Source organism: Drosophila yakuba, chromosome 2L (genome assembly GCF_016746365.2).
Source record: "Drosophila yakuba strain Tai18E2 chromosome 2L, Prin_Dyak_Tai18E2_2.1, whole genome shotgun sequence".
In the NCBI taxonomy this organism is placed as follows: domain Eukaryota; kingdom Metazoa; phylum Arthropoda; class Insecta; order Diptera; family Drosophilidae; genus Drosophila; species Drosophila yakuba.
In genome coordinates, this window is record NC_052527.2 from 8,209,459 (window position 1) to 8,281,547 (window position 72,089).

The window sequence follows — 72,089 nt, forward strand, 5'->3', positions numbered from 1 at the left end:
GGTGTGTGGTGTTCTGTGGTGTGGCCTTGGCTGGGGCAACAACACTTTTCGGCTGCATAACAAATACACTTCAATCAATGCCAAATGGCCGGGCTGGCAATCACAGGACACTAACACCCATACATGTGCACACGGGGTTTGCTGATGCTGGTGCTGGTGTTAGTGCTGGTGTGTGTGGGCGCCACAAAAATGAAAACAAATTTTGGCATGATTGCTGATTGTTTGTCTTTTTCATTGTTTGGCACGAATGCTGCCGCTGCCGCTGCCAACGCAGGCGCACATTTATTGCTTCCCAATTGGAAATAAAAACGGAGTGGTGGCAGGCAAGAAGAAAAGAAGGCTTACTATGTAAAAAACGGTGGCCGTTCAACTTCAGTTGAAACAAGAGCGGAAGTCATATTCGGCAAGTCGAAGCTTACATACCTTTGCAGTAGATATAAATTTAAAAAAGACCACGTAGGTATGCCTAAGAAGATCCCTTTATGATCAAAAACAAGGAAACTTTGGTTTTTATTCTAATATTTTCATATTATTTTCTGACCGTTCCTACGAGGTTTAAACTGAATTTAATCAGTAAACTCCCTCCAAGGGTAGAAAAAAGTGCGCTCTGTTGGAAAGAGGTGTTCTTTGGTAGTTAAATACACTTTTATTTACAAAGTAAAAAGAATTTTATAAGATGTTCATCCAAATATTAAGGGTAATTTAATTCAACGTTGAATAAGAACTTAGTGCTAGTTTAAAAATTAAATCAGCTCTGCTGAGAGTTTACGATTTAAGGAATTAATTAAGGCATTTATTTAGTTTTAGAATTGGCACCATTAATATTGATAAATTTCAGTTGAGATCTAACACGTAATAAATAATTTACAGAAATTCAAAATAATTCTCTGGGAATGACAAATAGGGGGCATCTGGTATTCATTGTTGATTGACTCGATAGAAACATCAATCCGTTCGCCAAATCCACATACCCCGTTCAACATTCAGAGTAAGTTGGCACACTCGAGATATACAAGGTTTTCTTCTTGGTCTGGCTTTTGATTTGATTTGCTTGGCGGTCTCGGGCTCCTTTTTTCGCTTTTCCCCCGCTTGTATCCCCTTTTTTCGCTTTTCCCCCGTTTGTATCCCCCTTTTTTCGCTTTTCCCCCGTTTGCTTCCCCTTCCCGTGCCCCACGGGCTAGACTGCAAACATTTGCCGCTGACTCCGGGCTTTGCCGTCACCGCTGATTAAAACAAACACAATGCCTGCGTAATGACGACATATGTACGTCTGCGGATTGCTGGACCCACCCAACAGCCTCCGACCGGGAAAATTTCCCAATCCATCGCCTTTTTTCCGCACAATTGTACAATTTCGGCTGCTTTTTTGCTTTTCCTGCGCCACGTTTTTTGTGTGCGGCTTGGCCGAACGCGTTTTGACTTTTTCTTCGCTCTCGAACATTGATTCATAATTGATTAGCATTACTTTAGCTATTGTTCGATTTATACTTATATACATAGGTACATCAAGTGTGTGTGTGTGTGTTGGAGAACATTGCCCTTGGGCAACGTCTGCGATGTTAAATTAAGCGTAAAATTTTCGGTTTGCTGGCGCATTTTTGATGAATTTTATTGCTTTGTGCAATTACTCTGCTGATTTTATGTTTATTTATAGCCACGCAATATATATATTTGCCTTGATTAAACAATAGAAATGCGTACCAGGATATTTCATAACTTAATGCTTGCTTTAATCTTGCATAGAATGGGAATTTGGTCGTAAAATCATTCAATTCGAAAAGAGTAATTTGTTGAACTTCTCTTTCGTAATAAACTACGAGGAGTCTGCTGAATATTAAATTTGAAAACGTACGCTCCAAAGAAGTATGCTTTAATAATTGCCAGAAATATTCCGCAGCTCCTGCAGCAGCTACATTACCCATTTTTAATTAGACCGGCTGTGCATAATCAGCTGCAAGTTTTTCTTGCCGAACTCCTGGCGAACGGACCTCTGCTAACGAACTGCGCGTTCCTGCTGCATGCTGCATGTTGCATTTAAAGTTTCCTGTAGCGCACAATGCAGGAAATCATTTTAACAGTTTTCCACCCCTCGCCCCTCTCAATTTATAATTTGCCTTCTGTTTCGCAACTTTGCTCGTATTTTCTATATACAAGTTCAGTGCACCCCCAACGCAGACAACCTGAAAAGGAGCCCCAACACCAACTTCGCCTTTGTGGCACGCTTGTTCGGGCTATCTGGCGGCTGTATAGGTTAGTACCCATCAGGTGGCAGGGTATATCGGTGCTGGAATACGCTTGCGGAGTGTAGGATTGGTACAACTAAAAACGCACCTTATACCAAATTATTCAGGTTGTATGTGTGGTATCACCAGTTCCATAAATCGGTTTGTACTTTAAAAATCTTGCTCGTTTTGCAGTCGCGATAGCAGCTACTCCTTTTTCTTTGCGGTGGTAACTTGTCTGTAATTATGAATGGCCAGCGGGCTAAAATGAAGGTACAAAAGTCATTGACTCGCTGCTCCTGCACTTGCCTTTTTGTTCAATTAAAAGTTTATGTGAGCTATCTACCCATTTCATTTAATTTTCCCGCGAGTCCTGCTATTCAGTTTTATATGCTTTTAAAATAAGCGTAACCTGTTTAATTGACAGGTCAATTGCAAAGACGGCAAAAGGAACTCAGACCCAAACATGTGTTGGCATTTGCATGCAACTTCCGCAATTTCCCACAATCTCACGACTAAAAACTTCCACAGCTTGTGCTTTTGAACTCAAGGTAGGTGGGAAAAAATGAGCCAGAAGTAACCTGCTGCCCTGAGGTCAAAGTGTAATCGAAGTCCTTTTCGCATAGCAACCACACACATCCTCTGTAATTGCAATGTAAAGTGTTTAGACACAATTTAGTTGCTCCGAGGCTACGACTCTTGGAATTTTTTCCCTTTTCATTTGCTCACAAGATTGCCGAATTGGGAATGTGGTTTGAAATGCCTGTTTTTACTCTGCTGATTTCTTGGCCGACTGTTTGGTTACTCAGTTGTGGGTGGTTTTAATTTTACTCACCAGATTACCAAATACAAGAAAAAATTGTATTTAATCGCCTTTATACTTTAATTTCTTCTAATAATTTACGATTCATAAATATACCTATTAAATTCCATGTAATCCAACATTGTTGGTTACATAAAGGACACTTTATATACAAATTTTTACAAAAATATCAACGCAAAAATAAAAGCAGTACGAATAAAACAGGATCAACATAGTTGTAGTAAGCTTGTCCCTAATTAATAAATCAAGTTTCAGAATTTGTTTTGTCATTTGTCAGCCCTTTTGGATTCTCATTCACTTCCGACCAAAACAACTTGAATGTCCATTGATTGAGAAGAGCAAACGTAATTGAATACTTTCTGTATTTGTTTGGTTATAGCCGCTGCTATAAGGCGCTTAAATACTCCTAACTGATACCGGGGTTGCCAATCTCGAAGCCATGACAAATAGTCGGCCATCAAGGAGCAAAGAGAAAGCGTTTTTTGTTTGCCGAAATTTTATCTATGCATGCCTCTGACCCAAGTCCAAATAACGACCATCAAACAAACTTTGATTTATGACAATCTAGTTCATTTGATTATTGCTGCCGACAACTGAGCACACGCAAGGATAAAGCTAAGGAAAATCCATGCGAGTAAGAGTGTATGTGTGTGTGGAAAACATTTTCATTTTCCATTCAAATTCAATGCTAATCTACTTGCACAACAAGCCACATTTCCTTACAGGCCTAGCGGCTCGCTCGAGCATCATTTATCAAGGAACTGGGGACCGTTGTCCCTTTTTTATTTCATTTTTTTTTTGGTTTTCCTGGCCATTTCGGTTAGAAGTGCCTGTGCCGGGCATTATCAACACACATCGAGTTCATTATTTTTATCGTACAAGTGTTTGATACTTCCGTCTATCCCGGGCTTATATCACTCGGACCAACACGCGCCGCCCATTAAGCAGCCAGCCGTGTTTTAAAAGGGCCAACTTGTATATTAACGCTGTGCAACTGTGCGTATACGTAATCTGAGGAGTTACTACTTCCGAACGGGTTATAAGCAAATAAGTTTCGGAAGATTCTCAAGGGGTGTGTCCTATTTGAAATGCTAATTTTCTACAGCTACGTTTTGAAAGTTAGCATAAGTTAGCTTTATATTTTAAATAGCAATGCTCCTTGATAAGTTAGCACAGCTATAAAATCAATGCCTGAGCAAGTTTTATATTTGTTTATTAAAAATAATTTTATGTTTTGCATTGCCTATTCAAATATTTCCCTTTATTGTACAAAGTATGGGTATAGAGTAATTCAGTTCACATGAAGAGATACTGATATAGATTTTTTCAAACATGTTGATTTCATTCTTCCTAATTTAGCACAAGCATTTAATGCGGAAGTCAACCGAGCTTTACATTTGATTCCATTTCAAAAAGCATCTGCTGCGTTGGGCTTCTCAGTCATGAAGTGTTTGAAAGCACGGCGAGTCAGGTCTTTGAGTCAATTCTCGCTCATTTCTATGCGCCTCCTTGCCCTCGGTGTCTGTTTTTAATTTACTCCAGCCTCGGAACGAGTTGAGTCCGTCTTGGAATCACAGGAATCATAGGAATCACAGAAACCAGAGGAGACTGTCGACTGTCGACTGTCAGCTTCATTGCCGCCGGCTGCAGGTTAAGCGTCTACTTGAACCTCCGAGTGGTGGCGTTACATGAACCGAGGTGTTTGTTTGGCACCTGGCTTTGACATCTGCACTCGCATATTCCACACACGCCCATAAATTGAAGGAGTGTCTGGGCCTCCAAGGGAGAAGATTTTAGTACCCTTTATTCCAGGTCGCCTTTCTAATAAATACAATACTGGGTTAGAAAAACAGATATCCTTTTATTTTGTGTGTGAGTACCTGTACAAAATATTGTTAATTTATCTTAAAGGCTAAAAATGATTTTGTGTTGGTTTTTTTTAGTAATGGGTACTTTCTAGGCAATATTTCAAAGCCGACTTCAGCATTCCTATTTTTAGTTTTGTCTACAACCTCGGGGCAATGTGGGCTTGACCTCTTTTGGTTTCTTTGGCACTACTCCTGGTTAATGCTTTGATACTAAAAAACTGCAAACAGATTGGTGAAATGTCGCCAGTTGCTTCTAAGGAAATGAAATGGTGTGAGCACAGCTTAGGTCCTCTAACGGATTACGCAGTGAGCTTAATGAGGAAATACTAGCTTTGATGGAGATGAACCTATTAAAAATAAATAAGAAAATGGGCGATAGTTATAATGAACGGGAGAAGAAAACGGATAATAAGCTGAAAGTTTGAGAAAACATACAAAATACAACCAATAAATAGTTTGATTAAAATTACACTTTTACAACAGAAACAAAGATTTTAATGTATAAATTCATAAATATAAGAAAATGTAATTAAAAAGGTGAGTGATCTACTTTGACGCTGCTTTTCCGTTCGTTGTACTTTAAGTTGATTGAATGGAATTCACAAACAGCTATTTCCCTTTCGTGAAATGCCCTGCTATGGAAACTAATCCTCCTCCATAAAATTGCACCCATGTCCGGGCCTTAGTCCTCGTGGACTTTTCTATAATTCCATGTGTGGTGCAAAGAGCCGTCAGCAAGTGGCCCCAACTCGCGTCCAGCAATCAAAGCCCCGGGTCCAAATACTCCGGCTCTCGGGCCCAAAAGCCTAATGAAGCAATTTCGGAAAGCCGCAAGCAGTGGACAGATGATGGAACTGCCAGCGGGCAGCTAATTATATACGTCGCCGAAAAGAGGGCTCTGTGGCAAAGCCGCTTTAATTGGCGCACGCACACAGTTATAGCCATGATTTTGCAACATTTTCACATGTGCGTTTGTGAATTTAGCTGCGATTTCCTACGAAAAATCCTCATCGGGCAAACGTACACGGGATTTAAGCAAAAAAAATGAAATGATTAAATTCCCAATATACTATATCTTACAGCACAACCATCTCTTAAATCATTTCCAGTAATACTGCAACCATTTTTTATATTTTTACATACGTAATAAGCGGAGCACAAAAAATGTAACATTGTGTGGCATAAGCTTTCTTTTTCAGCCATTGAAAAATGTATTATTTATTAAATCAAATAATACTAATCATATCTTAAAGAGTAAAAGTGCATAAGCAAGCAGTTGCATTAGCAAAAAACATAGTTCTGAATTTTAATATTATATTAATGTAATTAATATGCATATTTTTCCCATCGACTCGTACTCGTTTTGGTTTTCCCAAGTGCTATATATAAATAGAATTATTTATCCCAGCTTGCAGAATAATCTGCGCTCCTAACCAGGTGTTGGGCAAAGATAGAATCTTTTGGGGATAGACTTGCACCTAGATTTTCGACATGGGGGGGCGTAATTAATTATTTGCGTCACAAAGTTGCACCATTTCCATTCCTGCCGCATATTTTCGCCAGCCTCAATCTGCCCAGGCGTCTCCGACGTCGTCTGATTGCTCTTTGCATAATTCAGCCGTGGCCAGGCTGGTCACGTATCTGTTGCAAACGGCGTGATTAGGGTTTCTCGGTTTTGGCCGGGAACTCAGCCAGCAACTGCCGCCGAAAAAGAGGCCGGAAAATTCGGGAAAGCCGCAGCATGCGTGTGGCATGGATGTATTGTACATAGTGCTGCGCCTTGTTTCTGCCACCGCCACCGCCTCATTAAATGGCCAAATCAAAGCCGATTTATGCTGCTTTGCGGCAGTGTCACGGCATTTTAATTGTTAAGGTTTATTGATATTTGTGGGGCGATGAAGGCACTAAGCACTAATTTTCAATTATGCAAATGATACTGGCAACATTTTAATGAATGTAATTTGATATTTGCCCCCCAACACCGCCACCCACCCAACGCAACAATAACCCATTTCATTTTTGGTTTGTTTAATTCTAAGACCCTTTCTTGACGTTTTGTGATTTTTTTCTTTATTGGTCTCATTTGGAAAGTACGAGACAGATATAAATAATCTCAGCACCGCACATATTAATTGCGTGTATTTTTCAGCTAAGACTGTCTAAGGCTTCATTAGTCGTCTAGGGAGCCGAAAAGTTCTTAATTGTTTCATTAATGCAACGCAATCCGTTTGCCTGGCACTTAATTTCATTTTATTTGCTGTCGTCACTGGTACTCCGTTCTTGCTCCTGTAGTTTTTTTTAAATAATTGTGCACAATTATTTCACCCAATTTAACAGTTCTGTTGCCATGAGCATCGTATACATTTAAATGACGTCATTTATATTCCAGCGGGATAAGCACTTAATGCAAAATTACATCCAAAGCGACGCAAAATGGGTTGAGACGGGTTGAGTGCCTGCCAGAATAAAAATAAAATATTCAATTAAACCCGTTCCGCCAGCATCCGAATACGTATACGAATACGAAAACGAATCCGAATCAGAATACGGATCCGGCGGATCCGTTGACGGCGATATTAATCTGGCGTCATTTTTATTCGCCGAAACGCGCTACCATTTCTGTTTGCCCGCTGTACAAATTAATTAATATAATTGTTGCTACCACAACGACCCCCTCCGAGTCTTCGTCCTTTGCCTAATAAAATTGTATACCTGTGCGCTGACAGAGCCAACCAATTTATTATTTTCGCAGGGCACGAATCCACTCCAGCAGCGAAATGAAGTTGCCAGCGGGGCTTTTTAGGGCTCTATATCTTTTATTACTATATTTTTCCCTATGCATTTCGTGCTCAGCTTTAGTTCGCCCGAAATATTCCCTAAGTTTAATGGGTTGATTCGAAAAGGTGACTGCACTTAAACTTGATAACGTGATGATAAAAGTGTAATGGCTTGCTCACGAAAATACTACTTAATTAAATAAATTAAAAGGTTAAGTACTAATGCTTCTCCAAAAAATATCAGATATTTGGTATAATTTAAAAGCTTATTTTGCAATTTTTTATAACACTTAATGGTATGTAATCTCCATCCGAATAACAATGTTTGCTTATACGTTCATTTAAATAAATCCATAGAGTAAGCCGCGATCAGCGCTCGACCGTATTATGTTAACCTCTTCATCCCTTTTGTCAGACCTTTACTCATACATACTTTTTCGCTTTGCAGAACGCAAAATTCGCGCTTGCCAAAAAAGAGTCGAGTAAAATAAAGCAAAATAAGAACCCGTGAAGTGTGTGTGAGTGAGTGAATGACTGCAGTGGAAATGCAAACTGCCAGTCAGTCAAATATAGTGAGTGCGGACTGCACTCCAATCCCCCGCACTCCAAAATAAAAAGAGGGAACTTCAAAATAAAGTGAAAAACATTGCCTACTTTTTCGCTGTAGTGCTGCGGTTGATGGGAGAATGTGAATGCGGCAGCTGCTTTTTGTTGCCACCGCCACAGGGCGCATTCACGACTGGTTAAAGTCATTTATTTCGAACAAATCATTTGCCACAACCCACTAACGAAGCCTCGATGCCGCGGATCCGCCTTCAAAATGAAAACTAACAAGTTAAAGCAAGAACATGCCCATCCCATCGCCAATTGATTGGATTCTTTGGCCAAGGGCAATTTTTCAAATAGGGGATGTATTCAGATAGGGGAAGGATGAAAAAACTTTGACTGACGCTCGTCGTTGTCGTGAGAGATAAACTTGGTTCGATGCCCAAAGTTATTGAGGCGCAAACAGTTGGCTCGGCTTAGACTCCCTTTTACAGCCACACTTGACAAAAAATGGGGCAACAAACTTTACTCTGATCTATGGGTATTGGCAAACAGAAAACCATTGTCATTTAACCCCTGTAGTATATGGAAAAATATTTCTAAAATTAATGATTAGATATTAAACATTATAGAAAGCTTAGTTGGTAAACGATATAATAATAAAGAAGAACTATAATCAAGTAAAAGTTTCTATCTTAGTTCTAATAACATTATAATACAATGTATATTTTCAGTGCTCGGTGGCATTCTTTTCAGCCATACTCCACGCAGTCATAGCCAACAAATGTGCAGACATAATAAGACTGGTAGTCGGAAAACCCCCATGCTCTTGTCTTAGGACTCACGCCCCAGACAAACCCAAACCCAAACCCAAACCCAAAGCCGAATGCCAACTTACCCTGAAATGAAACCCTCATTGCCGTTTGGAGTTTGCCGTTGTATGATAAACTTTTCTAATTGTCAGTTTCAGCAAGTGACAAACGACAGAAATTATGTTATCTTATCAAAGTTGGCGATACTTTGCTTTCCCCCCCCGGCCTTCTCCACCTCCGGTGGTTTGGTAAATTTAAGGAAATTATCCTTGAGTTCCTCCGCTTTTTGTGCTGTTTGCTCAGCTATTACCTATTAGCATTACAAAGCTCATGTGTATGTGCGTTCCGCTTTGTGGCTGAAATTGAGTTGCTCCAAATTGACTTCCTTCCCGGCAATCCCAAAGTTTATTAAAATGCAGACAGTTTCTGTTTCTGTGTTTGGCTTTGTTTTCGGCTATTTATTCCGTTTTCCTTCGCTGGCAGGCACTTAGCCAACTGAGTAACTGAGTCAGCTGCTGCATTTCCCAGGCCTACTTTTTCGATGTTAGCCATATTTTGGCCCATATCATTTACCATGTCCGAGCCTTGACTGCAGTGTCTGCCAAATGTTTCCCTGATTGATAACCGTGGGGCGAATGTGTATTTAATAAATGAAATCCCCAGAGCCCCGGAACGATTTCTTTTGTCTCACAAAGAGTTGACAAGACCCACAGCAGATTTTGTTTTAGTTCGGTCTGCAGTTTAATGAAATTCCTCAAGGGTAAGCCAGAACTCCCCGGCGAGAAGTGCTTTTCTTAAATAACAGTTAGACGAGCAAGCATACAGAGTGGTTATCCTACTTACTTCTCGTTCTCCCTTCATTTTCGTTTGGATCCACCCTGGAAAATGCTGTCAGAAATGAAAGGAAAAGGTCTCACGTAGCCGGGAATCCACGCTGAAGTAGTAATAATATAAAATAAACTTCTCTCCTCGTTTTAGCCATCATATTCCACTGGTTGTGCAATTTTTGTGTAGCGCTCTTTACGGCGTGAAGCGGAATAATTCAATCAGCGCCGAAGTGAGGAAAAAGTGCCAAAAGCTCAGCTTGATGTTGGCCAAGTGGGAAAGCGGGGAAAGTGGGAAAATGGGTGAGTGGGAGAGTGGGAAAGTGAGATGTAGGAGTGTCGTCCCGTACGAAATCCGAGCAATTTAAACTCAAAACGCTTGCACTGAAGCAGGACGCGTGCAACTTAAACAAACCGGAAAAGCAAATACAACGCAGCGACACAGTTAAGGAGGAACTTCCTGTTTGCGAAACAACAGCACCCAGTTTTTACAGTTCCAAGGAACAGACAGATAGACAGGCGGTACGGGCAGCACAGGTATTCGTAATGGTAACGAAAGTCGGGCGTCTGGGCCAAGAACATGTGCGCGATGGCAGCTTAATTTCGTTTACTTACCTGAAAGCTGTTTATGTGCTTGCGAAATTACGAATTAAATTTTTAATTTGTCAAAAAGAACAACAGCTCGACAACCGGAAACGTAGATTATACGTCTGCGTATGTGTGTGTATGTGTATTTCTGTGTGTTGGTGTATGTGTGTGTGCTTGTGCTCCCATGTGTATCTGAACCAGCATCCTGCATCCGTGACGTTTGCCGTTCCATTTCTAGATGATTAACTGCAGCTAGCGCACTGATATCCCAAGCAAAGCAATCCAATTAAATCTGATGGCTTTATGGCAATTTAAGGCCAAGTGCCTCAATTGTTAACAATGTACGATAATTTAAAAATATAAATTGGTTTATTCAAAGGATTATTATTATTTATCTTTTGGCTTTAACGGCTTGCCATCAATTAATGGCAATTAATTTTTATTCCTTTATGTACTCCTTTCTTAGCTTAAATGTATATAAATATTTTGTAACAGTCAGTAATGTTAAATCCTTCACAAAATGTACTCAAATCAAATTAGCAAATAATCATCTCATAAAACTCTTCAAAAACTGATAACACGTACCTTAAACTCCATTGCAAAGTTCTGAACAGATATGAAATTCATTATTGGATTATTTCTTGGCGGCTTCTGCATCATTAATTTTTCCTGCCATCCCGATTACGTTTGTATAGGTGCTACATTGGCATACAGCCTCATCGCCAGGATCTGCAGTGCATATATGTTTGTGTGTAGCCTGTGCCCGTGGACCATAAGAAATAATGTTGTTTATGCTGTGCAAACATAAAATTCCTTCTTACTCCTTGCTCACACACCTATACATATACAAACATACTCGTATATATAAGCGTATATACATTGGCAGTTTTTGTCCTTTTTCCCGAGCGGGTCGTATTCTTTTTTTTCAGCCAGCCCGTGCTGGGCAATAAAGTTGTTGGAATTTAGCTGAACCGAAAATAGTTTATGGCGGAAGTCATTAAGTGGCTCGGTTTACAGCAGCCGCAACATGAAAAACAGAAGTGCCCGCCCCTGGGCTCAGAGCCAGGATCCCCATATCCCGGTCCCCATACTGCACGCCCCTTTGGCACACGCCCATTTTCTGGCCTCCTTTTTTACGAGATTTTTATAGACGAATTATGGTTTTTATTTGCCGCTCTACATGTGACCCTTTATGCAGCAGTTCTATTCGCCAGCTCACATACTTCTTTTTTGTGGGCAAATTTAATTATTTTAAAATGATTTGCGCACATATAAATACACCAAGCAAATGTGAATAAAAAATAAATGCTGCCCCAAATGCGCAGTGCAAGCAAATTGCTTTTTTATTGTGTTAGGTGCACGCTGCAACGGCATTCAATTAGGACTTCTTTATGGACCTTTAATTGCGTTAACCTTCATAATTCCGGATTCTGGATAACCTACCGCAGGCCAAGTTTTGTCACACTTTAAATACTAATTTCATGCATTTTGCACTCCAATAAAATGTCTTGGCTTTTGCCTAGTGAAAGACTCCTTCAGACATGATTTGCTTTTATGACTTCGCCGTGCAAAACGTGAGGAAACTTTCGAAATTTGGGAGTTTTGATCCGCTCCTGGGGCTTCTTATTCGGAAATCGGAACGATGAGCAGGGCTTTTGATGTATTTATTTAGGTGGAGTACTGGGGTTGGTGTGGGAAGCGGAACAAACTTAATTTATAGCTAACAGCAGCGAAGTGTTTTGTGTTATAATTTGTTTGTTGGAGCCAAGAGCTCTTGCATTGCGGTATAAAATATTCAAAACGGTCCACCACGACTTTAATTCGCCTTTATTTCAACCACGTAAGAAAAAGTTATTGCAGCTGCGTCCTCTAAATCACGCCACTTTATTCTTGATCTTAAAAGAAAACTAATTCGTAAATTTAGAACTTGCATTCACAATCTCCATTAATTATACTCTTAGTTCCAGTTTCCTAACAAATTTATTACCTTTAAATAATCGTAGTCTCTTCTGATTTCAAACCACGTTGCTTGCCTCTTTTAAATATGACAAACCATTGTTTGTTCGCTCTATTTTAAATGGTAGCAAAAATTTCGAAAATAAACTAATGTTTTTTTTTTTGAAATCCTTAAGGGGCTGTGAAGCAGCTTAAGCTAAAACAACACAGTTAAACTATCAGCATAAGTCAAATACTCGCTGGGTAAATCTGGGTAAAAATTATAGACATTATTTCACAAGACTACAGTTGACTGCTGAAACTAATTGATAGCTCTAAGTATATAAAATAAATATGAATAAAAACTGTTATTGTTAACGGAAATATGTGTGAGCGTTTGTTTAAAGTTTCGCAACCGCAAAATGGCTCAAGGCGTGGCACAAAGGATGATGTTGTTGTCGCCTTAACTGTTATTCGGGCGACGATTTATGAGTGCACACTCAGCATAATCAATTCTTATAAATTATTGTTATTACTGGAGGTTAGCCAGTGGGATAACCCCGCAACTCCTGCGGGCAGCTGCTGACAACATTAAACAATCCCCGTGAGTTATGGGCTCGATGAACCTCCTTCGCAAATTTATTTGGTGCCGGCCACGAATTAAATGTCAGTTTTAAAGCCGGCTAACACACAGCCCAGCAGCACAAATGGGGTTGAACAGTTGCCGCAAACAGAGTCTGGCGCAAAAGATCAATGACTCCATTGAAGTTCAATAAAATCGTCCTCGGCCACGCTAGACTTCCCCAAAAAACCAAGGTGCACCAGGCACACACAATCCTCAAACGCACTGGAAAAAAAGAATATGTCTATATACCTGTGTAACCCACTAAAAAAATACTGCTTAAAATAAGTTTCTTTTAAGTCATTTGTGGCTGGAAATCTACAAGCCATTTGTTCCATTGCAAGTTGTCAAAATTGTTAAATATATCAAATCCTTCGACCGTTTTTTTTTTGAGTGCACTCACCTAAAGAATGCAAAAGTACTCGGAAAAAATTGGTGAGCGCCAATAACTGCGGCAGACTCAAAGAGCATTGTATGCATAAATAATGCGGCCAACTGGCCGAGGTAGCGTGCCGTCTCTTTCTCTATTGCCATTTCACTTCCCCTTCCTAAAATGGGAAAGTTAGGAAAACTCTTAAATTTATATGCAAATTGGTTATTCTCTTTTTATTGTTTTTTATTTACATCAATTTAATGATTGTAGCAGTTTTTCAATTTGCTTATACAATTTATTTTATTCCTTTTACTCATATGTATTTATAAATATTTCTCTCCAATTTATATGATTTAATGCAGGCATACTACGTGAATAAAATATATAAAAAATAAGTATCGAATTCCAGTCTAATTTAAAATTCCAAATGCTTTTTGTTCAGGGTATCCCGTGGATTTGGCTAGAGCCACTGCCACCAACAGACGATAAGAAGGATGACGACAAGGACAATGCAAATAAAACATGTCGCAAAGAACTGTCGGCTGTTTTTTGCGCCATCCTTTTTTCCATCGGCCATTTTTAAAACGTAATTTTTTAGTCACTGCAGGTGGCATTTGAAATGAAGAAGTTTGAACGCTATTGAGCTTAGTTTTCTGGTATTGATTTGCCTCCCAGTGCCTTTTTATGTGTATTTAAGACGACGTTGGCCAACCAGAAGGGTGAAAGCGAGCGAAATTGATAATTGAGTCGACCACAGAAAACGTCAATTGTTTGCACCTGCTGACAGTTTTAATTGAATTTATTTTAGCCAAAGGCCTCGGGGTTTTTTCGAGGATTCCAATTCCATTTTCGATTGACCACGGGCGAAAGTCAAAACAAACTTTTCGCCGTGACGGATTCCGAACAAATAAATCAGACAGAAAGTTTATTGATTAAATTAAGTAGGACATCGAATTAAAAAGTAGGCTTATTACGTAAAGCATTTCGCTAAATGATATCAATAACTTTTTATTAATAACAAGAGAATCGCTTTGTTAGTTAATTAAAAATATTTTACTAGTTAGCGTTAAAATCAACAACTTAATGATGAATTCATAACCTGTAATGAAATACTTGTAAATTAAGTTTTTAAATTAAGTGGGACATCGAATTAAAAGCAGGCTTATTATTAAATACATTTCACTAAATGATATCAATAATATTATATTACTAGCAATAAAAATGTTTTGTTAATTATTTAAAAATGTTATTGGTTATTTTTAAAAATCACCAAGTTCATGATGAATTCTCATAAAATTCATTACGCAGAATTAACCAGTAATAAATACTTAAAAGTATTTTCAAAAATTCCGCTAGAAACGTCACCTGCAGCCCAACCTGTGGAACATCGTGCCACATACATGGCCCATTTAAAAGGAGTCCAGCCCCCATGTCGGAAGTTCCGGGCCACGCCCACAATGATATATGATTGCCGACGCGCGGTGGCAAAAGTGCAAATTCAAAATCAGCAACAATGAATGCAGGATTCCGCTGCGGTGGCCAAACACGCAGCAAATCAGCTAAGCGAGGGCTGATCGGGCCAAGGGAGTGTCTGCGGATTGGCCAAGTACTTGGCAAGTGCCAAGGCGCTGTCAGCATAAAGTTAAGCCGGGGCTAAGCAGATGCCCGTTTGCGGAGTTGGCCACTCCGAGTTCCCACAACCAAGGACCCAGTTCCCAGTTCCCAGTTTCCCGTTTCCAGCTTCCAGCTCCGGGCTCACTTCTCCACTGGCAGCACAGCACCTCTGCGGCTGCACATCATCAATCTTCTTAGACAGCCACACGTTCCCTTCGCCCTCCCAGGCGGCCACTCTCCAGCTACACTCCTCTGGAACTGCATCAGTTTTGTGTACCGAACGTGCTGCCATTTGCTGCAGGAAGAGCGAAATAGTGGGGGTTTTTGGGTTGCTAGAGGGCTGCACTTGGAGAAATAACTGCTTAGAAAGCTGAAATAAAACTAAACCGAAAAGGAAGCTAACTTAAGCAAGCCAAGACATAAATATCCGCATTTAGCTGCGTTGCGAGCTTCTGACTTAAATAATTATGCAATCTGAAAATCTTATTAAAATCTATTATTATTACTAAATGATTATTATTACTATAGATTTCAGAAAACTTCAAATTGATGTGGAATATTGATTATGGAACTAATATCTATTTTTCATACATTAGTATTAAAATTTCATACCTACAAGTATCTTTAAACAAAAATTAAAACAATTACTAATGAGCATGACTAATAACAAATTACTTTCTGATTTTTACTAAATCTTTCCACTGTGGATATATATTACCACCCAATATAATATTTTGTTTGTCTTAAGTTCTTTTCAGAAGTGAGTCCCGTTAGCACACTCAATATATGCAATGAAAACGCATAGGTTGCCTAAAAACATATAATATTTTATTCGCAAATTGCATTTTTGTGAGTTATTTGGAGTGCTTTTCTCGCACCCGCTGTCTCGCTGCCCCGCCATTTTTGTCATCGCCGAGTTGTCTAACCTTTTTGAGTTATGCTCCCCAAGGCAGCCCCAACTGAACCTGAACCCCGGCTCCACATAGCCCGGCATCCCCGAGCCCAATCCCAACCTCCTGTTGTGGCTGGTGGTGAGTCGTTGACTTCGGCTCCTTGGCAGTGGGCTGCATCTATTTTGCAAGTATTTTATTGCCGGGCTCTACTTGAACAACTACCAGCACTCCAGTACCCAGTACCAGCTCCAGAACGGTCTGCACTTTGTTATTAATGCGCATTTAAGTTTTTTCTTTTCCTTTCCCCTTGCTCAGTCAATTTTTATGCTTTTTCTGACTGTTGTCGGTTGCTGGTTGTTGGAGGGCAGAACGACACGACTTCACCTTTTTGGCTGGCGCTTTTGTGCGCCTTCTAATTGAGGAAACATTAAAAGTCAAGTTCTGCTTGCCGCATTGTTATAACCCAGAAAAACACGAGTGCACTGCAGTCTTCTGCTCCTGACTCTCCAATTCTCTCTCCTCCTGCCGTTGGGGCTTCCTTTTGTCAGCGTTGGTCCTTTTTTAATGAAGTTTCGGCTGCCATTTGTTGAGTTTGACTTTTTGACATGCAGTTGGTTTCGTTTTTCCATTGCCACCACTGCAATTGAAAGCCATTGAAAAGGCGTTCTCACTAAAATGGTCGGGGGCAAAACGGCGGGCGCATCAAGCGCTCAATTAACTGGCTACAAGTTAGCACCCCCCAAAGGAGCAGGACCCTCGGATGTCTGGGTCTCGGGCTCGGATTGTCTGGGGCACATTAATCATCTTTTGCATACAATAAGATCTGCCAAGCAATGGGAGCAAAACAGTGAAAGAAAAAGGTAGTTCAAAGCAATCAAGCTGAAGTTTAGTTTGAAATTTGGTACAAAAATATAAATAATCATTTTCAACAGCTTGAATTCAAATCGGCAGCTTAAAAATCAAGCTGTGGACAATACTGTAGTACTTTGGTATCCTGTTTTCACTGTCCAACAAAGAACATTATTTTGATTTAATTTTAATAGGTATGGCATTTTTATTTGTTGAAGTGTTCTCAACTATCCGCTAACGAGTCGGCTAAGCAACTCCTGACAAGTTCAACGGGCCAAGGAAAAGCGCTTCGACCCAGAGCCAAATGCTAAGCGATTATGCGAGTTTATAATAAAGCCGACGAGGCGCACGGAAAATAGGTCCTGCCATTAGGAAAAGGGATGCACAGGAGCATCCTTGCCAGCCAGCCATTTGTCAAAGTAGTTTGCTGCCGTAGCCTCGTCACTATCTCCCTTTCAGGGCCGCAGTCATTTATCATTTATGCGTTGCATATCGCATCTACTAAGGGTGTGGATGTGGGTGTGACTGAAAAGGAGTGACTATGACTGGGAGTCATTTTCAGGCCTGGCACTCCTTTGAAAAGCAGCTGGTTCAAAGCCGCTGCTGATTTGCAAAGCCCGGGGCACTCGTCCGCTTGATGTTTTAGTTATGTGACATTTGATACTTTGATGGATCCCAAAAACGCCCGCACAGAACATTGTCGAAAACCGCAGTCTAATACTTGGGGAAGATCTGTGAATGGGAGTCCTTTTGCATTTACACATTTCACGCGGATTTCACGCATGTCACACAGAAATTTGTCAGGATAACAATGAAAGCAGCTGCACACAAAACGAATAATAAAGTGCCCTTGGCGATTCATTAAAAGTTTAACGAAAATTCAAAGCGGGTTAGGTTTAAAAATTGGGTATTTAATGGAAATTAATAACGTTCTGGCAAAAAAAATTATTATTTCTTAAACTAGTAACACAAAACCAACACGAATCTCACTAGCTTTGATGTCTAACGTGAGCTATTTTATAAAATGAGATTTTATTCCAATCTAATGGGACAGCAAAAGAAATTTAGTTACTTGCAACTCATAGCCATTATACGAAGTATGAAATGCCCTTAGCCACTAGCAAATATCTTACTCTGGCCAAAATGAAAGATGGCCCACTCCTAATAAGCACACGCTGCCCAGAAGGAAGGAAGGATGAGCGGGTGAGTCGAGGGTCATACATGTCTATTGGTGCCGAGTAACTAGAGTAAGGAGGATGCTGTGGGTGGATTGATTGATAGCCTAGGAAATGGATTTTTCATATTTCACCCCCCACCGCCGCACAAGTAGTTTTCCTAATATTCTTGTCGCCGGGCAATTGGCACGTGTGACCGATACGCACACAGATGCCCCTTTTTGTGCAAAAAGCACACACACGTGGGAAAAGCCACATCGTGTAGGGCACATAATTATGACCTCAAATAGACATGAGCTTTGGCATGGTTGTGTAAACTAGACGTTTTCCAAATTAATACCCATTTGGAAAATCAGAAGCCTTAGACAAATTTGTAAGCCAGTAAATCATCGAATGGCAGCCATTTCAAATGTAACTGCAGTTCCAAGAGAATTCGACTTTGAGCCATACCATATGGCTGCCCAAGCCAAGTTTACGAAGCCAAACTCTGTTTATGGCCAAACAAATGACCATCTTGTAATGGCATCCGATATTTGCTTGTTAAATGCGTTAATAGATTTGCCCAACTACTGTGTGCACTGCGGGGCCCTTGAGGTCCGTGTACCAGTGAGCAGATGCTTGGATATTAAAGTACCTTTAACAAATTATTTCGCATTACTTGAACATTAATACTCGCCAGCAATATGCTGAGGCTTTGTGCCTGTATGTTCTGCATTCTGTGCAAGGAAAATGCTTGAATTTCCCAAATACCCACAGCCAGCGCTCGAATTAATTGCAAAATTTAATGATGGGCTTTGCTATATTTCTATCATCCGAAAATTGTATACATACTTACCCTAAAATTTAAGAATGTTAATACTAAATTTGTAGAGGGATTATTATTATATTGTTCAATGTAAGACCCGACATATATAAAACTAAAAACACTATCAAACGGAGAGATATGGTGGCATAAAATTTGTATATTCAAAAAAATGTTTGAACAAAAACTGAAATTATAACCTTTTTTTAATAACAGGGTAATTGAATGCAGTACATTTTTGCAAACAAAGTTAACCTAAAATACTCAATTAAATTACAATTTTTTCTATTATTCTTAAGTGTACACACAAAATTGATATCCCTAAATCGCATAATGTATTCTGATAACATTGCATACATTTCTACAATTATTGTATAAATTCAATAAATGCTCAAAATAAAAGGCGTCTATTATCATTATTATTGTAGAACACCCTCAAATGATACCTCTTTATCTTTAAACCAATAACGACCTAATTTCTGAGTAAGAGCAAGTTTCTAGTGTTTATTTACTATTTCACTTGGAATCGCACTTGAAAACAAAGTTTCACTTTATAGAACAAAGATATGTACAGGGGCCCTCAAGCGAGAATATGGATAGCAAATATCGAGCACTTTCTAAACAATAATCTCAAAACAAAAGATATCCAAGGACTTTAAAGCTACAGTAAGCCAAGTGGAAGTTCCTGAACCATTTCCCTGTGTATTGAAACTCCTACCAAATAGGCAATTACTTCTGGTCATTGTTTTGTTTGAATGCCGGGACAAGTGTGAAAGTTTTAGCTTTGCATTGGACAAGGATGGGCTCGAACAAGCGGGATTTCCCTGCCGGCACAAATCTATTTTCCGCACAGCTTCAGCACCAAGTGCAGCCAATGTGTGAAACATGAGCAATTTCCAAAAGTTGCAACTCAAGAGCATAAATCGAAGCCAGGCAGCTTTGCTTTCCACCAGGAATCCCCAGCCGAAAACTAAACTTCAAAAGCTAAGGGAAGCTGGTTCAGAACTTACCCAAAATCGTAAACGGAATAGCCAAATGGGGATTGGGGACTCGGGGATTCGAGGATTCGAGGAAGAAGGGTACAGTGTTGCAATGAGCTTATGTTGCTGGCCACTTGCATTGCGAATATCTTTTTAGAGAACCCGCCGCCCTCTTGGCAGTTGCATTTACAGAAAACCAATAAACTTAAATGGAAAATCCGTAGACTATAAATCATGGCTTAAGTCCATTTCCTACGTTGTCAATACGTTTCCGCTTTGTTGTGGGTTTTCAAAATGAACACATTCGAAGTGGAAAGCCAAAAACCAGTTGTAACCAAGCCTCCTAGCCCAAAACCCCCCTAGCTCCACCTCCCCCTCCACCATCTGTTAACGTAAGAGCAAAAAGTGCAACAAGAGTTGAGTTGAGAAATGGTCATGATTGGACGACGAACTGCCCTCCATCCAGAGCGGCACAGGCTTTGCCTGCTTTACATTTTTTTGGCATGTCCATTTGCAAAGTCATTTACCCACTCCTTCTCGCACACACATACACACACACACACTTGCACACACGGCACTCACTCAATATCCAAGTCAACGTTCAAAAGTCGCCTTGCGTCCTCGTCGACGTCGTCGTCCTTTCACTGGTCCTGGTTGGATTTGACAGTCCTGCCTGTCAGTCAATATATTTGCAGCGTGCTTGTTGTGCAGCGTTTTCGACAACTCATTTTATTAGACCGCACAGACAACTGCGGTGAAAATAGTAGGACTTTGTGGAAAATACTTCTTAAAGTTTTTTTTAGAACGAACTTTGTACGTACTTCGTTTGTTATTATGCAAATTAAATAATTAACAACATTAAAATAGCTTTATGAAATCAATTTCGATCTAATGTATGTATATTTGCACCAGAAATAGCAACCCATCTGCCTACATTTTCTTTATAAATTGCCAGAACTGATAAAAAAAAAACTTTTTTATGGTTCTTAGAACTATACAAAGAAAAATATTATCAAAATGTATAATATTTTGTATGAAACTAGACCTACGACTTAAATGTACATCATAGAAAAATATGTAATCTTTGATATCTCTTTCATAGCCAAGAATGTACCTATTTTCCTGGCCACACCTGTAAGTACACTCTCGCCTGCTCGTTTCTTCTCACTGATGGACTGATGCACTCGGCGGACTCGCACGTTTGCGGTCAGCCCTAGAAAATTGATGTGACTTTTTATCACCAAGGGTCGGGGCACTCGATGAACTATGTTCCTCGATTTCGGTATTCATCTGTTTCATCTGTGGCCGTTGACATTGTTGCCATTGTGGACATTTTTGAGCTCAAGCAAACCGACAACACAAGCAAAATGAATCAAAACGAATTTCTAAAAAAAAAGGCTGGGTTGTTTCTTCAAAACGAAGAGTATTCTTTTAGGGAGTGCCACACAAATAAGCTTCGCATATTAATCAGCTAATTCAATTCCGAGTGGATATGCTCTATTAAATTATTAATAACATTAGGATGAAAGTGAATGGAATTAAACGGAAATCATGCAAACAACATATAAATTATGTATTCCTAATCAGAATCCAGACATGCCATGTCCGTGCTCCAGTTCCAATGCAGACTCATAACTCAACCAATAATGCCAAACAAATTGTTGACAGGCGAAGGCAAATTCGTGATACATAAATTATCTGCTGGCATTTTTTATGACTGTCACAGTGTCAGCGGATAAAACACGCAGCTACATAAGAACTAAGCATTAAAGATTCACGGAAAGTAGATTAAGCGACTTGGGATTGGTATTGTAATGACCATAAAACTGCAAATGGAAATGGGAATGGAAGCCTTTTCAGGGCTCCACCTTAGTAATCTGTATAATAAAAATACCCAATATTATTAATAACACTCCTTTGCGGTGGCCCCAAAAACGCTAAGTAGTTGGCCACTTCAATACCCTGTGCACAAGCTGGCCTTAACCCCCAATGGCCCACCCAACTGGCTCCTGTATAAATACCACAAAGCAAATAAACACGCGCAGCTCACGGCCAAACAATATGAGATATATTGAAAACGTGCATAGCAACCCAGCCACTTAAGGCGGCCCGGCGACAGGACGCTAATAAAATCTCAGCGGTCAATCGGAGTCTTCGGAACTCAGCATACCCATTAGTCGGCTAGCACCTAAGAAATATGTCAAATCAAAATATTTTAAAACTCAGAGAAAGTACAAAATGGTTACATATCTAAGTTTATATGCAAGCGAATGTATCATCTGTATAGTTGTATGTTCTTGGTATTCCGAATAATTTGCCTAAGACGCCCACAGCAACACGTTTCGCCTACACCGTAAGAAAAAGGACAACTATAGCTAGGGGACGCAGGCGGCGCAGCTGGGAGTGTGGGCTGCAGGACAATGGGCTTGGCCAAATATGGGTTTATGGCTTGTAAAAATCCATGTTAATAACATCAACAAAGGGTGTGCAGCGGAAAAGGGTAACTAGAGAACAGGAGCCAGCCGACGTTCTTGTCCGATGCTCAAGGCTGTACAGCAGCATAAAAGTTCTGCACTGGTATCCTTTTCCTACGACTTTCGGCACGTTCTTGTCCATACACAAATACAAACATAAAGGCGACGGAAAATGGAGAAAAGCCAGGCTTTGAGCTGAGTCCTTGCAACAACAAGGATGTTGCGAAAAAAGGTAAAGCATCAAAGCTGGCGCCGCATCATTAGTGTCATATGTGAGAAAGGTGGTGAGCTATTTATGTTATTCACTTGGCATAATAAATCAAAAATTGTTGCCAATAAATTTATTATTGTAGATTATCTTCAGCCACCTTCGCACAAAGGTAGTCGTCTGCCCACCTTGACAAAAGCTAAAAACTGCCTGCCGGATGCCGAGTTAACCCTTGGCATCCAACAATTTATCAACATCAACACAAGAGCAGCTACTATAAATTACCAAAATAAAAAGTGCAGAAATGTGGGCGAGGGGAAGCTATATTTACTGAGCTGCTGTTTGTATGAGATTTTGAAAGAGAAATGCTTTGCTTTAAGCGATGGGTCCTATCAAGGATCTCATCTATTTCATAATTGCAACCCATTATGCAGGGAAACTGTGTCTTTGATAACTAGTTCAGTTTAGTTTATAAATCATAGCTCTCCCGGAAAATAGTGGGTTTTCTTAAGTTTCTTTAGATTTAATCTGGGAAACGGATTTCTATGTATGCGCAAGCAAAATAACACAAAAAATAAAATTAACAGAAGCCACTTATAAATATTTGTAGACTCGTTTTTGAAAATTCAATGTATAACTAAATGTTAGTTTTCCTCTAAAATGAATTGCAAACTGATTCGAGTTAAATGAAAATGTGTGCCACGCATCACACACTTATATTTTTTTGCATAAATCCAGAATTGGTTTATTCGGTTTATGGGTAAGAACCAGCATTTTCGGATTCTAATTGAAGAGTCGTATATTTTCACAGACTTTTCCCCATTGATTTCCATTTGCGAACTGTTGTTTGCGCTGCTTTCGCATTGCCATTACATAATCAAAGGAAAATTAACGTGCCCAACTCCCAGTCTCCCAAATCCCCTTTCTTTTTTCTGGCCTGGTTTAGTTTTCGTCCTTTTTGCTCCTGCCGCAACCCGTACGGCCACGCCCCCTGCCGCACGCCACCGCCTCCTGCCGCATTGCAACTGTTGACAAATCTCTTTTTAAGGGCGCGCTTAAAACGTCATTTGAGCGGGATCTTGTGTTTTTTTCCACTCATTTCCCATTTCTATGCTGTCCCGCATTTGGTCGTGTTTGGGGCTCACATCGACGGTCTAAGCCAATCAATATTTAACACATTTAACCCTTTGACGATAGCGAACAATGCCACGCCTGCTACCCGCTGATCGTCCTGCGTAAAATTAGCATAAAATTTGAATTTCACAGCCAAGTGAGGCGTATGCAGCGCGTGATTGACAGCAGTCAAATTCAATTGAAGGCAAAGGGTGGCATACTCAAAAGAATGTTGAATGAAATGAAATAAAATAAAATTTAATTCAAATAAAGCCAATTTTGATGCGTTCAGAAGAAAAATGCCAACCCCTATAAGTACATGGACCAACCTTTTGCCTCTAGGGCGACCTTGTGGCGAAACTTTGCACAGGGCGCCAACTTTTTTCCCATTTAACCATATTTTCTTCGTCTGTTCTTGTTGTTCTTGTAGTCCTTGTTGATCTCGTGCCAAAGGGATGCACAGCGAATTGGCAACGTATCGGCGGCGACTCCAGGATATTTTGGTATGGCCCCAGGTTGACAAGCGCGTGTCCTGGCGGGAAATTGCTATTGGGGCTGGGGAAAATCCGGCGTTTGGTCGTCGAAGGAAACCTGGCGCAAATCAATGACGCTTGCTTTTGAAAACATTCCTAGGGGAAATTTAATTTTGTCCATGCAATCGCATAGTGTAGTCGAACGGGAACGAGAATGAAAACGTTTTGTAAAAATAAAGTTGTTCTTATGTTTTGGTTCATATGCCGATACATGCCAATTGATTTGGTCACTTTAATTGGCTTGTTATATTATTAAGCAATATATTTTATACAAGCATTTTTATTCATTGGTTGCATTCAGCAACCATAACAATCTTCCGTGCTTACTGGGAAATATTTAATCAAAAGAATATACAGAGTATTCGGAAGAAATGCCTTGATCTGTTTTATAATTCAATTTAGTCAAAGTACACGGCATATATGAGCAACAGGCTGGCCCATAACACTTCGCCATAACAATGAAAATGAAAATAAAAAATAATCATATAATATAGTTGAGCACACGCAGCACCAAGCAAATTGAGACAGGCACGGCAGACTCACAGGAGCCACTACGATGATATTTTTGCCATTGTTTGAAGCATATGGAAAAGGGGTGAGAGGAGGGGCAGAAGCGGGGAAAACGCAACAGTTGACTTTTATGCATGTCATGACACAGCGCAGCTTTATGTACCCAATCGGTTTACTTTTCCGCTGTTACCCTGCACAGCTGCGAACTGATATGCATTGCAGTTGAGCTGGCGCACAACGCGGCGTATGAGTAATACCCGTGACAATGTCCATAATTGTCGTGTTTCCCTTTTCTCACCAAAAGGTCTCATTAAAACTGGAATGGCTTTTGTATCAGAATGGGACCTAAGTATGGGAACTACAAACTACCGAATTTCAAGGCAAGCTAATTCACCACTTAATATTTGTTTTTCTCATGTATATAAATTAAACTAAAAAAAGGCTTCATCGCTAGAAACGTATATTACACACTTTTTAATCGTTTCCACGCGGAAATTATTCTAAAGTTATCCCTTTCGCCATTTTTTAACAAACACACAAACAAAAAATAAATTTATTGTCTAGACTGGCCGCAATTGTTGTGTAAGCTTTAACATTGTTTTACCACAAACGATATATCATTTCGCATGTGGCACGGCATATTAGCGCTGGTTTTTACAACATTTTCACACATTTTCATTTCTGAACAAATTACGTGCATTATGGCGGAACAAAAGTGGGAAGCAACAATGGCTAAACCCTTTTCACTGTAAAATTTCGAGCGGTCGGGTTTTTTGGGCTGCTTTGGCATTATGAAAATGCTTTAAGCAGAAAATTGGATTTTTTCATCTTGAATGGAAAACAAAACACCAAAAACAGAGTAAAAAAAAGCAGTGAGGCAATAACAGTAAAGCCCCCCCGGTAGCTACAAAAAATAATAAGTATTAAACATCACCCAAAAGAGTGGCGAAACAAAAAAACAAATAAATGTTAGATATGCTGACAAAGGTAGTACAATAAATACGAAATGACGTTGCTGCCACGGCTGCTGCTAATGTAAAATTTTAGGTAGCATACTTTCGGGCCCCTTGAGGTGGGCGTAAGGGGCGCACTATGGGAAATTTGACCCCTTTTTCTGGCCAAAACCCATTTTCTGAATGTCGGAATATTACAATAATATTTAATGTACGCATTCATAATTGACCAATCTTTAGTGCTGCGTACTAAAAATTTTAATAGATGGCGCCACAACAAAGAAATCAGCTGTTCAAAACAGCTGTTGCGCGTACACAAAATAACAATCTGTAACATTAAGTTTTTCTTTCGTTACAAAAGTTCTAATATCTTTGGAACCAAAGCGTTAATTTTCATTCTGTAAAAAGTATTTTAATCAGTGGGCCTTCTATTAGGCGTTTGCAACATTCAATAGAAAAAAAAACTAGTGTTGTCCCAGTAATTTAGTAAAAATCTTAGTTGCTTTACAAAAGTATTTTTTTTTATAATGCCTAACTTTGAATAGAGATTTAAAGTGATTGCAGCAGATTGCATCAATAAAATATACCTCATGTTGTAGCTTATTTAATTCTTGTTCAGATTATTGTAATTTTAAAAACCACTTTTACCGATTCTGGGAGAATTTATAGATTTTAGACTTAACCCTACTTTCCCAAATTCAGAGTAATCTCATGCTAAACGGGAGTTAAACAAGGCGGTTGCTGAATTGTTTCGTTATTTTTATTAGTACTATTGTTGTTAACTTCTGTAAAATAATTAAGTATATAAACTCTATCACAAAATCAGTTGATTTTGCTGAGATTAGAAAAAGCATACAAAATGAAAGAAAGCCTTTACGAAAATTAATAATATAAATATAAGGGACTGTGCCACGCCCCCAGTTTTTGGGGTACGTTTAAATATGGTCTAGTGCAAATTATTGCAAAAAAAAAAAATTAAATATCTTTATTCGTTCTGGAGTTATAAATTACAAAAAATAGAAAGGGCGGTGCCACGCCCACAATTTTTGGTACCATAAAAGATATGGACTAGTGTAACCCCATACAAAAAACACCAATTGAATATCTCTCCCCGTTCTGGAGTTATTAATTTAGGCCAGAAAAAGTGGTCAAATTTCCCATAGTGGGGCGTGGTGGGGGCAAGGGACAGGAGCTTTCTTCTTTTTTGTAGTTCGTAATCGTGCTGATTGTTCTGTTTTTTGTTTGGGTTCTTTAATTTCATTTCAGGCCATTTTTATTTATTTAACATTAGTTTTTATTTTATGAGCTACCAGAAGTACACTTGCCAGCAAAAATGAAAACAGTGCGAATATTGCCGAGCATAAGCACACAATATTAAAACGTACCTAAACTGTAGATTGAATTTAATACAGCTTTTATAGTGGGGCATAAATCAAGGCTACACAGTGCCTAATTGTTTAATCAAGAGTGTAAACGATGATAAACCTGAGCCATAAAAGATAACCCAGCGATAAGCCACCGTCTTACCAGAATACTGACTCACTCGCTTTAGAAATATACACAAAATTCCATTTCGGGCATGTGTTTGCCCACAATAAAGCCCCGAGCCCCAAAATCACTAAAGATAACGAGTTGGCGAGTGCCTCTGGAACTGCAATTGCAATCGCCACATAAAACAGGCCAGATCTGTGCCATTCCGCGTTGGCCAACACATCAGAATCCAATTGGCTGCACGTTTGTGCGGCAAACCACGCCAAAAAGCTCTTACATCGCCGGCTATTTTGTTGCAACTCGTACATATTGGCATAAGACTAATCCAGACTACCGCACGCAACAACTTAGTTATTGGCCATGGCCGAAAGCAGTCGGCAGCAGTCCCGAAATTACCGGGAAATTGGGTCACTGAGAGAAAACATATATTCTAAAAATCACATGTAATTTTTGCTTAATGCATACAAAATTGCAATCAAAATATATTAAAAATGACTGATGTTATAAAAACCCTCCCAAGTTATGTTCTACATTATTTTTACGTTTTGGATGAAATTGAATCGGCATCTTGTAATAATAATAAAACTTAATATGTGTACGTAAGTAATACTCCTTTTTTTGAAAGTGCATTCACTTGGGTCTGAACTGCGCTTTTTCGGCCCTAAGCAGACGGAATGGTGACGCACATTAGCCGATAGTGCAACTCCAAAAACTCAGTGGCCCAGTCCCTGCCCCATTTAATGTGCAACAGCGAAAAGTTGAACGTGCTGGCAGCTAAATTCCTTTTTCATCCTCTCTCCTTGGCAACAAACACACACTCACTCACACACTCGCTAACTGATGGCCATTATCAGGATCATTATGTGGCATTAGGAGCCGCGCCACCAGGATGATGATGTTGCAGCTGAAAGTTGTATGCGATTTATTTGCCCCCTTGTGTGTGTGTGTGTGTGCGCGCGCATGTGTGTGAAAAAGCGAATTCGCGCTCATTTAAATAGCATAAATTAAGATGCTTAAGCTCATTAGGTGGAAGTTTTTAATTAGCAAAACTGGACCGAAGTCCTTGTAATGACCAACGACTGGCAGGTGGTCGCTTATCATCCGCGGGATGCCAAAAGGCGATCATACCATCAAGTGGTTGCCAAAAAATATACTAATTATACTAATTATATAGCTAATGCAGTTCCTACGAATCTGCGTCATCTACGACCATGATAGATAAGCTGCGTTAATCACAAGTTGTAATTTTGTAAATACGAAAACAATTATATTTATGCATGTATGTAAGTATATCAGGGATTACATTTCAAATAAGCATCCGATAAAGGCCAAACGTCTAATCTTAAACGGAAAGATTAATTACTTTGTTTGTACGACTTTGAAGTTATAATCATAAGCAGAGTGGAAAAACTTTTTTTATTGCATATTATTACTTTGTTTAATCTCTGACTGATTTTTCAATACGTTCTAATACTCAGTTGGACAAATGCGATTGCTCAGCAATAGTTTAATATCAGAGATTTATGGGCCATAAAATAGAGAGTGAATTTGCGAATAATTTCAAATGAATCATGTGCTCCGTTAATCAAACGTTGCCATACCAACCGGAGCACGTGACTCACGATAAGACCGGCGTACTTAGGACGGTTTCCATAGAACGCGCCTGATAAACAAAGCACTCGACTTTGGGGCTAATACCAATTGAGCAGACATAAGGTTGCCATTCAGCCTTCCCTTCACACATCCTGGCAGAAATCTTGAAGTAATCCCCGCGTTTTGTTCAGGTGGAATGGTTGTTTTTGGGCCCTGCCACTTGCAACAGGAGATAAGCATGTTTAAGCCTGCGAGAATTATTGAAGTTTGCTCAGCGAATCTTCAAGTTCCTGAAAAGGATTACACATTGAGCTTAAAGCTATATTTTAAGTACGGGCAAGTAATGGTACATATCCAAGAACTGTTAAGCCCATAAAGACTGATAAATTTGCTCGTGAATCAAATGCTATTAAGAAATTCACCAGAAATCTCCAGTTACGTTCAAGTTGAGTTGCATTGCTATAAATGGATTGCAATATATTAATGCAATGAAAACATATCTCTGTTCATTTTCAACATTCATGGCTTTAATATCTCATTCATCTTTTGTACGACTGCCAATGCCCCATGATTGATTGATCACCCCCCCTCAACCACCTGGTGGTGCCTCAACAAAGTCTGCATCGGTGGCTTTCCCATATCAGCGGGTGTCATATTGTTGCAACACTAGGGACACACTTCCCCAAATAGTGTCAATCAGATAATGGAGTTGTGTGCGTGGGTGGTTGAAGTGTTGGAGTGTTGGCCAACTCGTGCTTACACTCAATCATTGATAATGCCTTGGGGAATGGCCGGCCACAAGAAAATTGACCAGCAATCAGAGGTTGCTGGACTGGCATAATTGTGTTTCGGTTACTCGCCGATTACCGTCTCTCACCGGCGATAAGCCACAATCGCAAAGTGGTTTCGAGCGTGTGATAAAAAATGTAGGCACAAAGATTATGAGGCTCTCTCCCATGGCAATTGGCCTGCAGTGTATTGGTGTATTGTTTAGATTAGCCCCAGTCTAATTGGCCATAGGGCTCAGCAGGTCTTAGGCGATCGCACAGTTCTTTCTGCGCCGCTGAGGTGGCAGGTCGCGAAAAAATCTAGTAACTACCATTTGGCAACTTTACTTGTTCACGTAGTGTAAGTGTAGTGACTTAAATCGAAAGTATCCTTGAACAGTCCTGAGAAACTAAAATGATTACTACCTCTGTCAGTTCAATCCGTTGCCGCAGTGACTACGTGAAATACTACTGCGTTACTCATACGCCACGTTGGCAATCATGCTGCTAATGCGCGTGTTAGCCGTATTCCTTGGCTATTTGTTGGCACACACTTAATGCTATCAGTTCCCTTAGGGTTAATAATAGGTTATCAATGTTGTCCAAGATAAGCTCTAACTGAGCACATTATAAGTGTTCCTTACGGCCAAAAAAAATTCGTTTGCCACTCCTCACGTAATTATTCAAAATTGCATTTGGCCTAATGATAATTTTTTTCAGTGATAACGTATCTTTATTGGAAATTGATAATCACTCGATAACGTTCATTAAACATCGATTTTCATTAGCCTGACACTAGTATTGAACTATAAAATTGTTTATGTCTGCTATATGGCGCAATAATAGCCTTGTGACGTTAGAGCACGTGATGGATCATGTGGGGCGCAACAAATTAAACCACTCAATCGTCAAGCTAAAATTTGCCAACCAAACGATTGGGGCTTCGATAATATTTTTACGGCCCACGAACGGATTTCTTAATGAGCCCCGTAACACCGCCTGCAATCCGTACAATCCAACAATCCCCAGTGAACCCGTAATTGCAGACATAAACCAGCGGGAATGGAGATTGGGAATGGGTATGGGTATAGGAATGGGAATGAGAATAGGCCATGGGTACTGGGTACTGGCAACCCGATAATCAGACATTTGCGTGAAGTTTGCCCCCGAAGATTTATGGCCATCTTAAAGGCAATTGTCTGGTCTGCGCAGATTTATGGCTTAGACTGATGTAGAAACCTAAAACCGATAAGCGCCGACTTGCACTGATTTATCCACAGATGGCCATCAGCAAATCCCAGTCGACTGCAGTTAATCAATTGTATGAACCGTTTGTGCAAATTAGTAGGTTGTTCTCCTTATTGTAAGCTAAAGTAAAATCAATTCAACTCCAAGTATACTGTGTCTTCTAGGGAAATAATTTTCTAAATCAGGTAGAAATGTCTTAAGCACATGACCCAAAGGTACAAACATTCTAAATTTAATTATTTTCCGTTGATTTTAGCGTTAAACTGATAAGGAAACGATTAACGATAATAAAACCCAATCCGAAACAACTTTTGTATATTTTCAATTGATTGATAAGAGAGCAGAGCCAATTGTTTTTCATAAGATATTATATCTGTTGTAAAAAGCAATTCCGCGACTGCTATTCTATTTGCTCAACCATTTACGAAGCAATTAAAAATATCAACAAATTCTTTAAATCCCACAATTCCGTTCGAAAGAACTCACTTCCCTTCGCTGTAAATCAAATTTCTGGTGTCTGTGATAAGTCGAAACTATCAAAAAAATAGCTGAAGTGAGGCCACAGACTGCGTGTCTTTTTATCAGCCAGTCGAGAGCGAGAGTCAATCATGATTTTATGGCCCGACAGGCGGGGCAAAATCTCAGCCAGCCATTGGACTAGCCATAAATATCCATAATCTGGCCAGCCCAAAACGGTTATCAGAAGACAATGCACTGAGTCCTGGGGCGAGTAATAAGCGCTAAATGCAATAAAAGACTCTCGGGGCTTATTTATAAACCAACTGATTGGCGGTAATTGTTAATAATTTCAAATTATTAATGCGCTCAGCGCTCAACGCCCACTCCAGATAGTTGCCGAATGCCAGTAGATAACAACCGAAACGATCTCGATAGACATGGTAGCCTGTGGCCCGTAATCTAATCTATTTTGGCCAGGTTCTGTTCCGAATTGTTGGGTACCACTTAGGTGATTGATTGCGACATTGGCAGGTACTGCATTGAAGTGGACCGGATCATAAACAATGTGCGTCATTTGGATCAACATATTTGAGTCCACCTGTCAGCAGGCGGACCCATTAAAGCTCGGCAAAACAGTTCATTAACCGAAACTGATTAGTAATGTGTGGCATGCAGCACTGTAAAAAATTAAAAAATTCCATTACATGCTCTTCAAAGATTTTAAATAATTTCTGCAATCATTTATTTATTTATTTCTATTTTTCCAAATTGTTTTACAAAATATTATTGGATATTATTTATTCCATGTTTAAAGGGCTTTTTATTTATAGTATTTATTATTGGATACTTTTATGTATTCCAAGTTCATTTTAATTTATAGTATTGTTGAAGGTTCCTATCATTTTGACACTGCTATAAACTAATTGTATAAGTAATTGCCTTGTTTATCATTGTTGGAATTTTTGGTGACAAATTACTACGATTGATCACATGCCTTGGCAATAAAAGGTCTAATAAAGCTTCAAAAGTCAATTTTTATGTGCACTATAATTACCTTTTTATAAAGGCAAATATTTATTACAAATATGCACTAATAAAGCACATGAATAACCAGCACTTTAAAAATCTTTAGAGTCAAATATGAAAAGAGTTCAGTAGCATATTTATTTATATTAAGCCTTAAAAAACGCGAATTTAAAAAACCTATATTTATTATTTTTATATTATTTATAGTCGTTCATTTTGTTGATTAACACCAATCATTCCCTATTTATTTGCAGTAATAGACCCACGATTTGAACATGGGTGACATGTTCCGCAGCGAGAAGATGGCCTTGTGCCAGCTGTTCATCCAGCCGGAGGCGGCCTACGCCTCCATCGCCGAGCTGGGCGAGAGTGGATGTGTCCAGTTTCGCGATCTGAACGAGGAGGTCAGTGCCTTCCAGCGGAAGTACGTCAACGAGGTGAGGAGATGCGACGACATGGAGCGCCGCCTCCGGTACGTGGAGTCCGAGATGAAGAAGGACGAGGTAACGCTGCCGGTACTGCGACCGGAGGAGGAGCCAAGTGCCCCCAATCCGCGCGAGATCGTGGACCTTGAAGCTCAGCTGGAGAAGACCGACAATGAGCTGCGCGAAATGTCCGCCAATGGAGCCAGTTTGGATGCCAACTTCCGGCACATGCAGGAACTCAAGTGCGTGCTGGAGAACACCGAGGGCTTTTTCTCAGATCAGGAAGTCATTAATCTGGACGTCAATCGAAAACTGGACCCAGAGGATCCTGCCAACTTGCCAGGAGCCGCGCAGCGTGGTCAACTGGCCTTTGTTGCTGGTGTTATTAAGCTGGAGAGATTCTTCAGTTTCGAGCGCATGCTGTGGCGCATTTCCAGAGGAAATATCTTTCTGCGGAGAGCCGACATTGATGGCCTTGTGGCCGACGAGGAGACCGGAAGACCTGTGCTGAAGACCGTCTTCGTGGCCTTCTTCCAGGGAGAGCAGCTGAAGCAGAGAATTAAGAAGGTCTGCACGGGCTATCATGCCGCCGTCTATCCCTGTCCCAGCTCGCATGCCGAGCGAAAGGAGATGATCAAGGATGTGAATGTGCGTCTGGAGGACCTCAAGTTGGTCCTCAGCCAGAGCGCCGATCATCGCAGCCGGGTTTTGAATTCAGCCTCCAAGCATTTGCCACGCTGGTCGATAATGGTGCGCAAAATGAAGGCCATCTATCACATCCTTAACTTTTTCAATCCCGATGTGACGGGCAAGTGCCTGATTGGCGAGGGTTGGGTGCCCACCAACGATATTTCCACCGTTCAGGATGCACTAGCTCGAGCATCGAAGGTCTCGGAGAGCTCCATACCGGCTTTCATGAATGTCATCGAGACGAATGAGATGCCCCCGACCTACACGAGAACCAATAAGTTCACCAATGGCTTCCAGAACTTGGTGGACTCCTACGGCATGGCCTCATACAGAGAAGTGAATCCGGCTCTTTACGCCTGCATCACATTCCCCTTTCTGTTCGCCGTGATGTTTGGTGACTTGGGACACGGCCTGATCCTTCTGCTCTTCGCCTCCTGGCTAATCATCAAGGAGAAGCAACTGTCTTCGATCAAGGAGGAGATCTTCAACATATTCTTCGGCGGCCGATACATCATCTTCCTCATGGGCATTTTCTCCATTTACACTGGATTCATTTACAACGACGTGTTCTCAAAGTCCATGAATATATTCGGTTCCGCTTGGCACATGAACTATACGAGGGACGTGGTCCAGGATGAAAACCTCAAGTATATCACATTGCGGCCAAACGATACTGTTTACAAGACATATCCCTTCGGCATGGATCCCATTTGGCAGCTGGCCGACAACAAGATCATCTTCCTAAACACCTTTAAGATGAAGTTGTCGATCATTGTGGGCGTGATCCACATGATCTTTGGCGTCTCCATGTCGGTGGTTAACTTTGCCTACTACAAGAAGTACGCAAGTATTTTCCTCGAGTTTCTGCCCCAAGTCCTGTTCCTTCTCCTCTTGTTCGGATACATGGTCTTTATGATGTTCTTCAAGTGGGTCGTTTACAATGACACCGTTGAGGGACCGCTTTCACCGGCTTGTGCTCCGTCCATCCTGATCCTGTTCATCAACATGATACTGCAAGGCAGTCAGGACACGCCTGAGCCCTGCAAGGAGTTCATGTTCGATGGTCAGAAGAGCATCCAACAGGTCTTTGTCATCATTGCCGTCATTTGCATTCCTTGGATGCTTCTGGGAAAACCTCTGTACATCATGTTCAAACGCAAGATGAACGGTGCTCCTGCACCAAAACCCCAGAGCGCTGGAGGCGAGGGTCATGGTGAGGACGATGCAATGGGCGAGATCTTCATCCACCAGGCCATCCACACCATCGAGTATGTCCTGAGTACTGTTTCCCACACAGCGTCGTACCTTCGATTGTGGGCCTTGTCCCTGGCTCACGCACGTAAGTTGCACTTTTTATTACATTTGCATTACAATCTTTATTCCATTCATATAATTATTAGTCATTTTCAATAATACATTATGTTTGATGTTTACAGAGCTCTCCGAAGTGCTGTGGAACATGGTGTTCTCCATGGGATTCAAGTACGACAGCTATATTGGCGGCATTCTCATCTACGTATTCTTTGGAGCCTGGGCTTTGCTCACTGTCGGCATCCTGGTGCTCATCGAAGGACTCTCGGCCTTCCTGCACACACTGCGTTTGCACTGGTGAGCATCGAATAATGAGTACGCATTTCGGATGCATTTTAACCTCATTTTGTACCTTCAGGGTGGAGTTCATGAGCAAGTTCTATGAGGGCGCTGGTTACGCCTTTGAGCCTTTTGCCTTCAAGACCATTTTGGATGTCAGCGAGGATGACTAAGGAGCTTGGCACGTGGGGTCAAAGGAGAACGACAGGGCGCAGGACGCACTTCCTTAAAGCATTTTCCGTTAATTCCGTTCTTTCTATCGTTCTTTCACGGAGAAATAAATTTCGTTTGATATGCATACAGAATGCTGGTGACTCCCTCTGTATTCCTGGCTCATTTCTGGGTTTTGTGTCTGCCGACGACAAATGTTTGGCATATGCTTTTTGACAGCTATGCTTTGGGCACGCAAGTGGCAACTGCAAAGCTTACTCTGGAAAACACATCTTGTCTGGGCACACGCACACATTCCCAAACGGAATGTGCATATTTTCGAAACAATCTCAAAGCAAATTTCTGGATATCCGCAAAAGAAAGTTTGCTCTGCTGTCTGTGTGTGGGTGTGTGTGGGTGTATGTGTTAGTGTCCAATTTTTTCTCATTAGAAAAGTTGTCATATGCTGAAATTATGTTGTCACTTCGACTGTCCTTTGGGCATTGAGTTGCGAAATTGAACACTGGGCAATTTAAATAATAATTTTAGACAGATCGCATAATCGAAAACAAAGGCCCGGATTATAGTGCTGTTGATTCAGTCATTTGGTGCGTGTGAAATGCCCAAAACTAATTTATTTAGTGAGTTACTCTAGTTAACTAACTACAGATTTAAGAAAAAAATGTAAGCTAGGAAGTTAAATATATAACACTATATAAATCTAATTTCACATAAAGGTAAGTAACATAGCAATCAAATTTAAGCATTCAATGAATGCCATATCAACTTTTGTCTAAAAAACTGTTAAATGGCGCGAAATTCTTTTCAATTTCAATTTGGTGCGTTAGCCCTCGGTTCTTTGGGAACCTGGAACCTTTTCACCGGTGTTGTTTTTGCTTCTGGGCTGCCCTCTGCGCGTTTCCAAATATTTGCATTCGAACTCAATCGGCTGCGTTTTGTGTTTATTGCCTATTGCTCTCTGGCAAAATCGAACGTGTTCTTGTGTGTATCCTTTTTTTGTTTTTTCGCTGTCGTTATCGCCGCCATTGCTCTCCTGCCAAAAAATAAGTTCGCGAGCGACTGGGTGTTGACAATCGGACAATGGACATGGGACATGGGACATTGGACATTGGACATTGAGCACTGGGCACTGGGCACTGGCAATGCTCAGGTGCTTTGGAGGAGGACAGGTGATCCAGGCAAAACACACGCAATGCAAATAGGAATTCAAACAGGCTGCAAACGCTTTGAACCCGCATGTCAAATGCTGTTTTCCCATAAACCGAACAACAGAGGCGGCTGAAAGTACAAGAGCTTGTGGTTCTATGGAGTTGGGACTCTAAAATACCCTAAGAATACCAATGTGCTTGTGCAAGTATTATTTTTTACAATAGTGATGTGAACTGCGTATATTTATATTCTTACTTTCAATAAAATTCGAGATTGCAATTTAATCACATTAAGTTTTATAAATAATTATAAAAAGAACGAATTAATTAAATTATATAATTTTTAAGAGGTAAATTTAATACTGGCTATATAAGCAGTGCATATAAATCAATTCGTTTTCTATAAAGAGCTTTAAATCCTCAGGGAAAATTCTCCTCTCTAATAATCCGAATTAAACTTCTGTGACAGTGACCAATTTTTGGAAACCAATAGCCAAACTGAGTACGCCGCGAAAAAAGCTATGAACTATCTGCCACCCAGCGGCTAGTCGGAAGTTCTGGCCTGGAGGCATCCATGGTTTAACCGTGTTTGTGCAGCTGACATTCTGGTCAAGTTCCCTGCTGCCGCTGCGCTGTTTGTGAAAATACGCCATTTCGAATTACGTATACGCCGCGTATCGCCAACAACAGCAGCATCGGAAATAAATGCAACGAAAACAACAAGGGCAGTTCGGGCGATCGGCATATAAATATGGCTGCAAAATACATTAAACAAATAAATGTTTGTGCATGCATAGACAGTTGGTCGTAAATTATGTGAACTGGCCTAATGCATTTGGCCTCGTATTAATCAATGTTTGTGCTGGTTTTGGTGTGGCCTCCATTTTTTTGTGCCCAAACAACTGCGGCATTTACTCTTTCGAATTTGCTTTAATTTATTTGCCCGTCGCAATTATTTGCATTTTGTTTTATCAAAGTTTCTTTTGGCATTGCTGCACAATGGGTTTTTTTCTGGCAATGTCGTTTGATTTTTTATGCCTGCTGCAAAAGCATAAATATAAATCAAACTGCATTTGGTCGTTGTCGTTGATTTGCAACGGGATTTGTTTATAAATCCGCAAACACATCCCAATTCAAAATAATAGTTTCTACCTCGCCCCATAAATGTATAAATGTATCCATAGATATTGCTTTTTAATTGTTCGTCTCTCTATCTCTATGTTTTCTTTATAATTTTGTGTGCGTTTTTTATGACACACATATGCAGCCATTGGCCGCCTAATTGAATAGCAAAGCAAAACTAAATGAGACTTTTATTGTTTCCCATGCACTTTTATTATTTTTTTGGTTGAAAGAGCATCGTTTTTATTTCGGGATTTATTTGAAGCAATTAAATAAATATGCAATTTGTTGAGTTGCTTTAATATAGGTGGAATATTTGACCAATATTCTGTTTGCATTACCAATTTATTGCCTTGAAGTACCAAAGCTTTTATAACCATCGAAACTCAAAGCAGCAGCTCAAATCTAGATCAACTTCTTGGTGTCCCAATTTTATTATCACTTGCCACAAAAGCCACGGCCAAATCACCGAATACGAAATTACCCCGCGTGGGCTTTACCAGATTTTACGACCACGTCCAACAAAGTCCGTAAATCAAAAGCAGATAATTTTCCAACAGCTTCACTTTCTTGCGGCCTCACCTATCCCAGCTCTCAAATCCTTGATTCCAAAGAACCAAAACCGAAACCGAAACCGAATCGCACCGCAACGAACCGGACAACGAAGAAATAAAATAATTGTTCAGTGAGTGAGCCACAAATTATAAAATTTTTACGCTTACTTTCCCCCATCTCCGAGGCCACTAAATTTACATACTCCCATGACGAGCGACCGCCCACTCAGCTGGACGCACGTTCCAAGTTTTCCTTTATTTATGCCTGCGAAAAGGACGAAATCGAGGACCAAGGACCAGCAGGCAAAATGGCCAGGAAAGTGGTGGAGGTGGTGCGGGTGGCTCAGGGAAAGTGTGTGAGCACAATTGCGCGTCATAAATTTGAATTATTGTGCTCTTTGCATTTGACAACGACTTAAAAGCACTTGCAGCGATTTGGGCCAGCTCAGTCCAGTCCAGTTCAGTTCAGTTCAGCGAGAAGTCCGAGGCAGTCAGCTGTGAACATGTCCTTGAGACATGTAAGAGAATTCAGTGCAACACTCAAAAAAACTATTGAAAGCGACTTTTAGAATTGGAGATGACAACAAATTAATATGTATAAGAGTGGTTTTCCTAAAGACCGAATTTTTCAATTTCAAATGCACAAATTTATTCTTTACTTAATCTGTTTTGATTTTTTTACAAGGAAGGGGTTCAACTAATATCCGTGTATAAAAAATAATATATATAAATATAAATAAATAAATAATAAATAAAAATGTAGTGCTCTTTTTCTGATTCGTTCAGATACTAACGAATTAAATATTACTGTATCGATTTGAATTGGTAAATATCGTATATATTGTACGAAAGTTTGAAGCCTGTGTTTGTTTTATGTGCAGAATACGCCGCTAGACTCACACCAACGCATTCTTTTTGTTCGTCCTGCGCCTGGCCGCCCCCTTATGCTGCCACGCCCCCAGGGGCCGCAACAACAATGCCAGGGACATTTTTAGTGGACATTTATTTTATGCTTGAAACGCATTGAAATTTGCGCCCGAGGCGCCAGCTTTGTTGATGATGAAGTCGGTCATCTCTGTGCGGTGGCCTGTCCTTTGTCAAACCATAAAATATACCCACCATCCACCGTCCACCATCCACCGCCCACGAGTGAGCTGCCAGCTTCCTTTTTGGCTGTCAGTGGGAACAGTAAAGTGCATTAGCCATTTTAGCACTTGACGCACATTCATCCGAAACCGTGCCGAAATCTAATTCCTAATTAGCCAGAACTGTACTGCAACAGCAACTGCAGCTGCATCTGCATCTGCACTTCGGTGGAGTCTCCATTTCCATCTGCCCACTGAATCCCCTGACAGACAGCTGAAAATGGATTAATTCGTCTCTGAATGCCAACTGTGCTGACAGGCGAACCAAAGCCGCAAATTGCTCAAGATATATATTCTGGAGCCGCTTCAAACGAAAGCCAAGTAATTTGATATTTTGTGAGTTATATATGGGAGTAGCATGCCATAGGGCTGGCAAGTGGGTGGCGTTGAATTGACCATGTTAACAATAAACAATTGACCACTGACATGACAACTAACGAATGTGCTGGCCAAATATGCTTTCATCAAAATTTACTTTCGGCTGCAAAGAGTCGTTACTCAAATACCTATTCCAGACCGAACGTAAAAGAGGCTACAGGGCAACATAATAATTTTTTACTTATTGCAGCCTAATTATTTATTATTTAAAAAATACAAAATAATACAACTAATATTATTTAAGGAATTTGCATTATTAAGAGAGGGCTTAGTATGTTTTGTATAATAAAAGCAAATTATTATGACAAACCTTTTTTGTTTTTATTTGAGGTTTTGTGGAATGCTTTTACTTTCTATAAACTATCGTCTATTCTATGTAAAACCTTAATTAGTGAGTATCAAGAACGCTTGTGGCCAGCAATAAAACTATTAAACGTTCTTGCACTCACAGGCACATACATGAATGGCCTTTGTACTCGTTCAATTGTACAGCAATTTTATTTGTATTTTCTTTTTTTTTTTTTCGATGTTTGGTTTTTTTTTGGGAACTCTGGGCCATGTCTGCACAAATGTTGCATAGCAATTGCTTTGTGTGTTCAATTTTTGGTATAACAACAAACAAGCGCATACCCCACACACACACACACACACTGATGCACAGACACACACACTCTGATGCACACACACACGCACACGACAATGGGCAGTCAAACAAATGAACAAGAGCGCACAAATTTTGCAGCTGTCAGTTGCACGAGCTTGGACACGAGGCACAACAGGAGGCACAAAGCAAAATTTTTATTTGCTGAACGTAAAAAAACCAAAAAAAAAAAAAAAAGAACGAAAACCAAGGAAAAACGAACGAAACGAACCAAAATTGCGGTATAAAATAATTTTTTGGTTCCCTTTTTAGTTTTCTGAGAAATGCAATGGCTGGCAGCCAAAAAGTGGGAGTTCGAGTGGGCGTGGTCACAAATTGTTAAATGCTTAGATGTCTGCAAAGAATTCGTCGCCAAGAGGCGTTGGAAATGGATTTTCCATTTTCAGTCGCCGTCACGTATACGTAATATGGCCGATGGCAGCTGCCGAATGCCGAGTGTATGCACCACAAAGGGGATTTCCTCGGCGGGGAAATGGTTGTTGATAAATGTTTTTAGTTCGCCCACTCCATCGGTCTGCTGATATGAAAAATGCGGTTTTGATAAATGGCATATTGTTTTAGTTACCGACGAAGTTTTCCGAGTTTGACAAACAAATTATGACGAATGCAAGTGCATTAACTACTGAATCTTATGTACCAGTATAATTTCAACTTTTACATTCTTAAATGCCACTTCAAAAAAATTAGGTTACATAATTGACATGCACTTTTTATAGAATATCAGCTACTGGGTTTCCAGGGATTCTTACTTTTTACGTTTAGGGTATATAAGGGACCAATAGAATATGTGATATCTTATAAAACAATATGGTTGGTAAGTTGTCAGGCTGCTTCCCTATATGTGCGCACTATGCGAGAATCCTAGGCAGTTGTAATTACGCTTACAATCAGCAGCTAATAAACCTCAAAGCAGCCATTAAATGCAATGACTGCTTAAAGCGTTAAGCTCACACACACACACACACACACACACACACCGCAACACTCACACACATACACTGACAGCATTCGAAATACGGCCACGTTATCCTTTGTTGTTATTGCCAGTGACGCTCCTTTGGCCAGGGTCACATTTAATTGTGTGCCATGTTCAACAGGCCATAGTACATGCGTATTAAATGTAATTAACTCATTATAAATGATAACGTGGTCGCAGCGAGTCGCCTCAGGTATGTCTCAAGCCGCCAAAGAGTCCTCCACGCAACCACGCTGCCACGCAGGACGAAGGACGAAGGACGAAGGACGAAGGACGAAGGACGTGGGAAGGACCCACCGCCTATGCCACGCGGCTGTCACAGCTAATTTAGCCGGGCAGCCAGCAGAACAAACGTGTTAGGTTGCCACCGTGTTGGGGGTAAATGCGGAATTATTACCGGAAAAGGACAATGAGCCGCACTGGCCATTACTCAGGTTGGGGGGCCACGCAGGACTAGGATTCCATTGCTCCAGGACGTGGTAATAAAAACTCTTTTATGCGCCCGAGTGTGCCGCACCCAGAGATATTTGGTTTATTTTATAGTTTGTCTCTCGCTTTACTTTCACACTCTTGCCACCTCGAGCCATCTTTTTAATTATGTAACACGCGCCGCCACTGGAGTGTTGCCTTACGCACTTCGGTCTTCGGTCTGCGGTTCTTTTTGGTGGCAAACATATCCATTTTCCTGCCACCACTTTCCCCACTGAGCATTTTCAGCACTTCCGTTGGCCAGTAGTTGCGTGTCCTTCACGTGTGAACTTTATTCAGATAAAGCGAAAATTCTGATAAGTTTAATTGCTATCCTAAATGGTGACAAAGCGTTTGCACTTGCTTTCATGGGATTATGAATAGCCACAGTTTAGTAAATTTCATTAAAAATATTATATGCCTAAGTGGTTATGCGTGTATTTTAAACATTTTATTCGTTACCACACTTACGTGCCATTTAATGTAATATATGTTTTAATGCGGCGGCAGATTTCACTATTTAAATACAGCTTTGTGGGCATACATCTATCAAAAACCAGACCGCTGTAACTGACCAATTATAATTATTTTAATAAAATCAAGTATTTCTAATGAATTTAATTTAGTCCGGGTTTGCAGCTGGCCAAAATTCCTGGAAACTGTGAAAAACTCCATTCAAACTTTAGGGCAATTACAGATAAGTTTAATTGGCAAAGTACTGTATGTAAATGATGACAAAGCACTTTCATTTTTCAAGCGCAAATCATTTGTGTTTTCCTCTCGTTAAAGAAGAATCCGTCAGGAAAACTTAAAAAAAATATGTTAAAATTCAATTCAAATCTTGAAAACAGAGTAGAGTCAAGGGAGAAGAGTAAATGCGAACATTTAGCATCAATAGCCGCATTTGCTTATATCAAGTGAAAACTTTCTTATCGGCAGCACAGCGGCAACTTCAATGACAAATTGAGACAGCTATTTGGATGTGGATGTGGTGGTGCAGCAATGAGTGCGAAAAGAGCCGAAAAGTTGGCTAACACATACATACATATATAGATTGGCTTGTCGCTGTGACAACTTGCCACTTTGAGCACGTAAATTTCTGTCGTTTCTCGCCTTTTGAATTGATAAGAAAATTCATAAAATTTCCTCGAATCGCAAAAAGAAAATGGAAGTGAATGGAGATGGGAATGGAGATGGGGAAATGGAAATGGAAGAGGTCGGGGCCAAATTCAGAAAACGCAATCCGACTCAAGTGTGTCAGCAGCCGTGAAAGTGGCATTTGAGCCAGGCTGCAAACTTTTGCTTTCGCAACTTGCTAATCTAATGAACAATTGTGGCTGCAGGCCACCTTTAACACCTCCTTGCCCCCAGGACGAACTCTGCGTGAGCTCCGACACTCCAGTGCCATTGGCAGCCCCCGGAAACTTTGTGCACTGCAAATGCACAGAGATTAAAACGAAAATTAAACTCGATCCGGAATGTCAAACGGGTGACGTTTTTTTTCGGGCCCTGCCCGCCTAATTGAATTTTCCGTCAACGGTTTCGGCAGGAATTTAATGCAATTTGGGAGTTTTTTAAATTGCAAGCAAAGTTTGCAGACGACGAACTCAAACAAGTCAACAGTCAACTTAATTGTCATAATTTGTGTTTACAAACTTGACGAATGTGCTAAAGTAAAAAAAAAAAATACGAAATGTGTGTAAAAAACGAAAAGGAACCCAATGAGGATCCTGGGGCATATGTGGCCAGCTGGCTGAGCAAAGTTTGCTGCTCAAAACAAACTAACAAAGGCCAAAGCAAATAGAACAGTAGCGGCATCCGGGAGCAAGGATTCTGCTGTGGCAAGCGAAAGCCGAGCACAAAAGAAACTCAACCAAAAGTAAAAGGAGTAATCCAAGCCAGGACTCTGTCATTTTGCTACCCTTTGGATTTTTCACCACTTTGTAATCCCAGAAAAAAACCAAAAATGACAGTCCATAGCATATTTTATTTAAGTTAGAAAAACAAAAATATGTATTCAACGTTTCCCTTTAAAATGGTAATAGTCTGGCCTGTTCAATTGTGCAATAAAATAAATATTATATTTCTATGATATGCCATTAATTCCAAAAAAAAATTAAAAATACTTTCATTTGTGGTTATTAATTTGACTATGAAGTGTAAAATACTATCACCCTTAACTGAGGAGAGCAAAAATATTATCACCTAAAAATACCACGGCGAGTGGAAGCCCTGAACTAAAATTGGACACTTAATGCTGGCAAGAAAGAAGACGACGTCAAAAGACAAATAAAGACTGTGCAAATAAAATCTAATAAAACCAAGGACACAAAAACTTGAGCCAAGCCTGCGAAAATGAGCTAAATGCTGCGAAGGAAGTAAAATGGGTTGGGTGGTGCTGAAATTGTTAGGGCAAGGCGAGAGAGCAAATGAAATAAAGTGCCAGAAGTATGTTTCATTAGCGGCAGTTGCAAACCAGACAACAAACAAACCAAAGGACAATGGTCGTCCAAGGACACATGCTCCATTGGAGCTGCCTGATGAACTTCATACAGCCGGCAAAATAAACGAAGAGAAAACCAGTAAACTTATACCGGCAGCAATTTCCCAAACAATAAGTCTGTATCTTTAAAAGGCGAGGAAAACCTTTAATAACTACGCTTGCAAGACTAATTGTTTTAATTACATTTTCATTTGAGCATGCAAACGAATGCGAATTCGAATCTAAGAGAGACCGGTCTGGTTGATTTGCTCGACTATCATATACCCGTTACTCAGAAAAACAAATGGATATTGTCAGATTAACTGTGCTGGGGATCCAAATGTAGAATATATAATTTAAAGGATTTAAAACGCTTTCCTTAACCTGTAGCAACCTTTGAAAGAATCTTTAATACGCTCTAACTCTATGAATAATACGAATTTGACAGTGTTAGGCATCCTCTTTCAATTCATTCATTTCCAAATATTCAATACAAATTGCCGATTTCGTTATTAAAAAATCGCTAAGTGTTATTTAAAGATTTGTTTCTTAATTTTTCAACAAGCGTTCACTCCAAAATTTTGTTAGTCTTTTTTGTAGGCAGACCTCCTTACAAGCCTTTTCGCTAATAAAGTGCCCGCAGGGTTCCTTGTCAGGAGTCACAGGATTACAAGTTCGAGCATTCTGATCGAATACCCAAGTGTTTTTCTCGACGCAGGGGTTTTCAGCTTCGTGCCGCCTGCAAAGCGCTTTAATATTCTAGTAATTTCAAGAAGCAACGTCGAGTGTAATAATTTAACTTACTGGTTCTGATTGAGACGACATCTTTAAATATCGTATTGAAGAGGAGAATATACAATAAATTTAAGGCACACATGGAAACTGCTGAAGTCACAGAGAATGCCAACGTATTACTATAGTTCCTTGAGAATCTTATACGGCTTAATATGATAACCATTGAAAATGTAATTTCTATGGGTATAGATTACAATCGACAACAGTTAGCAGATGTATACAAATTTAAGTGAATACATATATTAGATTGGGACTGCTCATTCTGATTTATCCGCAGAAGTCCTTGCATCCCTTTTCGCCATCGAAGAAACCGCATGGCTCCTTATTCTGTTGAACACGATAGCATTTATGAGTACGCTCGTTGTAGCTCCAAGTGTTGTTTTGATAACAAGTTATTGAGCCGCCTGTTTGCCTGCAAACAGCTTTAAAAATATTTCAGATATTTATACATTAAATAATCTGATAATGCTCTTACTCTGATAAACTGGACCTGTGGCGTAAGTTGCGCCCCATGCGAAGTAAGGCAGAGCTAGTGCAAAGAAACCCCTTTGGACCTTCATTTCACTGCAAACTAAATCGAATATACAGCAGCCCCCATAAATGAAATCTTAATAGTTAAAAACCGTGACCACTTCTTAAATGTCAACTATAAGAGTTGACAACAGAAAAGCAAGTATATTTTAAGGCAGCTCTTTAACATATAATTCCAATAGAGATATTGTCCACGATTCCTTGGCGCATATTTTATCGCACGTGTCCATCACGTGAAAGAATCCACAAGGCTGCATTAAATATCTGGATAGTACACATTGATTCTTTTGCTTGTCCCAATAATATGTTTTTAGTTTCTGGCAAGGAGGTCCCGAATCTGGCTTGAAGCATAAATCTAAAAGTTATAAACTTTTGCACTTTAATCTTTCATTAATGGTTAGTCGAAAAACAAACCTGCTATTATGTTTTCCTCATCATCCCTATGTCCTTGACAGACCAATAAGAATGACAGCAAAATGAAGAACTTCATTTCGCCGCAGCTGCAATAGTTTTAACTCAAAACCAATGGTATTTTTTCATATAATAAGCGTATAATGCAGCGTGGTAAACAAAATGTTTTCTTGTAAAAATAGAAATTTGAGAAAATAAAAGGTGAGTATTATGAATCCTACTGTCATTTGACTGAGTATCCAAATATCTTTGTGCACAAGAGTTCTCTTTTCTCGAACCATTTGAAAGGAAACAATGGCAGTTGAATCTTATTGCGGCACGCAAAGTTTGCAAATAGAACAATGAAAAAAGCGGCAGCAAAATAAATAAAAAAAAAAAAAATAACAGCGAAATGCCGCAAGTGCTGTCATAAATTTTAAGCGATTTTTTAATGGCCACAACGTCTAGTTTTCACATTATGCTCGCTCTTCTGCTTCTCTGCGTTTTAATAACATTTTATGTGCGAAGGCAACGACGAGTCACGATATTTCAATTATACGCTCAGTATGAATTGTGTGACGAATAATGGTTTTAAGCAATGAGAAATCATTTTTAAAATTACAAGCACATACATGGACGCAATAGTTAACTTGTTAAGTATTTCAGCATTTATGCCACAGTTGATTCGTTTAGTTCACTCACATGGTCTAATCGCTTAATTAAATCGTATCATTGACTATAAAATTTTGGCCAAAATCCACTCAAGCAAATAAACTGTCAGGCCCAAAACTCAAAGCACTTCAGAGCAACCTTTAGCAGATCGGTAACAATTTCCCTCGTTATTAATCTTCATTAATCAAACGAACACACAGGCAGGCAGCAGGGTAAACACTTCTCGAATGGGCAATTTAAAGGAACTGTGAAGGCTTAGCCAGGATAATCGGTGGGTGAGGTAGGCGAAAACTAAAACTAGAACACAAGTTCTATACAATTATGCATGAGACATTAGGGATAGTTTTGACAATAACTCAAGCAAAAGAAACTTTGTGTGTGCGTGGGCTTATTATGCATACTTGAATAAATTGCTGCTTACAACTTTTGTGGACTCGTAATTCGAAAATTATATGTGTGGCTTTAATTGCTCACTCAGTTGAACTGAAATTTTGGTCATAAATACGATCCCGAAAATCAGTTAATATTTGCTAAATGCCGTCGCTTGGCTTTCCATATGATTATGACAATTAGGTAAAACTTATTTTAGGTAAACATTACAAATGTGATATAACTATAATAACAATGATTGTTAATCTGAGTGAAGCCAACAAATTATTGCACACATTCAAACTCCTGTTTTTCATCTACTTTAAATGATTTGAGTGGCTTGTTGACAAAATGGTTTTGGTATACAGATAGAAATTGGCTAGACATTTAATAAGAAACCAAAACATTATTTAAAAGTGTGGGTGTGGCAGTTTTGGGCGGCTTGTGGACGTTAGAATGGGCGTGGCAGCATCAGGAAATAAACTTGCGCTGCGTCTATGTATGAAATCTGCATGCCTAATCTCGGCGTTCATACGGACAAACAAACGGACGGACACGCGGACATGGCCAGTTCGAGTCGGCTAGCAATCCTGGTTAAGAATTTATAAACATCATAGGGTCTATAACGCTACTCTGTTACATAAGCTTAAGCGAATGTAGTTCTAGTTTTACTCTACGAGTAGCGCGAATAAAAATCAATTTCCAATAAATACTGATTGAATGCATGGGCGAATACTTTTTCTAAATGCTACCAAACGTAATTTGTTCAAAATCGGATCAATTGGGTTTATTGATAGTATTGATGTTATAAAGTGCTGGATTTTTGCTGCTGAATTATTTATAAAGTCCGGCTATCACAGCAGCTCACTCATGCTGGCGAAAAAGCAGAAATGCAGCCTAAAGGACACTCACACGAACACACACTCGTGCGCATGGACACATACACATGTACGAGCACTCATGCTGGTTTGACATGTTTTTACAGTTGCATAACAAAACAAAAAAAAAACAAGACCAGTCAGACCAGTTAAAAGCGGAGGGGATGGGGTGTTGGGGAGATGGTGGGAAAAGCCAAAAAGGCTGCAGGCAAATGTAGTGACAGTTAACATTAACACCAATACAAGCGTAAACATATGCTTACACGGGAGGGTGTGGTGTTGGTGTGCAATTGGGAATTTAATGTGTGTGTGTGTGTGTCACACACATGAGTGAGTGAGTGTGTGTTCGATTGCATATGCAGATCTCCTAATGAGTCGCCATTGCAGCGCACTGGATGTTTGTTGCCGGATGTGTGTTTGTCCGATGTAGCTGCCAATTTTAATTGAATTTGAAAAACATAGAGAAATAGAGAAGAGAGTTTGGCAACACTGTAAATATCTAAGATATTTCTATTGGTATTTCAACAAAATGTAATTTAATACATTTTTGTTCAACAAAGTTAATTCAACAAAGTTTAGTTCATGAAATACAATGCTATAAATGCCAAATATTTATATTTATTTATTAATTTTCCTAGTGCATTTCAAACACAGATAGGCAGGCCCACAGAGGCAAACCGACATGCAAACACACTCAAACGAGCATCCTGTTTTTGGCCTACAACATCCGCACACTCATACACTCTTCAGCAAACGCACACACACACACGCACACCCACACATGCAGACAACTTCACAATGTCACTCAAGCAGGTACTAAAGTTAATTACTGCAATTTCCGTGGAAAATTGTTTTATGCATTGACAGCATGAGGGTTGAGCCAACGACTACCGTGTGTGTGCATGTGTGTGTTGGTGTGTGTTTGTGTGGTCCTGCCACACGCTTATATTATTAAGTGCTGCTATTTTTCGGTTACAGCTATTTTTATTGCTCCTTCACATGCGTGGGTGTGGGTGTGAGTGCATTCCTTTCCCTCGGAAAATTCAGCGCAAAATTTCGTAACGTGGACGAAGCTTTCCAGGTTTAATTGTTTTTGAGGATGGGTTTTGGGCTAAGTCCCCAACGGGTAACAACTAAATTGGACTGCGTTCTGCGGGTGAAGCTTTCTAAATTATTAGCATAAAACTAATTTTGCACTAGTAAAATTTACAGTTTTCGGTTTGGTATAGGGATTTATGTTGTTAAGCTGGGCTAAGCTTTATATCAGCTTGCAGCTACTATTTTAATGCCAGCTCATTAGCGGCTCACTTGTTAAATAGTTATTTTTTATTTAATTGCTATATTATTGTATTTCTTACCACAAGCAATATACATAAATACTTTTAATTTATCTACCTAAATAATTTTCAAGCATGTGAAAAAAAATGCTTTACAAATCTCGACACTTAAGCTCAAACAAAAATTTGTATGCATATTCAAACAAATTAAAAGTGTTTTTAGGAAGCGCTCTGATTTTAAAGATTTTAAATTTCAATTACTATTGAATTATTATTCTGCATTTGTATCCAATTATAATTTTAGGTTTTTTAATTAACACTTACTTAAAATCTCCTTTTATATGACATTCTTACATTTATCTTTTTTTTTGTCATTCCAGAAGCATTTTAAAGACAGATATCGAACTTTCTACCGCCAAAGGGCATTCACCCTGCGACTTTTCACTCGATTGCACTGCTATGACCGCTTTTGTTTTATTTTCAGCTGTTTAGTTAATGGTTTAGCGTGTTACCCGGCGCTCTGTGGCAACAATTCTTGTTTATGCGCCGCAAACATTTTTACCACTCCATGCCACATGCCACATGCCCCGTGCCCATATACACACTGCTCCTTCCCACGCCTGTTGATGGCATTAAATTTTATTTCACTCAAAACCGCGCTGGATTTCTCATGTGCCTTCGGCTGTTGCCATGGCCAACATTGTTAGCTTTGACGGGTGCACATGCCGTTGTATTTAAATAAATTGCAGCCCTTCGCCATTGCAATTGTGGCGCAAATTGCGCTAATTTCGCTGATTGTGTAGTTTTTCTATACGTCGAGTAGAGAATTCTCCCCCATTTTAGCCGTTGATAAGCTGCAGAGTTTTATGGCATTTGGCGTGGCCAACTTTTGATTGATATTGGCCAGACAGCCTCGGTTGCCCGCCCATCACAATGGATTAGATGCGATGGAAATACCATTAAATTGTCAGTTTTTCTCGTGTTTGCTGGGAAAACGTAAATTTAATATTATTGCCAACATTTTTGGCAGTTGAAAAATCTAAATTTAATAAGCAATCCCAAAATGCTGCCATCTTTTAGGAAAATCTCGCCAGTTTGTTGGCCAAACTTATCCCTTGTCCAGTTTTGTGTATTCTCACGCCTTTTAACTCAAGTAATTGACCTTCTTGGTGCTGTGGGTTTGGTAAAGTGAAGACAAGAGCCACATTTCTCGAGCTTAACAACTTTCACATCACTAAACCACTGAAAGTTTTTGACTTTATGCAACTTTTTCGTGGCCACCGTCAACTACGTGAGGGTCTTTGCCAACACTTCAGACCACCCTCGAACACCGCCCTCTAAAACAACCACCCACCACCCACCACCCACTGGCACCCACTGGAAGGTTGACAAACAAGTTTGTTGTGCCTTGCATTTTTTGCACTCCAGCGACATTTCTTTCGCACAAATATATAAACTCGATAAAGTGGGCGTGGGCTGTCCAGTGCCCAAAACTGCTGGCGTCAGTTGCTTTTAACATAGCCACACACTCCAAAGGCTTACGCATGCACTGAGAAAAATAATACCGGCAGTCATGGCTTGTTTTTTTTTCCAGTGGGGAATAGAACTAAAAAAATTACTCCTCAAATGAATAATTTAAAATAAAGAGTGTGGTGGAAAGGGCACAGAAATGTTTCGCTGAAACTACAGAGATCCATCTAACTATTTGTATAACATTTAAATATCCACCTATTTCGATATTCATTTATATATTTCTACATTACTTGATTTGTTTATTTATCTTTTTGCAAAAAGGGGGTTTTTCTCAATGCACATATTGGTGCAAAATATATATCTGTAGACAAGCACTCACATACGTATCTTTGGGTACATGGCCAAACGACACGTGCTGCAATTGAATTTGTTCGCAAAACGCAATAGAAAACACCCACAGAAACCGAACGGAACGGAATAGAAAGAAACCGAGTTAGCTGAGAACTAAAAATTATTGCCCCTGAGAAGGACACGAATTCGTGGTGATCTTTAAATTTAGTATTGAAAAATAGAGTGCTTTCACCGAGAAGATTTGTCTGTTTTTGCACATCTGTAGAGAGAGAAATAGTTTCGCCTATAAACTTTGGAGAAGCTTGAAGAATTGTAGTGAACTAGTCATATAATATTTACAATGCTGATCCTTAATAAAAGTGCCAAAAAATAAAGCATATATCCAGAAGTAACATAAATATTGGTTTGAGAAACTCACAAACACGTTTCCGAAACTAATATTTGTTCCGCATAAATACTAAAAATATAATTGAACTCCAACACAAACGTCAAAAATGTTGCCTTGTTTTTATTTGCTTCGTGCTCCAGTTTTGTATTAGTTTATACTTCGATGCCAGATCAAATATTAAGTTTTCCCCGCCGGCCACAGCATATGGAAAAATCCGTAAAATTTAAAGTTCCAATATGCCGCATTTTTGTTTTGGGCAAACTAACGCACATACATATACACACAGGAGAAGAGCTGGCAAAAAAACACAAACGCTGCAAATTCTTGTTGAAAAATCTAATGCCATGCCACTTGCCGGTGGGTCAGAGGGCAAAATGCAGCGGGGAGATGGATGGGGTGTGCAGACACGTAAAGCGCTGAAAATGCTCCAGTTTTCCGTCCTTGCACGCACGCATGCTTCCGCAGCACCACCAGCATGGATGCAGGACGAAGGACGAAGGACGAGGGACACAGGACACAGAACGCAGGATGCAGGATGCTTGCGGTAAGCACTTTTCGTTTTGGCCGTGTCGTCGAGTGAAGCTGCTTTTTGGCCAGGTCACCGCCTTCGCAGAATCAGCTATTAATATGCCGAGAAAACTTTCACCTGCCCAACAACTGGCAAATGGCAACTGGGAACTGGGAACTGGGAACTGGGAACTGTGAACTAACTGCAGCAAGTGCATTTCATTAGCGTTTTTAACAACATAAAACTATTAATATTTAGTGCACGGCTTCAGCGAGCTATAAACAAAACATAAGCAGTCCGAAACGAAGAAGAGGATGCGAACCAAGTCAACACCAACTTAGACAGAGCCAAAAACTTTTGGCTAAGCGAAAACTTTGGCCGTCGACTGTCGACTGGTAAAATTATTTTGAAATTAAGTTTCTCGTTGCCGTTCGTTGCCGTTGGCATTGCTTATTTATGGCTGGCAATGCGTATCGATTGATCTTCAACCGCCGGCAGCAACACAGAGCCCATTCAGGGCAGGGCTGGCGAGTAACTTTTCCTTAAATGTAATTAAAAATGTCGTCGAACTTATTTACGAGTGTTGTTTGCATAGTTTGGCCAAGTTTTCAACAGCCAAACTAGGCCGAAATCGCGCGGAAATGGGGCGGCACAACGTTCAGTTCCTTGAAAAGACGCTGGATATAAAAATGCATTTAGCACATAGTTAAGCCGAAATCAAATTAAGTTTTTATAGCCCTTCGGGTCCTCGATGGTGGTGCAGCTGCAGTTTAAGCGGGTTCAGCTCAATGATTTGGAAGTAAACTGTTAATAAAAACTACTTTGAGTGCCCAGTAAAAATTGGAAACGTGGGGGTTCCGTTTTGCTTGCCTGCACTTGGATATAATTCTTTACCTTAGCCTTAAGTTTGAGTATTGAACTAAAAACTACATTTGAACTAAAATTTATATTGCATTTTTGTGAATGTCTTAAAAATATTCTAATATAAGATGCCATAAAACAAAAATAAATGTCTTTTTTTCTTATTTAATAGAACTTCTCTTATTGTTGTCTATAAATTAGCAAAAATATATATATAGATTGAATGCAATTCCAGTTTATATTTTGTTTAAGTGCACCTAGCGACAATCTGAAATCCCCAATTATCTTTTGTATCGATAAAATCCCCCCAAGATGAGAATCTCCTTTGACGTCAGCTGAGTTGCAATTTTGGGGGAATGTTCAAAGTGAACACGCATCGCCTGACATGTGTGTGACACAAGATCTGAGGGGAAATTCACGAACAGATTCTATTTGCCCGCTTTCAATCACATTTTCAGATTTTCGACATACTTTGACCTTGAAGGGAGGGTGGTGCTGGGTGGCTGGTGGCCAAAATGGAACACAAAGTGCCGTCAAAGTTCTGCCAAAGCGTCCGTCATTCATGCCAACGTTTCGCATTCATTGCAACTTTGGTCCGAAATTGCTTCTCAACGTTTTACTCAACCAAAAAACCGTTTTACTTTGCGGTCAAATGTAGCATGTACATATGCACCTCACTGCCCCCCCACCCCCCACGACCTTCCCCATCGCATTGGCGCTGGTGCCACCCACACACCCACCCAATTTCAGCGGCAGCGGAGCTTCAGCCAGAACCAGAGAACCAGGTCACGCCCACTAAACAAACGCTCTGCGGTATGCTGTGAAAAAAAGTTGTTTGATAGTTCTTCTTGTTGTTTGAGGCTGCCCAACTTCCAGCCCCCAGTTGCCCCCGCTCCCCCGGCTCCACCCACCTACTGCCCCCCAAATAGGAGCACCCACTGCCTCCCCTGTGTAATTTATGTGTAGTAAATAACATTTTCCGTAGTTGCTATAATCTTTCGCACGCAACGGGTCTCTTACTCTAGACTCTGTGTTTGTAATACCTATATTCAATTTATGAAAAATACTTTTCGAAGCTTTCAATCAATGAAAAAATTTACTTTCTAACTTTATAACTTAGGTTCTTTTTAAAAGGTAATATTACCTATTAAATTTAATGCATACCACAGAGTATTTTACAAATCGGACTCAAACGAAAACATTTTTCTGGCGCCTTTTTTACCCCACTCGCTTTGCGCGAGTTCCAGTTATAGTTGTTGTAGTGGATTTTGACCTTGTGCGGAAATAAAACTGAAAATAATGGCAGTTAGCGCTAAATGGAAGCAAAGTTGCAGCAGCATTAGCGCTGAAATCCTGAAATGCGATATGATGAAATGAGGCAGAAGCAGAGAGGACCCTAAAAAAAGGAGAAAGTTGCCAGGATATGAGCGAGCGATAAAATGGGGGCTTATGTTTAATAGTTTAATGAGTTGTAGAATGGCAAGGCTTAAATATAAAATCTATTACGGAATGCTAATAGTTTGCATTGTACAAAATAAAGTTAAAAATAATCAAAATGGCGTATAAAATGTATGTATGTAAAATGTAATGTACTTTGTTAAAGTGGCTAGCTGGCTTGCATTTCACTTTATTTATGTTTAATATTTTAATGATTTGTGCAGTGGTTAAGCTTAAATATATAATTAGCTTTCTACAAATAAAGTTTTTAATTACCCAAATTGCACATCGTATTCGCTATGTAAGTGTAGCACTCGAATACGTATAACAAATACCAATATACACATTTAAATAGCAATTAGTGTATTATTTATTAAAGTGGCCAACTTGCTTACACTTATACGCTGCAAACGTTTTTCAAGTTCATTTGTTACCGGCAACCAAAATGCTGTTAAAAACCGGCAAGCTGACAGCAATTAATATGCCATTTGGTGTATGTTTTCCTTTTCGTCCTTCCACACCCACACACACACCCACACTTGCACATTCGAGGACACTGTGTACTGTGGTTCCACTAATGTTGATTAAATGGCGTGGGAGTCACGCCTGCAGGCGCAGATTGCACTCGTTGCAATGTCCTTGCGATGCCCAAGGGATACTCTTCGAAATTTAACTGCATGCTGTACACAGCAACGATTGGATGCGATGAGTTAGACGCTTAAGGATACTGCTCCAGATAAATTCAGACTAAATACGCGCTTAAGCTACAAAGAATAAGTTCGTAAGATGAATATGTAAGATTAGTTATAAGAAAAGGTTAAACTGGGATGCACCGATTAAAGTATTTATACTTTTGATGCTTTCTCTATGTTATTGAATAACTTATCTGTAGCATTTGCTCATTTCTACACTAACTTAAAATATTTATTTAAAGATGCATATTCTATCTATTTTACCTCTATTAGCTGTATCTAAAAGTAGATTAAAGTGTTTGCTTTATTAAAGTCTTTTCTTGGTTGCCAAAATACCACTGCATCCTTTTGCTTTTTTCCCAACGAAAATGGTTGCGAAAAATGTTATAGCCAAATTCATGATACGGTTTACCTTCCCATCACTTCACGCCCCCCTCTCGCCGTCTTTCGGCTATGACATAAGCTGTCCAGGCTCAGTTGGCAGATGAGTCAGTGGCTAAGTTGGTAAGCATTTGTTATGCCCACACACACACACACACACACACGAAAGCACAGCAACACCAGGATCTCGGAGAGAAGGGGAGTGGGTGTGGGGTGGAAGTGAAGACACCGCGCACATTTTCTTTACAGCCATTTACCAGGCGATTTACGTAAATCTTTTATTTATACAGAGAACGTATAAGTTGCAATTTATCAAAATCTAAAATGTTTACCCGCACAAGTTATTCACTTGAAATCTCTACAGTGCAGCGGTTTATACGTATGTATTTATGTGTCGGGCATCCTCGTGGCTGGCCATATATTCGTGTATCTATGTATGTACTATGTGTATATCGCAGATCCTAGACGTATTGTAGTTGGCTGCGTTACGTATACGCGATGTGTGCCAAGCCAAAGGCGGAGGCACTGCGTCCCTCGAGTCTGATGCCAGGCAGCAGCTGAACAACTGTGCCATGCATATGCTTATTTGTGCGAGAGTCCCTATAAATATGTATATGCACCTCAACACGGAGAATAATTTTATTAAAAATAAAACATTAAATTACTAAACAGTGCCTTATGAAGCAGAAGAGTATATAACTTAACCAATGATCTAATATAATCCGAATATATTTTTCTTTGAAATAAAGTAATTCATCTGAAAATGGTATACAAACTAATGGAATTTTTTCTCGCTCTGCAAGTTTATATGAATGTGTATTATTTTGTGTTTTGCGCGCACAAATTGTCTTGTGACAGACAGTGAAAACTACAGAAGCGGCGCCGAGGATGTGGCGGATGCCTCTTTGGCAAGCCCGCCGCCAAGCCCACTTTTCCATCCGCCCCCTTTGGGCATGGTTTTAGTCAATTTGCGGTTGGTGGCGATGCAATGTGTTTTTCATTTGCATGTGTGCCCGTGGAAGACTGCCTCGCATGTGATACTACCCACTAAAAGTAGTTTATTTGCATCTTATCTCTTTAAGCCAATAATGCGCCCGCAAGCCCACTTAAATGCGCTGTCAGGCTATTATTTTTATTCTCGTCGCTAAGTGTTGCTATTTAATTTCTATCGTATTTACGGACCCCGGAATATTTGGAGAATCTGGAGAGAAACATTAACAGTTAAATGGAATTTTTTAAAATTATATCCTAATGTTGCACTTTTCTAAGTAAATTTTTGAACTTATTACACTTATAGCTTTTTTTTATATTTTAATTTATGCCTTAAAATATATCACATCTTAGTTTTATGTTCGTTGTCGTATTTTGTAAGGCGAATGGAAAATGAAATTTAAAATTCCACTGCCAAAGGCGGAAATAACAAAGCATCCGCTTACCTGTTTCAAACGAACGTCGAAGTACTTCTTCCTGGAAATCGGGTATTTTTCAAAGCTGATGTAATATGTATTTTTTGCTTTTCAAGCGAATATATGGCAAAAGACGAATGATACTTTTAAAAGGTTGCTCAAGTCAAAACCTTCTCTCAATTCTTGGATTGGGGAGAGATCAGCTGTTTCTGGTAGGCCAAATTCGCACACCATCGCAGACCTTTATTCTTGCAGCTTTGCTGGAGGAGCTTTAACTCCCACATTATTGTATAATAACCATGAGAGCATATGGCTTAAATATAGCGAGAGCTTTTTGAGGCTTAGCCCACTGGGTATAAGAGTTCATATATATGGCACGTTGAACTAGTCGAGGGACTTTTTATACTGGGAACAGTTTAGACTGAAATTGACTGGCTTTTCAATAGCGATTAGGTCCCAAACATTTCTTACAACAAATATGTCATATCTTGCATACTTTATTATACATGCATATTTATAATAAATCCAATAAAATATTGCAATAAAACAGTTCAAAGCGCATACCTTAATAACTGTCAATACTAATTCAATTAAATTTAAACACAGACAACAACAAGAATATTGTTCATTCAGGTGAAAATATTTTTTATTGCCCATCGAATGCATGTTTCTAAAGCATGATTTATTTTACCTACAAATTGTGAGCTCCAATTAGGCGTTTATTAAATAATAATATTTGTAATTGCGGAATAATTTCAATATAAACTAGCATCCGAAAAGATATATTTTCGATAGAGGAAATTATTTTCATTTTGGGAATAATAATTTAACGCAAGGCCATATGAAATGTGTTAACAAACTAAATTATACTTAATCCCCCTCTAAATGTTCACATCTGAAAATAATTTGTCATTAATTAGAGTTGGGGCTACAATGCATGCATTACCATAAATGCAATTTACTAATGCCAACATCCTAAACATATCTAATTAAACGTTTTTAGGGCCAAAGCCGAGGTCGGCAACAAATATATATTACAAAACTGTTACGGATGCCAATGTTTATACGATTCTAAATTCCAGCAAAAGAAAAAAAGCAATAAATAGTAAATACATTTGGGGCTTTGCAGTATTTCCAAACCGCAGCCAAAAATAAGCAGCTCATTGACAAACTGTGATATCTAAAAAATAATTACAAAGCTCATTTGGCAAAAATGAGGGCACAATTTTGGTGGGGTGGCATCTACAGACAAGCAGAAACACACGTAATCACCATCTAATAACTAAAATCCAAATTAGCTAATTCAGAAATCAACACGCACAATTGACAAATTATGCCGCAGCAACATTTCCGGCCAATTGGCTGCGTGAGAGTCCAGATCGATGGTTTGGGGGATTTTCGGGGCGGGTGGCAAGTGGCAGGTGGCAGGTGGCAGGTTGACTCGGATGTTGGGCACGTGCGGAAATATTGTCAAATTATTGGCAATACGAACGTATTTGTTGTTGCGCCCCTCTAAATTGCCTCGTCTGCTCCTGAGTTATTCATTAAGTGGCATTATTCGCAGACATTTTCCACTCATAAATAAGAACCACAAACTGCCAGCGATTTAAACTCGATTCAGGGGGTTTGGGGCAATGGTGAAACATTGGAGTTTGTGTAGTTGCACAGGTGAGGAACACTATACCTCCTCCATCTGACATTTCCACCTCATTTACAGTTCAAACACGTCGCATGCATTAACCCCAGGCTGCCTGGTTAAGTGCGCGACGATGTTGATGGGACTGCTTCTGCCTCGCCTCGGCTTCTAATTATTAACTAATAACATCAAATTGATTTGCAACAACATCCAGATCAGAGCCCACACGACTCACTTGCTTTCCTGGCCATACACTCAAAAAAAAACACAACTTGTGGTGTGGCTAGCTTCCTTTCTGGCAACTACTATAATCCGACTGTGATAATGACTTTTAAAAATGTTAAAAAAATTATTACATTTTTGTTCTTCTCATTTCTACCAGCTCAATATTTCATTACTGCTCCCCTGTTATATATTAAAAGTCAAAGATACACATTTTCAGGTACCTTTAAATCGGTATAGTTGTGACATTAATTTTAAGTGGTACATAAAAACTAAAAATGCTATTTGATATAAAGGACAGCACATTAAATAGAGGTGTTTCCTAGCTTGTAATATATATTTTTTACCGTGTTTTGTCGCTTCATTTCGTTTCATTTCGGTTCGGTTCGTTCGATGTACTATAATTAACATGCATTCCACATGATTGCCCCGCTGGCGCATAAATCTCTAGCACTCATACAGAGGACCCCCAACCATTCAGCACTCAAATTTGCCCCAAGCTAACCCCACGACTAAGTGGAGGCAGCAATCAGTTTGCAGCAGCAGCAGAGTCTAGACCAAAGCCCAAGTAGGAAATTAACATTGTAACATAAAACGTGGCCCAAACCGGCCATTGAACGGGCACTTAACTTGCTGCCAACTAACCGAGAAGGAGAAAAGGAAAGCCGAGCGGACGGACAAGCGGACAACCGGACTGCTGGACGAACGGACAGACGGACAAACGGACAAACGGACAAACGGACAAACGGACAGCCGGACGGACGCTGCTCTAATGCACGATGATAGATGGCATACGATACGTTTCAGCATTTGTCAGCTTGTCTTCGGCGAAGCGCAACACAAAGCCAACGCCTCCCGTCCATCGCCCTGAAAATTCCGGAAAGGAAAAGGCGCGGTGGGCATAAGGCGGTGGGTGGTGGGTGGTGGATGGTGGTTAGTGGCTGCGGGTGTGAGCGCTAGCGAAACGAAAAACCATTTTCACGCTCACGCGACTGTTTGTAGCAAGTTTTCGTTCTTTCCGTTCTGCTTTTTTTGCACTGCCACAACTATCAACTGACTCACACCTGGAACCCAATCCACCAAGGCGCTCCATTCGACGCGACTGGCCATTTTCTTGGCACCAGAGATAAGCGTTAGCCCAACCCTTCTTAAGCAGTTCTTATTTTTTGGGAAAACTACGCCAATTATACCAGATAGTAGACGACTGAATACCTCTGTAAGAATTTGTAAGAAATTGATATTACAAAAGAAAATTGGATTAGTTTGCAATAAAAGTTATTATAATTATTAAATCATTCTTAAAAGTGTGTTTTAATAATCTCTGTAATGTTTATTTATCAAGCATTTCGAGAATTTCTGCATACCCCATAAAAGTAATGTATTAAGCTTTTAAAACTTAAGCAGGAGACTGGAAACCACCTTCACCATCGCAATCCGAACCTTTTTGAGCCGTCTCAAGTCGCACGTCGCGCGGCATAATTTATACGGCGCTGTCTGCGCCGGAAATGGGTTAATTTGCTATGATTTAAGCGTAAAATTATTGAATTATTGGCGCTGAAGATTTAGTGGTATTTTTCGCGCTTCGTTTGAGCCCCAAACAAGGTGCAGTAGAAACCGAAGGAAAATAAAACGAAAATGAAAACAGAAACAACGCAGAAAACCACAAACACTGAAGCGTATTTCGAGTTCCTGATTACGGGGCGGATGAGTAATCCGTTCTGCATGCGATGTGCCAGAAAGTTGGGCCATTCTATCGAATGCATTTAGTAAATTGCTGATATTTTTAGTTGCTCTGTCTTAGCTTTTAGGCAACCCCAAAAATGGCATGTTCAAAGGAGATTAAATTTAAATCGCTCAAATTCAGTTAAACAGACTGGGCACGGCCAATATGTGAAGGCAATGACTCAATATTCGTATGAAATGGTTTCGCACAAAGTTTATTTGGCTCTCCAAAAGTATTTGTATTTTAATTAAAGCTTACTCTTGTATAGTTTCTTAATAACTGCTAATAATTTTAAAAGGAATTATAAAAAAAGTTATTATTATTGCAATGCAAATTCTAATCCTTTGCATACGAACTTTAAGTTTCGATAGCATTTAAATACAGTTAGAACTCTCGTCACAACATTCTATTCAAAATAAGTAAGGTAAAACATCTCATCGTGGTTGATCATACTCAAGTTGTGTTTCAAAAGAAAAGTGGACAGGCACTGGCAGAAAACAAATGCAACAAGAGCTCAGTGTCTGGTACTGAATCTTCTGCCCACTTCGTGCTCTTGCAGATGCATTTTCCATGCAAAATATGCAAAACTCTAAAGTAAGCTTTTAGAAAATTACAAGTCCAGTAAGGATTCGTTTGTGCACATACACACCCTGCTATTATGTACATTTGCATGCTTTATATTTATGGGCAATGGACAGAATTCGTGTGCTTTAGTTTTTGGCATACGCAATGAAGATAAACGACATGCAACAAAAAAATATCGTCGAATTTAAAGTGCAATAAATCAGGCGGCCATTGGAGACGTCCGGGGACCAAAGTCTGGTCGTCTGCCACTTTTCAGTTGACAGGTCTCGAGCGGAAGTTGCGCCATTTTGCGCCGCGTGACGGTTTCCGGCATGAAGTCTCTGCCATAACTATCCGAGCAGACAGATTTCGCCTAGCCCTTTTTCCACTTTTCAGTCAGCTAACGCCCATCCGTTTGAAGTGCCCTTTGAAGATTTGCCGAGGAGGCAGTTAACCATGAAAGGTAATCAAAATAGGAGAAACTAAACCAAAAATGAGTAAAGTAAAACAAATTTCACAAGTAGAGAGGGAATGTTATATTACATACAAAAAAAATACATATAAATAACCCAAAGCCACGTAATAGAAACGCACTAAGAGGCAATAGTTATACCTTATAAACAGATCAAACAGATTTAAGAATACGCTTCATTTCAGGCATCATTAACAGATGTTGAGCTAACATATTCGGCACCAGAAGAAGCTGGGTTATTAAATCTAAGACCCCAGAAAAATCATTTTAAAGTGAAGAGACTTGTTTGAATAGCGGTATGCTTCTGGTTGCAGGACTTCTTTGTACCTCTTAAGGCATTTTATGACGGCCATCATTGGCAAGTCGTAAAAGGGCGAGTGACGACACCCAGCACATGGCGTCAAATATTTCATAAGCTCGTGCTTGAATTTTTTACATGCCTCACATGGATGAGAGGTGGCGATGTGGCGAGGGGAACTGCCAGCTGTGTGGATTGTAAACACGTGATGTGTGGGCACACTTGTTTATTAGGTAGCAGGCAGCTAGCCCTCCTACGAGTTAATTATCAGGACACCCGACCATCTGCATGCCCCACCAGAAAGACAATCAGCCCCAACTGGACAATCGAAAATATCGCATTGACAATTGATTGACACACACCCGCTGTGGCGCAAAGTGACGCACGAGGGGCTGATTTTAAAAGTTTTAGGAGATGGTGGGGCAGGTTCTGCCGCCATTCATCACATAATCGCTCTGCTCATTGCCTGAGTGCCCGAGAAAGTATGCTAATAGAATGAGCGTCGCAGCAGACGGGAAGATTCGTGCACTGACAAAAAAACAATTAAAGGTCTTCAATTGAAACACCCTAATTTAGATTACATATGTAAATATATAATCAAAAGATTAGATTAAGATACATACACTTAAAAATATAAAATATATTTAATATAAAAGTTTTATATTTAATCATTCCAAACTTTAAATAATATAAATTTAGTATTTATTGCTATGTTAGGATGCGTAATAACCACCCCAGTATAATGAAATTTCGAGTGAATTGAAACTTTTTTGCAGTGTACCCGTCTGGAAGCCACCCATATGTCTGTAGCTACTCATGTGTGTGTTCGCCTGCAGTCACTGCTAGCAACAGGCTTCTTGTTTTCCAATGCAACCAAAGCGGCAATAACAAGTACAACACAAAGAAAAACAAGAACACCAGCAGCAATTCATTATGAGTGAAGCATTGGGGGAAAACCGCAAAACCCAACGAGAACTTCATCAATGCGGTTTTCACATCCAATGCATTCTCGATTTGATTCGTTGGCAATTTTCTGTTCTCGCAATAGGAATTTGTAATCACGCACGCATTTGTGGGTGTGCCATAGATTTCCCATTGCCAATCCCCGAATTTATGGCTAGCTTAAACTAAAATGCCACTGCAAGTCAAATACGTTTAAATGCGCTATCTATTTTTTTGATTTCCCAAACCGCAGGACCTTAAATGAAGTTCCCTTAAAGCGATGTCAAATGAAGTCGCTACGATAGAAATTCGAGTCGCGCCAAATAAAGTACTCCAGCAATCCGGTAGCTGCATCGACTAATCCATTTTGGCCGGCTAATGACATTACTTAAGTTATTATTTTCAATGCTGAAATGTTATGCTCCTGCCCAAGGACAACTAGCAAAAGCAGTCGCTACAAGTGCTGCAGCACCAACAAATTCGCCTGAAAGAGCGAATTTTCTTTCAACTTACAGCTGCAGTTGCCTCGATTTAGCAGTTGCTTGAGTCCTGTTTGGTACCCTCCCTTTTGGATGACAGTGGGTATATTACAATTTTGCTGGAGAGAAATTTTTAAAATATAATACCTAAATTACACATTGAAATTATGGATAAATAAACCAGTTTTTCGTAAGATTAAATTGCGTGAATTTGCGATTACTTTGAATTGAATAATCCTAAAAATTCCCATATTACACAATTCATTTGAAATGCTTTAGGAATCCTAAAGTCGTCACTGGTACCGCAAAATTTTATTTCATCTATGTCTGTGAGCGAGTTTTCGCGAAGGGCATTTCGTGTAATGGACTTTAATGGAATTACAGTTTTATATACACTTTTGTAGACCTTTGTACCGGCTTACACTTCAAAATGGTATATATATTTGTACGTACGTATTTCCCGGTATGTGTGTTTCAAGTGCATGGCATAAGCACGAAAAGGGCGCTCGTATTTAGTTACAAAGTTTACTCGAGCTGGGGCTATTATATTATTTTTAAGTGCCAACCATGTGTGCACTTAACAACACCGGAAGCAACTGCCAAAGCGCTGCTTCAACTGCTTCTTCAGCTGCTTTTCCGTGCTTTGCTTTGCTAGCATGCTTCTCAAGCAATTTGGCTAAAATGCAAGCGAGCCAAGGGCCTAAGGTTCGAGAGGTCGTCGGGGTCAGCTATTGACACTTTGAAGCTCCATTCGAGTGGGATAAATCAATGGCCCGCCAATGGCGAGCACGTAAAATATTTCACAACTCTCCTTGAGGTCAGCACGTGCCACTTGGCCACGCTTAATCTTCGTTAGTTTTGGCACTTTTCTCGGGCTTTGCATGCCAAGCAAACACACTGCATTCACCCACCTACACACACACACACACACACACACACACACACACACACACACACACACAAAGACTGCAAGAAGGCGGTTAGCTGGTTGCTTCCTCGAGGGGCGTGGCTGCAAGCCAAACTCATCAAAACCAGGCGACAGCTCCTGTGGGCAGCGAGCTGGTCCCAGCTGAACTCATGGTGCTGGGAAAATATTTTGAGAAGGAAATGAGTTTGCGGTGCTGAATCATTTCTCCCTTTTCTTGGCTTTAAAAGCGTAAGGTGCGCAATTTGTGGCCGGCCGTTACCATAAACGTACAGAATTGTAAGTCTTTTTATGCCAATCATTTAATATACATAGCCTGCTTAATACAACTTTAGCTCGTTCTTGAGATAAATACAAACAAATACTAATACTACAAGTTTTAGTACAACTAATAATAAGTTCATTTCCTTTCGTGTTTTCTCTATTTGAAAATTAACATATAATCCTAAAAACACAAATACTCAAACCTGTAAATTCTTTTCTAAACATTAGTTAATTGACATTCAATTAAGAGAATGCCAGTTCTTCACGCAATACAGAGCCACAAAAAATTCTTTAATCCCTGTTAAAAAATACTTCATGTATCCATAACTTATGTTGTCGTCTCCCAAAATCTGGGCTGTTTTTATTCATATTTTGTGGGAAAAATCAGCGATTGCGTGTGCGTAATATGAATGTATGGAACTGCTGTCAACGCGAAAAAGCCAAGAGGATCCTGTTTAAAATGCAACAGCAGGAAAAAGTCAGTGCCAGGAGGTGGCAACGTGGGGTCGGTCATGTTCGGCGATGTTTGTGCCCCTTTGCAGCACACAAAAGTTGCAAGCGCAGTGCCTTTTTGTTTCCGCTGCATGTTTGCCACATTGGCAACATTATAAATGCAGGAGCAACTGCAGCAACGGCAGCCGCAAACTATGCAAATCAGACAAATGCATCGCTCGAACCCACTTTTGGCCTCTGCTAGTCCCTTTCTTAACTCGCATCCTTCCCCAAAGTCGCCCACAACATGTTTGGCTTCAGGAAAATCGTGCACGACGAAAAATAGTTTTCAGCTGCATCATCAAATCTCAGTATTACCAAAATATTATACAAAATATTTTAAATTTTAGAAATTAAAAGTTTAATTCAAATTTTCAACCTAAACATATATACTGCATTTTAAGTGATATTTTGTGAAGTGCATGAAACCCTTACAAAGTTGGTTGGCTTTCAGCGGAGTTTGCATTGCATTTTCTTGGAAAGTGTTCACCTTGTCTTGGCCCCACCCACCGTTTTCCACCACCCCCCTAACCCCACCCACTTCGACTTGCACCTCCAATACCAGCGCCTGCATCGTTGCATATGTGGCCAAATGGGTATTATCTATAAAATGCCCGCAGGTACTTTTCCACTGTTTTGGCCATATTTCAATGCGGCCCGACTGCTGATAGCAAACTGCTGCTGCTCCTGCCACAGCCGCTTCGCATTGTTGTAAATTTTGATAATTCAGCGGGGAGCGGGGAGCGGAGTTTGGGGCAGAAACTTTGAAGTGGCATTAATACGCCGAATGCAGACACACACTCACGCTGACTTTTCGAGGACGAAGGATCGGCTGGCTGGGCGCCCCTTATCGGCGACTTTGCTGGGCGGCGCTTCCGTTTTTGCCATCATGCCACCATTGTTTCTGGGTTATGGTGCACAATGGTGCCGTTTAAATTAGTTAGCTTTTCGGGCCATATACGCCCGATTCTGTGTGTCTACTTGTAGATATGTGGCTGACACAATTCTAGTCGCCGTTGACTTCCCATTGAATGGGGCTCGTTACCATGCCTTATCCAATTCCGCAAACCATTCCCAGTTCCAGGCATCAAGTTTGAAGCCATCATGATTGTTGTGGTTTCTGGGGATGTGGATTTCAACAGATGAGTAGTGATGGGTAATACTTACTAGCTAATATTACTAGTTATTTAATGTTATTACCAACACATATATTTTATATGCATTATTAAACAATCATCAACCAATTTAACTAAATTCGAAATATTTATTTATACATTTAAATTTTGTTATTAAAATCCATATGTATATTTATGATAGCTCACAATTAGCTTTATATTTTCTTAGCTAAAGATTATTAGCAGGTCGACTTCCGTCTTCTATTCCCGCCTGTCAATTTAGCCCCGTGACTTGGCCATGTATTAGTAATATGTTGTGGCAAAAGTTCGAAACAATCGAAAGTTTTTGGCCATTGTTTAGCTTTGCTCGCCGCATGCTCTGCATTTAATAACATTTAATGTTTGGCTACCTCAGCGGTTACCCATTGTGTTGGCTAGGGAGGGCGGTGCCAGGGGGCGTGGCACCCAGAGTATACATTTTTCTTATAAATATAAATGAAGTGGATCCATTGTTGCACTTACCGCATTGTTAGCCTTTGGCTTATACTGCAGCTTGTGGAAAAAGTACCTAACAAAGAATATGCATGTGGCGTTTGCATATTGATTGATTGTCAAATTGCATTATCAAGCTGGCTTGAAAGCCCCTTCAATGCAGCGAGGATACCGAGAAAACTGAGAGGGGAAGCCACAAAAACTCTAATTGGATTGCTTTTATTCAGCAAAAGGACTAGATTTATTAGGGGGTGGAGATAAAATATAATCGTCTTAACAAGCAATTTGGGATGTAAGCAGAAGAGAAGAGAATAGATTGGTGTTTTTCTAATGAAACCCGATATAATTGACATGTAGGGCAAGTATGTTAATTACTTTGGATTTATATCAAACCAATTTTCTTGTATTTTCAATGGCCTTCTATTGATTTTTTTTTAGCTCTGAGCTTTTAAGCAATCAAAACGTTCTTAATATTTAAGGCATGTTACAAATATCAATTGGTTTGATTTGTAATTTGCTTAATTGAATAATAGGTGCGTAATTACCATATTTCATTATATTTTCCTTACTGTACGGTATATTAGCAAGTTAATTAATAAATGTAATGAAGAGTAATACCTGTTATACAAAGTAAAGCATCACTTTAGACGTACTTTTTTTCTTGGAATGACTTGAGGTGAAGTCTCGCACATTTAAGTTTTGAGCTGGACTCCATCTATTTTCCAACAAGTTATTTAAGACAGTAGTCATTTACCTGAGAGCGTGTTGTCCAATTCAGTAATCCAAGGCATCAGGAACAGCCGACAATTCCTCCAGAGGGCCCTTGGATGTAACAGCCCTCCTGGAGGATTCCGTTTTCTGTCTGCCACGGCGAGGTTACCCTATCTTTCCCTTGCTTTCTGCCCCGAGCTGTTGCAGCCTGGCTAGAGCAACATTTCTTGATTGCATTTTGAAAGAATAATGAAAATTAGCTGCCACAAGTACAAAACACACACACACACACACACACTTACACACAGGCACATGCACAAACAGGAGAAACTGCGAACGGTTAGCAGCAGTGGGTTTTCATTTTCCCTTTTTCCTAACCATTTTTTTGTAATTTCTGAATTGTTTTCTTTTTTTCCGTAACTGGAGGGCTAGTTGGGCGTATTGTTTTTTACGTATTCCGCGCAGCTATCAAATTGCTTTTGCCGCCGCATTTTTTAGTAGCACGCGCAGCACACAAAGCCGAGTTTCAAGCTTCCAGCTTCGAGCAGATAGTGAAATTAAATAAAAATGTAACACAAAGTTTGCCACGCTGGGGTTTCTCGTTCTTGGCTTATTTGAATTTGAATTTGAATTATGCTGAATTAAGAATGCTTCTTGTTGTGCCAGTCGGACTGAATAAGTATTCGTGCACATAGAAATGATAACTTTATTCGAATTTTAAGTACAAAATAATATTTCCAAAAAATATAGAAATGGTTTCTGCAAGCAACTCATAATTATAACACTTTTAAAATCATCTCAATTACCGCTTACATTTTCCCTTTGAACATTAAATGTTGTTTTTTTCTCCGTGCACCTATTTGGTACTTATTTCCTCTTTTGGGCCACGTCTTCGCTTCGTTTCGATATGCAGAACTTGATTAAAGTTTGCCATAAAGACAATGGGGAATAAAGACTGCTGGCAAATGCATAATTCATTGCAGTTTGCCTTACAATTAGCGCACAACCTAAAAAATGCATTAAACTTTCATCAACACAATACAGCGCACAATGTCTGGGGCAGTTAAAGTTTAAAGAATACAAATTCCCAGCGCAGGCGTCGCTTGGCCTTCATAAATCTTCATTACTGCACTGAGATGGCGGCGAGGTGGAAAGCGTTGAAAAGTGAAAATTCAGCGCTCTTAATGAGCATCGTTGAGTAATTAGCCAACATCGCGGTTGCCAGACCTTATCCCTATTCCCTATTCCCTATTCCCCATTTCCTATCCCGTGTCCTTTATCCTTCGGTGCAGCTGCATTCACCATCGTGGCTGCACAATTTCCTTAACTATGCTTAATCAATTATTTATTGAAGTCGCCTCGCTTTTTCTTTCCATTTTTATTCACATCCAGCACCGTGGCGAAGGCAATTCAAAGCTGCACGGAAAAATAGCTAAAGCTGTTTGGACTTGGATTCCTCTTTGGCTGGTGACCTCTTCTTCAATGGCTGCCAAGGAATATTTACTGCATTGGGGTTGCTGGATAAGTGTTCCACAAATGAGTTCATCAATTAACGCTGCCAGCGGACCGCGTTTGGCTGTGTTTATTATGAATGAAGTGCTTAGTGTATTGCTTTCTATTAAATTAAAAAGGACCTAGGGCCTCTTGGCTACGACTTTCTTCCAAGCTAATAAAAATCAACTCTTCTGCACAGCAAATCCAAAATGTACTATTGAGTCTATTTTGTTTCAGAACAACTGTTATCAACACTTGTTTTGGGGGCATTTGCACAGCTTTGGGCCTTTCAGTCAGGGCTGATTCAGCTGAATCTGGTAATTAAAGTAACCCACATTCTATTGGCTTTCTATGGCATCCGATTGCTTTCCCTTTTTATGGATTTACCTGGTGTTCACTGCTAGAAACACAGCAACGCACTTTAGTGCCCCACAAAACATTTAATTGGCCGCTCAACTGTAAATTCACTCGACTGCATCAAAGATTTACAGCTTGGTCCTGCAACCGAGCAGTGGAGGATGCTGGATCCCGGATCCTGGATGTTGGACGTTAAAGGGAGGAGATCTGGAGGAGAGCTGGTGGGGAATGGGAAATGGGTAATGGGTGCAGGATTTTCCAATTGCTTGGACCGAACGGGCAGATGTTTTTGGTCTATGCAGGCGGTTTGCATTTGGCATTTATTGCTACGCCATTGAAACTCCAACTCCAACTCCAAATCCAAATGCAACTCCATCTCCCAGCTCCTGACTCCAAACTTGCATTTGTGTTCCTATTTCGGCTTGGCCAGGAGCAGCTGCACTTGGCTCCTTTGCTGTTTGTTGTTTGTCCTGGCTCGACTCTAAGTCGGCAAATTCAAATTCAAATTCAAATTGTGTTGAATGTAAGCCCGTGAAGGACGACCATTCTGGCCAAGCAATAAATTTGCAAATTGTTTGCTGGCACTGACTTTGATTACGTTGCTATCTGTTAAATATAATAATTTAGCTGTACTTTGCTCATTGTTAAAGAAACTGGTGAAGCCTGGAAAAATATAATTATGCAATATAAAATATGTCCAGAATCCTGATATTTAATCAAACAGCTGTATTTAATTTTTAAGATTTATATTTATTAGTTTTCAAACGTAATTGTCAGTCCTGAATGCATGTGAATGTTTTCGAAAATAGGACCTAAGCTGTGCTTGTATTTCTTCATGCAAAATCGAACTATTCAAACTGGTATTTCCTGAATGAATATTAATTTTAAAAATCTGTAACCGAATAGACACTCAAAAACATCAATTCCGTATATGCACTGTTGCAATGTGATGTTTGGGTTCAGAGGAACAGCGTCCTTTGGTAGATTTCACACCGGACAGACAATCGTTCAGCTGTAAATTTATATTCAATTAAAAATCATTTCTTTGTCAATTATTCATTCATTGTGCAACGATTCCTGGCAAATAGGGCGCCGTTCTGGCTCAGACAGTCAGACAACCAGTCAGCCGTTCATTAAATTTATGAAAAATAAAAATCAATTTTTATTTATATATTTTATACCACCAACAATTGCTCCGTACATACCATCGCACACGGGCAAAACTCCAACCATATTTATTATATTTCATCTATTTTTTACCCACTCCTCTTTCGTGTGCATGCGAATTGTGCATTTCGCATTTTTACTTGGCTGCAAGTTGAATAAATCAAAATTGTTAATCCATACATGGGGTCTATAAACAAAATCAAAGTGGGGAAAAACATCAACTTTGTTTAAAGCTTTTAAAAAGCAACTCATAAATACAAATTTCCATTTGTCACTGTTCTCAGTGCTTTCGAGTGAAGTGAAAGTTTTGATAAATTTTATTTTTTAGAACAAATTTCATTGACAAATTGTTGAGTCGAATCTAAAATTGTATATCCTTTTGATTTCCTATTGTTAAGCTTTAAGTGGTTTTTAACTTAAAGTTAGTTTATCGTTTTAATTAAGAGTAACTCCTTACACAAAATTCAAAACATAGAAGAAGTTTCAGTGAAACACCAAAGCTGGTAAATCCAACCTAATCAGTTGAGCAAAACTAATAGTAAACAGTTGATAATCTCGGAACTCTGTGTAAGCCATATAAAAGTGTTTTCCTTGGCATCGAAGCAGATTTTGTACCTCTTGTGTGCCCCCAATGGGCACACATTGTGCCATGTGTGTAAGCCCCATAATATATATCGATAATATTTCATTACACCCCCCTCGACCAAGTTCCCCATTCACAACGACCACTCCCCCTTGAGTGCGTCGAAGTGGCCACATAAATTTGGCAAAAGTAAATGCACTGGCATATTGGCCAGAATGTTGGGCGAGTGTTTGGGCCCCCAGTCCAAAAGATGTTTTCAGGGTTTCGAGGGCAACGCAGTTTGCTTGTAATGGAGCTTAATGCAATTTCCAAGCACACAGCCAACATGATTTCTCACAGCAAACATATTTTCACTTTGAGCTCGCTGCCTTTGGTCAGTCGCAGAAGAAGGAAAACAAGTTAAAGGTAAAAAAAAAATATCGAAGGATAAGGGAGAAAACGAGTGGAGTGGGGGAGAAAATGCAATTTGTTTGGCACTTGTTACGGGGCGTATACTCGATGTCGACATTTGCCACTGCGGAGTCTTGCTAATTAGCTGCTGGCAGATTTGCAGCGAGAAGAAAAGAACGGCACAAAGCTGAAAAACAGAGAAAGTCACCCAGGAACATCTGAGCCAAGCTAGAACATGAATGGCATATTTTGCCAGCTCCTCCGATGGCCGCATAAAAAATCGCTTAAGTTAAGCGAAGCGTCAAGTCGTTTGCCCGTCTGTGTCCACCACAAAGGATTTGGCCAGTTAGCCAGCCAACACTCGAGTGGTTCCTCCCACCCAAAGCCGGTCTAGAGATGTACCCAAGTCCCGATGGGCTTGAAACTTTGTTGGCAGCACTTTTTGCTGCTGTTAGCTGTTAGCCAGCTGCTGTCGGAGGGCATGCGAAATGCAAAAGTATTTTTTTCGTGGAACAAGGCAAACAAAAAAATATTCAAACTGACACTTGCATTTCATTTTTATGGGTTTTTGACAAATCTTCCAACTTAAACGGCAAGTCATAAGTAGCGCTCTAAGTTTTCCAATATTTTTGGTTCACTTTAATGAGATTTTCTGGTGGAAACAATGAATTTTATTAACGGAAACGAACTATTTATTTATGTGGTATTCCTTAAACATAATCCTTTACAAGTTTAAAGTGAAAAAAAAAAATTATAAGCGAATTGTTTTGGCTTTGTACCTAGAATGATTTTTATTTATAAGTAGCCTCTTAAAATTGATCAAATGTTTCAGAGAGGAAATATTGTGGTATTGTGGTGGCATAACTACAAAAATGTTTACTACTTAAAACTTAAATGCTTAAAATGTACGGTAAGCTCTAAATTACGAACTTGAAATGCAGGAGTGGTTAGAAAGCGGATGAAGTGGCTTTCTGAATTTTTTTGCAACTCCAATAGTGGTTAACTCGACCATCTCTAGCCGCAGACCAGTGCAAAACTAACCAACTGAAATGTTGTCTTTGACATGGCTGTCGGTTTATCGCGCCGCTTGTCAGCACAGCTTTCCCGCTCCGGTTTTTCCGATTTCCCCCTTCATTTTTTCAAGCAGAACAGCTTCGGTTGCATGTCATTTGCCGGCGGGGTGGGAGGATGAGGAGAGAGCGAGTCAAAGAGGCTAATCGAGAAGGGAGCAAGCTGGGGATGTGGAAACGTGGGGTTTGGGGAGGCGAACAAGTAACCGGAACAGCCTCAATTTATTTGCACTTAGGTTGCCGAGGACAAGAGGTTAACAATGCAAGTGGCAGCTGCTTTGCTCCTGTTCGTTTCTCCATCCTTCTGTTCCGTTCTGTTCTGTTCAGTTCTGTGCTGTGGTGGTTTATCTCCGTAGATGGCTGATGGGGCCACACACCTGTGGCCAAGGTGGCCAA

General features: G+C 39.9%; 4 protein-coding genes and 2 long non-coding RNA genes across 6 annotated transcripts; 1 reads left to right on the forward strand and 5 right to left on the reverse strand.

Moving 5' to 3' along the window:
* Positions 1 to 4,277: 4,277 nt before the first annotated feature.
* On the reverse strand, positions 4,278 to 5,071 carry LOC120320630. Its single transcript, XR_005560157.2, has 2 exons — positions 4,926 to 5,071; positions 4,278 to 4,866 (listed from the first exon to the last, which is right to left on the reverse strand). It is a non-coding gene; the product is annotated as an uncharacterized LOC120320630 (long non-coding RNA).
* A 24,539-nt stretch (positions 5,072 to 29,610) lies between these two features.
* On the forward strand, positions 29,611 to 35,088 carry LOC6527294 (V-type proton ATPase 116 kDa subunit a1). Its single transcript, XM_002088352.3, has 4 exons — positions 29,611 to 29,706; positions 32,333 to 34,532; positions 34,630 to 34,801; positions 34,863 to 35,088. The coding sequence occupies exons 2-4, from the start codon at positions 32,354 to 32,356 to the stop codon at positions 34,954 to 34,956; spliced, it is 2,445 nt and encodes an 814-aa protein (XP_002088388.1). The 5' UTR covers positions 29,611 to 29,706; positions 32,333 to 32,353; the 3' UTR covers positions 34,957 to 35,088.
* A 9,250-nt stretch (positions 35,089 to 44,338) lies between these two features.
* LOC26534800 lies at positions 44,339 to 44,846 on the reverse strand. Its single transcript, XM_015199065.3, has 2 exons — positions 44,693 to 44,846; positions 44,339 to 44,637 (listed from the first exon to the last, which is right to left on the reverse strand). Exons 1-2 carry the CDS (start codon positions 44,844 to 44,846, stop codon positions 44,438 to 44,440), a joined length of 354 nt encoding a protein of 117 aa, XP_015054551.1. The 3' UTR covers positions 44,339 to 44,437.
* LOC26535991 lies at positions 44,835 to 45,318 on the reverse strand. The gene is made up of 2 exons (XM_015199195.3): positions 45,159 to 45,318; positions 44,835 to 45,105 (listed from the first exon to the last, which is right to left on the reverse strand). Exons 1-2 carry the CDS (start codon positions 45,241 to 45,243, stop codon positions 44,951 to 44,953), a joined length of 240 nt encoding a protein of 79 aa, XP_015054681.1. The 5' UTR covers positions 45,244 to 45,318; the 3' UTR covers positions 44,835 to 44,950.
* Positions 45,316 to 45,782, reverse strand: LOC26535696. The gene is made up of 2 exons (XM_015199168.2): positions 45,629 to 45,782; positions 45,316 to 45,569 (listed from the first exon to the last, which is right to left on the reverse strand). Exons 1-2 carry the CDS (start codon positions 45,702 to 45,704, stop codon positions 45,364 to 45,366), a joined length of 282 nt encoding a protein of 93 aa, XP_015054654.1. The 5' UTR covers positions 45,705 to 45,782; the 3' UTR covers positions 45,316 to 45,363.
* An 8,382-nt stretch (positions 45,783 to 54,164) lies between these two features.
* LOC120320626 lies at positions 54,165 to 56,567 on the reverse strand. The gene is made up of 2 exons (XR_005560155.2): positions 56,328 to 56,567; positions 54,165 to 54,582 (listed from the first exon to the last, which is right to left on the reverse strand). It is a non-coding gene; the product is annotated as an uncharacterized LOC120320626 (long non-coding RNA).
* Between the last annotated feature and the right edge of the window lie 15,522 nt (positions 56,568 to 72,089).

Bases quoted from the DNA above. Each gene is read 5' to 3' on its own strand.
- LOC26535991 (XM_015199195.3), bottom strand. From the start codon at position 45,243: ATGAAGGTCCAAAGGGGTTTCTTTGCACTAGCTCTGCCTTACTTCGCA. The intron at 45,106-45,158 runs GTAAGAGCATTA...ATATTTTTAAAG, and splicing joins CACAGGTCCAGTTTATCAGA to CTGTTTGCAGGCAAACAGGC.
- LOC26535696 (XM_015199168.2), bottom strand. From the start codon at position 45,704: ATGAAGTTCTTCATTTTGCTGTCATTCTTATTGGTCTGTCAAGGACAT. The intron at 45,570-45,628 runs GTTTGTTTTTCG...TATAACTTTTAG, and splicing joins TGAGGAAAACATAATAGCAG to ATTTATGCTTCAAGCCAGAT.
- LOC26534800 (XM_015199065.3), bottom strand. From the start codon at position 44,846: ATGGTTATCATATTAAGCCGTATAAGATTCTCAAGGAACTATAGTAAT. The intron at 44,638-44,692 runs GTAAGTTAAATT...AGAATATTAAAG, and splicing joins TGTCGTCTCAATCAGAACCA to CGCTTTGCAGGCGGCACGAA.
- LOC6527294 (XM_002088352.3), top strand. From the start codon at position 32,354: ATGGGTGACATGTTCCGCAGCGAGAAGATGGCCTTGTGCCAGCTGTTC. The intron at 34,533-34,629 runs GTAAGTTGCACT...TGATGTTTACAG, and splicing joins CTTGTCCCTGGCTCACGCAC to AGCTCTCCGAAGTGCTGTGG. The intron at 34,802-34,862 runs GTGAGCATCGAA...TTGTACCTTCAG, and splicing joins CACACACTGCGTTTGCACTG to GGTGGAGTTCATGAGCAAGT.